This window comes from Lemur catta, chromosome 19 (assembly GCF_020740605.2).
Source record: "Lemur catta isolate mLemCat1 chromosome 19, mLemCat1.pri, whole genome shotgun sequence".
In the NCBI taxonomy this organism is placed as follows: domain Eukaryota; kingdom Metazoa; phylum Chordata; class Mammalia; order Primates; family Lemuridae; genus Lemur; species Lemur catta.
Genome location: NC_059146.1, coordinates 17,894,024 through 17,962,590, shown reverse-complemented (window position 1 = coordinate 17,962,590; position 68,567 = coordinate 17,894,024). Strand labels below are relative to the sequence as shown.

At 37.0% G+C, this 68,567-nt stretch overlaps 1 protein-coding gene across 2 annotated transcripts; it reads right to left on the bottom strand.

The window, feature by feature from the left end:
- Nucleotides 1–12,469: 12,469 nt before the first annotated feature.
- Nucleotides 12,470–65,441, bottom strand: MRPL1 (mitochondrial ribosomal protein L1). Of its 2 annotated transcripts, XM_045532881.1 has the most exons (9): nt 65,216–65,441; nt 58,620–58,731; nt 49,789–50,047; nt 47,197–47,280; nt 46,446–46,517; nt 42,856–42,967; nt 32,697–32,803; nt 16,596–16,677; nt 12,470–12,776 (listed from the first exon to the last, which is right to left on the bottom strand). In XM_045532881.1, the coding sequence occupies exons 1-9, from the start codon at nt 65,253–65,255 to the stop codon at nt 12,658–12,660; spliced, it is 987 nt and encodes a 328-aa protein (XP_045388837.1). In that variant the 5' UTR covers nt 65,256–65,441; the 3' UTR covers nt 12,470–12,657. The 2 variants fall into 2 exon arrangements, with proteins under 2 accessions (XP_045388837.1, XP_045388838.1); XM_045532882.1 differs by lacking the exon at nt 16,596–16,677 and having other exon boundaries at nt 12,584–12,776; nt 65,216–65,377.
- Nucleotides 65,442–68,567: the final 3,126 nt, after the last annotated feature.

Genomic DNA, 68,567 nt, shown 5'->3' with positions numbered 1-68,567 from the left:
GACCTTTAGGGAAATAGGTAGGCCCCGGACCACTCTTTAAGTGAGAGTCAGAATCCAAGTCCAAGTATCCTAACTCCTTGTGCAGGATTTATTTCATTTACACAAAGATTTTTGGGTTCCTATAGCTTGGTCTTAACAAGCCATCTACTTTCTGCCTGGCTTTTGTTTGCTTATTTGTGATTGGATTTTTTTCTTTGTTTATTTAGTTTTTTACTTTGGTGTTTTCTTTTTTTTTCTTTTGAGACAGAGTCTCACTCTGTTGCCCGGGCTAGAGTGCTGTGGCGTCAGCCTAGCTCACAGTAACCTCAAACTCCTGAGCTTAAGCAACCCTTCTGCCTCAGCCTCCGAGTAGCTGGGACTACAGGCATGTGCCACCATGCCTGGCTAATTTTTTCTGTATATATTTTTAGTTGTCCATATAATTTCTTTTTTTTTGTGTGTGTGTGTGTGTGTAGCAAAATGTTTATTTTGAGCATCTGGGTGCAGATGGGTGGAAGCCAAAAAAGCCATCCAGGAGAGAAAAGGGGAGAGCCTTGGGTTTTATAGAGGGTTTTTCTGGGAGGAGTAAACTCTTTTCAAACAACCAGGAGGAATAAGGAAAGCAAGTTCCCCTCCTGCATCTCCCTAGGGGTCTGGCAAAGGTTACTGTGCCTAATATACCCCTAGGAAGTGGGGGAGAAGGGTGGGATCTACAGGAGATTTGGATGGAAGTTTGGGGAGGGTGAATTCTTTAAACCGAATATTCTACCCTTTTTATTATATACATGTAAGGAAAGGAAGGGCAAGGTATGAGAAAGGGCAAAACGTTAAAAGTAAAAATGTAAAAAATTAGAAAGACTGGGAAGCAGGCAGCGTTGTCTTTCCCAGCAGGTTGCTGCTAGTTTGGGGGAGAAGCAGCAAAGAGAGTAGGGAGAGGTCAAGATTGATCTTTAGCTGTTATTGGAAAATCAGGAGATTCAAGGCTGCCCTAACATTCCCCCCTTTCTGTTAAGATTCAATTTCTATTTAAAATGAACTCAGAAGTTGGGAAATGGGCAGAGATCTCTCTTCTGTAGCTACTTCCTGCTAAGAAGGGGTATAGAGATCTTTTTATGGAGTTCATTTAAATTATTAAATGGGAGGGGGTTGAAAATGCATAGTTTTGAAGTTAGAGGCAGGGTGGGGTTTCCCTGGAGAGACACAAGAAGTATTTGGAGGAGGCAAATCACGATAGGGAGCCGTCTATACCACAGCATGTTATAGGAGCCTGGTATCCCTGATGGGCTGGAGTTTTAGGGAGCTCGCCGTGGGTGGAAGCAGGTTCTGGAGGGGCCTGTAGGTTAGAGTCTGGAGAGATGACTCTCGGATGAGATTTCCAGGAGGTTATCTAGTGGTGGAAGCAGTGGGAGAATTATTTAAAAGTTGAAAGAGGGCCGGGTGCAGTGGCTCATGCCTGTAATCCTAGCACTCTGGGAGGCAGAGGTGGGAGGATTGTTTGAGCTCAGGAGTTTGAGACCAGCCTGAGCAAGAGTGAGACCCCATCTCTACTAAAAATAGAAAGAAATGATCTGGACAGCTAAAAAATACATACATAGAAAAAAAAATTAGCCAGGCATGGTGGCACATGCTTGTAGTCCCAGCTACTTGGGAGGCTGAGGCAGGACGATCCCTTGAGCCCAGGAGTTTGAGGTTGCTGTGAGCTAGGCTGACACCACAGCACTCTAGGCCAGGTAACAGAGCGAGACTGTCTCAAAAAAAAAAAAAAAATACACTCGTTCTCTGGGGCCATTAAAATTCTCTTATTTTGCAATCAATATAGCAGCTATGTGATAGGTGACAAACAAACCACGGCACATGATCTGTCTCTAGCTTGTCACTTTGAACAGTGATTCTCAAACGTTAGTGTGCATCAGAATCATGGAGAAGGCTTGTTAAAATGCTGGCTCCCAGCTGGGTGCTGTGGCGTGCACCTGTAGTCCTAGCTGCTTGGGAGGCTTCAGGCAGGAGCATCGCTTGAGCCCAGGAGTTTGAGAGCAGTCTGGGCAAAGATAGCAAGACCCCATCTCTTAAAAAAAAAAAAAAAAAAATATTGGCTCCCTTCCCTTACCCCATCCACCCACCCCGAAGTTTCTGATTCAGCAGGTCAGAGGTGTCTCATTTCTGATAAAAGCAGGTGGTGTCATTGGCACTGGTGCCAACTCTGCTAAACAGAAAGAGCAGAGGTCGTTAAGCTTTTTTTGCACATTAGGATCACCTGGGGAGTTTGCCACGCCAAGGCTGCACCCCGTGCTTATTAAATCATGAACCTCTGAGGGTGGGATCTGAGCGTTAGTAGTAGTTAAAGCTCCTCAGGTGATTTCAATAAGCAAGGGAATAAAAGAGCAGAGGCTGGAGACACTCTCCTCTCCCCACAGCCAGCCAGTCCCGCAGAAGCCGGGGAGGAGAAGGAGGTGCCCTGGCTAGGTTTGGGGCCCCGTGTAAGAGTGGGAGGAAGAAGACAGAAACCAGGGTCCAGAGGGGGCAGTGCTTTCCTTGTGGCCACTAAGGGCTCAACCTGGGGGCCCAGCAAGAGAGATGCTAGAGCTGGGGTCTGAAAGCCTGGGTGCAAAGCCCTATTCGGCCACTTTCTTTGCTTTATGAATCTGATCACATTGCTTAACTTCTGTTCATTCTCCTTTCCTCACTTATAAAATGGGAATAATAAAAATGCCTACCTCAGAGCAAAGCAGTCAAAGATTATAAAGGAGAAAATGTATTTAAGGCGCCTGGCCCGGGTACTTTAGGTGGCAGAAAACGCTCTGTAACTGCTAATTCCCTTCCTCACCTCCATCTGTTTCCTCTTCTGTCTCCATTCTGAACTGAACAGGAGAAATAGAGTACAGCAGTACAATTAAAGTATGCACCGAAACTATCGACGTGGTTTTGCCATCTTAACGGTAGCTTGTTCATGCCAGCAGTGAAGAAGCCTGGAGAGCGAGAAGCGGTGAAATCACCAAAGGCGTTTGTTAGGTCTGGAGGGGAGAGAGAGAGACAGAAAGCCTCATGTGTAGCAAAATGTTTATTTTGAGCATCTGGGTGCAGATGGGTGGAAGCCAAAAAAGCCATCCAGGAGAGAAAAGGGGAGAACCTTGGGTTTTATAGAGGGTTTTTCTGGGAGTAAATTCTTTTCAAACAACCAGGAGGAATAAGGAAAGCAAGTTCCCCTCCTGCATCTCCCTAGGGGTCTGGCGAAGGTTACTGTGCCTAATATACCCCTAGGAAGTGGGGGAGAAGGGTGGGATCTACAGGAGGTTTGGATGGAAGTTTGGGGAGGGTGAATTCTTTAAACTGAATATTCTACCCTTTTTATTATATACATGTAAGAAAAGCAAGGGCGGGCAAGGTATGAGAAAGGGCAAAACGTTAAAAATTAGAAAGACTGGGAAGCAGGCAGCGTTGTCTTTCCCAGCAGGTTGCTGCTAGTTTGGGGGAGAAGCAGCAAAGAGAGTAGGGAGAGGTCAAGATGGATCTTTAGCTGTTATTAGAAAATCAGGAGATTCAAGGCCGCCCTAACATTCCTCCTTTTCTGTTGTTAAGATTGAATTTCTATTTAAAATGAACTCAGAAGTTGGGAAATGGGCGGAGATCTCTCTTCTGTAGCTACTTCCTGCTAAGAAGGGGTGTAGAAATCTTTTTATGGAGTTCATTTACATTATCAAATGGGAGGGGGTTTTGAAAATGCACTGTTTTGAAGTTAGGGGCAGGATCGGGTTTCCCAGGGAGACATGAGAAGTATTTGGAGGAGGCAAATCACGATAGGGAGCCGTCTATACCACAGCATGCTATCGGAGCCTGGTATCCCTGATGGGCTGGAGTTTTAGGGAGCTCGCCATGGGTGGAAGCAGGTGCTGGAGGGGCCTGTAGGTTAGAGTCTGGAGAGATGACTCTCGAATGAGATTTCCAGGAGGTTATCTGTAGTGGTGGAAGCAGTTGAGAGAATTATTTAAAAGTTGAAGGAGGATCGGGCGCGGTGGCTCACTTCTGCAATCCTAGCACTCTGGGAGGCCGCGGCGGGAGGATTGCTCAAGGTCAGGAGTTCGAGACCAGCCTGAGCAAGAGCGAGACACCCGTCTCTACTAAAAATAGAAATGATCCTGGACAGCTTAAAAAAAAATATATATATATATAAAAAAAAGCTGGGCATGGTGGCACATACCTGTAGTCCCAGCAACTCGGGAGGCTGAGGCAGAAGGATTGCTTAAGCACAGGATTTGAGGTTGCTGTGAGCTAGGCTGACGCCACGGCACTCTAGCCTGGGCAACAGAGAGAGACTGTCTCAAAAAAAAAAAAAAATACACTCATTGTCTGGGGCCATTAAACTGCTCTTATTTTGCAATCAATGTAACAGGTATGTGATAGGTGACAAACAAACCAAGGCATATGATCTGTCTCTAGCTTGTCACTTTGAACAGTGATTCTCAAACGTTAGAGTGCATCAGAATCATGGAGAAGGCTTGTTAAAATGCTGGCTCCCAGCTGGGTGCTGTGGCGTGCACCTGTAGTCCTAGCTGCTTGGGAGGCTTCAGGCAGGAGCATCGCTTGAGCCCAGGAGTTTGAGAGCAGTCTGGGCAAAGATAGCAAGACCCCATCTCTTAAAAAAAAAAAAAAAATATTGGCTCCCTTCCCTTACCCCATCTACCCACCCCAAAGTTTGATTCTCAGCAGGTCAGAGGTGTCTCATTTCTAACAAAGCCAGCTGGTGTCATTGGCACTGGTGCCAGCTCTGCTTAAAAAAAAAAAAAGAGCAGAGGTCGTTAGGCATTTTTTGCACATTAGGATCACCTGGGGAGTTTGCCACGCCAAGGCTGCACCCCGTGCTTATTAAATCAGAACCTCTGAGGGTGGGATCTGAGCGTTAGTAGTAGTTAAAGCTCCTCAGGTGATTTCAATAAGCAAGGGAATAAAAGAGCAGAGGCTGGAGACACTCTCCTCTCCCCACAGCCAGCCAGTTTTGCAGAAGCAGGTGAGGAGAGGGGGATGCCTGGGAGGTGCCCTGGCTAGGTTTGGGGCCCCGTGTAAGAGTGGGAGGAAGAAGACAGAAACCAGGATCCAGAGGGGGCAGTGCTTTCCTTGTGGCCACTAAGGGCTCAATCTGGGGGCCCAGCAAGAGAGATGCTAGAGCTGGGGTCTGAAAGCCTGGGTGCAAAGCCCTATTCGGCTTTGAATTTATGAAAAACAAACAAACAAACAAACAAAAAACTAAAGGAGGCCCGAATTGTTCTGGGAAATCCTTGAGTAAAATCTAGTCTTGGCTGGGCGCAGTGGCTCATGCCTGTTGTAATCCTGGCACTCCGGGAGGCCGAGGAGGGCGGATTGTTTGAGCTCAGGAGTTGGAGACCAGCCTGAGCAAGAGCGAGACCCTGTCTCTACTAAAAATAGAAAGAAATTATATGGACAGCTAAAAATATGTATATAGAAAAATTAGCCGGGCATGGTGGTGCATGCCTGTAGTCCCAGCTACTTGGGAGGCTGAGGCAGGAGGATTGCTTGAGCCCAGGAGTTTGAGGTTGCTCTGAGCTAGGCTGACGCCAGGGCAACAGAGTGAGACTCTGTCTCAAAAAAAAAAAAAAAAAAAAAAAAAAATCTATAGACTGTAAGTGCTGCAGTCCCTTTAAGAAACCATCCAGTGAGTTCCATTGCTGGCAGGTGGGCGGTAGGTGGGGGTGGTAGAGAAAGACAAGGTAACCAAACCGAACTTAAGTAATTTTTATCTCTTGAAATAGAGTTTGCATTTTATACACCTGTCTCTTTTGCAATAGCCCTTAGGCCTAGAGAGGATAAATAAAGTTGGGCCAGGTAGAATTTAATAGTTTAAATCCTGGAGATAACTTTGCTATTTACTTAATACTACTTCAATGGCTTTTGAAAGTTAAAGCAAGAGAATAATGTTTTAAAGAAAAAGTTGTAACTAAAATTTTCTTTCTAATTATAGTCAACTGGATCACATACTAAATTCCTTCATAAATTTCCTTTACAAACTTTACCCCACCCTGCACAGACCATCTACAAAAACATGCCTAAAACTTTGTTTTTGTCCTAACTTTCTTTTTTGTGGCCAAACTGGGGTCAGTCAGAGCTGGGTCTCCCCAGGTGACGACACAGATCAAACGAGTCATTTTAGGACAAAAAAGTCACAAGATCCTTCTTACCAAAATATATGTCCACACTTATTGCCTTTTTACATCTTTCTCTTACTCAAGTTACTTTCTATTTTGTTTTTAATGAAATATTTGATGTAAGCCAATTAGAGCTCTTTTACATATTTTGGTAGGGAAACATTATATACATGACATGTGGACACAAACATGTAGACATATAGGAGATAATTTTAGGTGAAACATGACAAAGTTCTACAGTTTGAAAGCTTGGAGCATATCAAGGAAAACACTGCATGCAAGTTCTAGTTAATTTTTTTCCATAAGTCAGAGCAAGGAAGCCACAAGATCTTTTCCCCGTGGGGGTAATTGGGATAAGTGGGGGTAATGCAAGAACTAGGATCAAGTTCATATGGATTTGACAAAACATAGTTCCAAACTTATTAGTGGGTTATATAAAAAGTTAACTGGCAAGTCAATTGTATGAAAATTGTGATGGGTTTTCCCATTTAAAAGTTAGTAGCATTTATTTCTAGTACAGCATTTTTTTGTTACAACATATTTAATCATTAGATTCCTGCAGGATGGGATCCTCCTCCAGGGTGAGCAAATGTTTTATCTCCCAGCAGACAGAGAAGCTGTGGAATACATGGGGCGTTTGTATTTTATCTTTTACTCTGATGATGGGGGTAGGAGAGGGAAATAAAGGCCCTGAAAATTCAGGAAGAGGAGAGAGTGCGTCTCCGGCATTAGTTTTTACCCGTGCCAGGAAGTTAAACCTAAGGCTCAGCCATCCCAGTGTGTCGAAGTTGAGTGTGTTCTGAAGCCTGCCGTGCCCGTCGGACAGAAGCATTTTAGGAGGGTCCCTGGGGATCCAGGATGCCCGTTCAGGGTGGGGCAGGCAGTTCTGGAATGCAGGTGTGATAGGAAAAGGCCCTTCTAGTGCCCTTGTTTTGTCAGAGGGGGCACTGTCCTGGAGGAGCCCCTTTCCCTCAGGCATTGTTACTCTAGAGACCCAGAGTTGTAGTGGAGGCAGGGCTTAGTTCCCGTGAAGGGTGTGGCCTTGTCATCTACGTGCCTGGGGCCTTTGTGCCTACGTGCCTTGGAGTAACTCTGGAAAAGCTTTTATAGGGGCAGCCACTACTTGAAAAGCTTTCTGTTTTTTGGGGGGGCTGTTGTCAGTCCCACTTTTTCCTTCGCCTCTCTCAATCTTGGTTATTGAAGGCCTTGAAGGCCAGGTTTAGGAGATCCTTTTGTGGGGTTTGAGGGCCTTTGTCTAATTTTTGGAGCTTGCGCCTGATGTCCCATATAATTTCTTTCTATTTTTAGTAGAGACGGTCTCGATCTTAAGCTGATCTCGAATTCCTGAGCTCAAACGATCCTCCTGCCTTGGCCTCCCAGAGTGCTAGGATTACAGGCGAGAGCCACCGTGTCTGGACTTTTGGTTTTGTTTTGGTTGGTGTTTTGAGTTTTTTTGTTTTGTGTTTGTTTGTTTGGTCACTATGGGGCTAACACTGACCATCATTTAGATTTGCAACCTTCAATATCATGATGAATTGGTTTTGAAAACTGCAGACTAAATTTTTTATTTCTACAGAAAGCCCCTAGAAATCAAGATATTTTATATTTTCAAAAATAAAATTCCCTGGCCAGGTGTAGTAGCTCACACCTGTAGTCCTAGCACTTTGGGAGGCTGAGATGGCAGGATTGTTTAAGGCCAGGAGTTCAAGACCAGCCCGAGCAACATAGCAAGACCCCATCTCTACAAAAAAAAATACAAAAATTACCTGGGTGTAGTGGTACGTGCCTATAGTCCCAGCCTCTCGGGAGGCTGAGGCAGGAGGATCACTTGAGTCCAGGCTGCAGTGAGCTATAATGATGCCACTACACTCCACCCCAGGCAATAGGGTGAGACCTTGTCTCAAAACGATAAAAAATAAATAAAATTCCCAACTTCAGACTCACTGTGCTTATGCGACAGTTTACAACTACAACCGTAAGTGAACAAATGCAAGAACTAGGATCAAGTTCATATGGATTTGACAAAACAGTTCCAAACTTATTAGTGGGTTATAAAAAGTTAACTGGCAAGTCAATTGTATGAAAATTGTGATGGGCTTTCCCATTGAAAAGTTAATAATAATAGCATTTTTTGTTACAACATATTTAATCATTAGATCCCTGCAAGATGGGATCCTCCCCCAGGCCCCACACCTTGAGGTCCTGCTCTGAACCTTCTCCAGCTTCGCCCTCAGCCTAGGGCCTGGAGCCTAGGAATCCACCGGGCCATGGGGACATGCCAACCCAGAGTCTGCCCCCTTCTACAGGCACCTGAGCTTCCCAGTGCACAGGATGTGTAAGGGGGGAGGTGTCCTTTGTGGGGAGATGGAAGGAGTGTGGTGGTGAGGGTGGCAGTGGCCACATGCTGTGCTCGAGCCCCTCGCTGTGCAGTGTGGGGCAGAGCTGCCACTGGAAAAGAAGGAAAGAACTGGGGGCCTGGAGCTGGGTGGGAACCCAGCCTTCCCTGTAGTGCCACATTCTAGAGGAAACCCCCATGGTCTGAAAAATCCAAACCTAGTCTTTCAGATCCTTACTAAGGTATATCGGCAAGGAAAGAGTCTAGAACAGAATATTTCAATCAAACATTAGCTAGATTTTTTAAAAGAAAGGATCAAACAAAACTTGGCAAAATACAGAACCAGGCAACATATTGGAAACACTATTAATAGCTTCTAAATATATAAAAATCTATTCAACCTGGGGAAAATGGAATGCAAATCATCAGTGGGAAGCCCTTTTTGCCTATCAGATTGACAAATAATTAAAAGATTGATAAAAATGCGATGGGAGTGAAAATATACTGCATACAGAATGGGAGAAAATATTTGCAAACCACATATCTGGTACAGGACTTGTAACCAGAATATAGAAAGAACTTACACAATAGTAAAAAGACCACCCAATTTAAAAGTAGATGAAGAATCTAGACTTTTTCCTAAGAAGATATGCAAAATGGCCTTATCAGTACATGGCGAAAAGAGAAATGCAAACCAAAAGCACAATGAGATACCATCTCACACCCACTAGGATGGCTGGTATCAAAAAGACAGGCAAGTGTTGGTTGTAAGGCTTTTTGGAGTGGCCGGTGCCAGAGAAAGAAAGACGAGCAGAGTTGAAAGGGATAAGTAAAGAGGCTTTATTGGGGTGTTCCGGGGTGGGGGTAATGGGTCTCAAGAGAGGGGCCTGGGCGAGCCATGGTCCCACGAGTGGAACCAGAGAAGCCGCCCTGCCCAGAATTCTGGGTGGGCTTATATAAGTTTTTAGGGGTGGGGGATGGGAGTTTCTCTAGAGGGAAGGTTTAGGCGGGAAGAGTGAGGAATTTCTTTGTTTTAGCTTTAGGGCAGGTATTGAGGGAATAGGAGAGGCTTCTTTCTTCATTAGGGAAGGGAGGGGTGCCTGCCAGCTACCTTACGTTGGTAATGATATGGAGAGATTGAAACCTTCATACTTTGTTGATGGGAAGATAAAATGGTGCAGCCACTGCAGAAAACAGTTTGGCAGTTTCTCAAGAAGTTAAACATAGAGTTACCATGTGACCCAGCAATTCCACTCCTAAAGAAACAGAAACATATGTCCACAAAATACTTGTCCACAAATATAATAGCAGCATTATTCATAACAGCCAAAAAGTGGAAACAACCCAAATATCCATCCATTAATAGATATACAGATAAACAAAATGTGATATAGCCATTCAATGGGATATTATTCAGCCATAAAAAGGAATGAAATGCTGATACAAGCTAGAATATAAATGAACCTTGAAAAATGTATGCTAAGTGAAAGAAGCCAGGCACAAAAAACCCATATATTGTATGATTCTGCTTATGGGAAATGTCAAGAATAGGCAAACCTACAGAGACAGAAAGTAGATTAATGCTAAGAGACTGGGAGTTCCAGGTAAGGTGGTATGACTGACTGTTAATGGGTACAAGGTTTCCTTTTGGAGTGAAGAAAGGGTTCTAAAATTAGATTTTGACAATGGTTGCACATCTTTGTGAATAAACTATTAATAAAGACCATGGTGTAATCCTAGCACTCTGGGAGGCTGAGGCGGGAGGATTGCTTGAGGTCAGGAGTTCGAGACCAGCCTGAGCAAAAGCGAGACCCTGTCTCTACTAAAAATAGAAAGAAATGATCTGGACAGCTAAAAATATACATAGAAAAAAAATTAGCTGGGCATGGTGGCTCACGCCTGTAGTCCCAGCCACTCAGGAGGCTGAGGCAGGAGAATTGCTTGATCCCAGGAGTTTGAGGTTGCTGTGAGCTAGGCTGACACCGCGGCACTCTAGCCCGGGCAACAGAGTGAGACTCTGTCTCAAAAAAAAAGAACATCATGTACACACACACACCTCTCTCTCAATTGAAAACAACAAAGTACCAAAGTATTTAATGCTGCTTATTCCTGAGTGACAGGATTATGAGTGATTTTTAAAATATTTAATCAGTGTTTTTAAAATTTTCAATAAGAGTATGCTTACTCCATTAATCAGAAGAAAATCTACAAATATTTAAAATAACAGAGCTTCTATTTTATGAATTAGAATCTTCAAATAAGCTTTCAAAGGATGGTAACTATGGGAAATAAGTTACCTTTTCCATCCTACTCTACTTTTTCCTTGCCTCACTCCTTCTAATTCTTCCATTTCTACTTTCTTCACATCAGCCCTGCCGGTAACACCTTAACTAGAGACACCAGGAAACTGAAGTGTAATTATTCAACATTTTAAAGTTTTAAAACTGTTCAGTTAAATAGTTTATCTTAGATCATAGGAGAAGGAGGTAAAATAGCTTAACGCTAAGAGAACCTCGGGGCTTCAAAATCAGATTGATCTAGGTTTGAATCTTAATTTGCCACTTATGGGACCTCACACAAGTTTCACTTTCCTTATCTGTAAAATGGAAGTACCAGGTCCCTCACTGAATCACTGTGAGGATAAAATGAGAAGACGCACATAAAACTTAAGATAGTAGTAGGTACTTGTCTTTGTTTTGTGCTGCTATAACAAAATACCTGAAACTGGGTAATTTATAAGGAACAGAGATTTATTTCTTACAGTTCTAAAGACTGGGTGGGAAGTCTGAGATCAAGGGGCCAGCATCTGGCAATGACCTTCATGCTGCATCATCCCATGGCAAGAGAAGGTGAGAAAGAGAGCAGAGACCCTGCAGTTTCACGCCTTCACAGTGGGCATGAATCCGTTCATGAGGGTGGAGCCCTCATGACCTACATACAGCTCCCATTAGATCCCATCTAGCAACACTGTTGTGTTGGGGATTAAGTTTCCAACACATGCTTTTTAGGAGACACATTCAAACCACTGCAGCACTCAAAGGGTAATTGCTGTTACTATTTTGTAGTAATGTTACTGCTGTTTTTGATAAACAGCCCCCAAATTTTAATTTTCCTATGGGAAAAAAGCTTAGTGGGGTCAAGTGGCTATTCATAGTCATTTGAACTTCCCAGACTACTAAAATTTCAAAAACAATTTGGGAGACCTACATGAAGCTGTGAAAAATTTTCTTTATACAGTGGATGTTATTAAAACCCCACCAATAAATTTCCTGTCACCATTTTTCATAAAATAAAAAGCATTTAGATACTCCCTAAAAAGGAAGATAGTCTCAGAGTTAAAGGAGTCCTTCCCAAGAAAGGACAGTTGGAAACTAAATGCATGCTAAAATTATCCTTTTTTTCATTTTGTCACATAGTAAGCACTTAAGGATTAACACTAGTCTGGAAACTGGCTGTTGATGAAGGATACTTTACTTTTTACCTGATTCTTCATCTATGAAGTTGTTCTAGCTACCTCATGGAGGTATTCATTGGACAAACACTAACCAAACACCTATTATGTTATTAAGTAGAGGAATTCAGGATCAAATGAGGTCAAGTATATGAAAACACTACATACACAATGGCTTGTATATTGCAAAGCATCATAAAAATAAAAGGTATTATTATCACAAAAAGTACATTACACAGTGATTCCCAAGAGAAAAAGAGATTACCCACACGTTTTAATGGCTTAGTAATTTTCTACATTCATGCTATCACAAATGGTGATATGCAGAATTCTGCATATTTTCCACATTTTTTTTAAAGAAAAGTCATATTTATGATGTAGCTCATGACTCTGCGATTCTCTGCCTTATGGAAACTGAGGATGCAACCATTCCCTCAGATGGTTATGGCTCCCAAGGGAAGGTTATGAAGCTGGAAGTTGCTGCTATAATTACCGGTATGTGGACTCTGGTTTCTAAGGAAGAAAATGTGACAGGATCTAAAAGGCAGGTTCAGACACAGGGAAAATTTTATTTTCTTAGTCATGACATTGTGTAAGATTTTTTCAGTGTTGAAATTCACTTTCAAGTAAGATGGTCAAGAAATAACAAGACAAGACGCCAAATGCAGAAATTATGCAGTTTTATCATTTTCTCTCTTCTTAATCCATTAAAAAAATAATTTCACAATTCAACACATTTAGGCAGCTTCTTTGCTACTTTCTTCAGTGTTTACTTCTGTAGGCAACAATGGATCAATCTTTAGTAACAAACCTTCACTTGTTGAACTACGAAGGAAAGCGCGTACCACAAAGGGACCTGAAAACAAAGACAAGAATCAATTTTGATTTTATTCCATAATACCTAATGAGCAAATATAGTAGGTCCTCAGTTAACATCGATAGGTTCTTGAAAACTGTGACTTTAAGCAAAATGACTTATAAATGAAACCAATTTTACCATAGGCTAATTGATAGAAAAAAGAGTTAACTTTCTACAGCATATTTCTGGTCACAAAAATATCACCAAACTTCTAAATAAAGATCCCAAACACTTCTACTATTAAACATTGAAATACATGTGACCTATACATACATTTAAGAAAGATCAATAAAAACAAGTAAAATAATTATTTACCCAACTTTGGGTGAGTGACAGGAGTCTCATAGTGGTGATGGGTTAAATCAAGGAATAAATGCAAAGTGAAAATTGTAAGGACCACCACCACGAAGTTCAAAAACTAACAAAGATGGTGGACCCACTGAGTAGCTTTTGTACGGCACCATTTACTGTCCTGCACTTACATGATTATCATATACTTTACAAATTTTTGTTTTACAATAATTTGCATTCATTCATTATTTCAATCCACTTATTTCAATTCAGCATCTGGGTGGCCGGAGCCTCTCCTGGCAGGGTGCATGGTGGAAACTAACCCTGGACAAGGACACGCCACGGGGTGTCACTCACACCCACACTCACTCATGCTGGGACAATGGAGACACGCCAGTTAACCCACACTGCCCATTTCTGGGATGTGGGAGGAAGCTGAAGTACCCAGAAAAAAACCTACACAGACAGGAGGAGAACATACAAACTCCACACAGACAGTGGTCCAGGCCAGGAATCAATTTTTTTCTCATCAATGTTATCATGAAATGATATTATTTGAGGACCTGCTCTCAATATATATAACAGAAAACCATATAGGACTCATATTTTCACTTGAAAAGTACTATATTACTGAACTAATATTTTGAATTATAGGAAAGGGAAGATAGTTTCATTTCTAGAGTAGAAGACAAACTAGCTATACTCTAGAATATTAGAGATTTATGCTTGAAACTACACATACTCAATAATCACTTCTCTCTTCCAGAAAATGATCACCCAAAGTTTATTTTATTGCAAAGTCAACAGTGGAAGGGAGCAGGTGGTGATACTTATATTTGATGGAAATATTCTAAATATTTGTTTAAAACAGTACAGATGCTCCCTTTGTGTTGCCAGTTAGCAAAAATTAAAAATCTTTTCATGAGAACAACATTAAGGGGCTTCATTTAAAGTGGAAAAAAGAGAATCACAACATTGCTTAGAGGATTTACTATCCATCATTCTACCCTTGCTACAGTCTCAGAGGATCCGATACCGAAATCAAAGTTCTCCATGGAATACAAGAATTCATACACATAAAATCACTAAGTATTATGGCCATATTTAGGACAATAGAGTTAACAGATAAGGTATTTATTCATCAGTGTGTTTAACTCCCAAAGAAGGTGAAAAACAGCTTAAGATTGTGTTTTAATTATAAACTTGGTTATAAAACTAAACCTGACAAATTCCTATCATAGTAAGCCTATAAATCAATTGAAAATATAATCGACCCTTGCTTGGCTTCAACCATTCACGAGCAAAATTCACGAGCGAAATTTGTCTAAGGAAGAAATCTGAATGGCACATAATGCAATGAGAGAGGCACTAGACTGGCCCATGTTCCAGCCTACTACTGCTTCCACATCTCGGTCAAGTTTAGCGATTTACCATGCATCACTCCATTTATAAGTGACTCTCATGACATAATAAAAATGACCTTCTTTCAGGTCCCATTTATTTATTTTTGTAGCTGCTGTGATTGCTTTGGGGAACTTCTTCATAAATTCTTTGCCTAGGCCAATGTCTGCAAGAGTCTTCCCTACATTTTTTCCTAGGATTCTTAAGGTTTCATGCCTTAGGTTTAAATCTCTTATCCATCTAGAATTGATTTTTATAAGAGGTTAGAGGTGGGGATCCAGTTTCAATCTTCTGCATGTAGCTATCCAGTTTTCCCAGCACCATGTATTGAAAAAGGGATTCTTTTCCCCAGTGTATATTTTTGTCTGCTTTGTCAAAGATTAGATGAGAAAATGTGGATGGTTTCACCTCTGGATTCTCAGTCCTGGTCCAAAGGTCTCTATTCTTGTGCCAGTACCATGCTGTTTTAGTTACTATATAGCCTTGTAGTACAGCTTGAAGTCTGGTAGACTGATACCTCCCAGTTTGTTATTTTTGCTTAAGATTGCTTTGGCTGTACAAGGTCTTCTCTGGTTCCATACAAAGCGTATAATTATTTTTTCTAAATCTGTAAAGAATGATGATGGAACTTTGACAGGGATTGCATTAATTCTGTAGATCACTTTAGGTAGTATGGACATTTTAACAATGTTGATTCTAGCAACCCATGAACAAGATAGATTAAAAAGCTTTTGTACAGCCAAGGAAACTATCATTAGAGCTAATAGACAGCCTACAGAATGGGAGAAAATATTTGCCCTCTACACATCTGATAAAGGGCTGATAACAAGAATCTATCTAGAACTCAAAAAAATCAACAAGAAAAAACTCAAACAACCCCCTCAATAAATGGGCGAAGGACATGAACAGAAACTTTTCAAAAGAAGACAGAATGGCCAGCAAACATATAAAAGAATGCTCAACATCTCTAATCATTAGGGAAATGCAAATCAAAACCACAATGAGATATCACCTAACTCCAGTAAGATTGGCCTTTATCAAAAATTCCCAAAGCAACAAATGCTGGCGAGGATGTGGAGAGAGAGGAACACTCTTACACTGCTGGTGGGACTGCGAATCACTGCAACCTCTGTGGAAAAGAATTTGGAGATACCTCAAAGAGCTACAAGTAGAACTACCATTTGATCCAGCAATTGCACTATTAGGCATCTACCCAAAGGAACAAAAGTCACTCTGTAATAAAGACATCTGCACTCAAATGTTTATGGCAGCACAATTCATTATAGCAAGGATGTGGAAACAACCCAAGTGCCCATCATCAATCCATGAGTGGATTAATAAAATATGGTATATGTATACAATGGAATACTACTCAATTATAAAAAACAATGGTGATCTAGCACCTCTTATATTTTCCTGGATAGAGCTTGAGCCCATCCTTTGAAGTGAGGTGTATCACAAGAATGGAAGAATAGGCACCACATGTACTCGCCATCAGAACTGGCACTGATCAACACTATAAGGTGCTCACACAGTAGTAATATTCTTTGGGGGTAGGGAGGTTGGGGTGGGTAAACTCACAACTAATGGATGTAGTGAGCATTGCAGGAGGGGAAGGCCACATCTCAAATCATGGTTGGGATGTGGCAAAGTCATAACATGTAACCAAAATGTTTGTACCCCCATAATATCCTGAAATAAAAAAAAAAAAAGACCTTTCTTTTCTAAAATAAGATTAAGAAAGACAATTGCTAGTGCCAATGACAAAGTGAATGTCTGGCTTCACAAGGTCATTTCATATATGATTTAGTTTCTCTTTAACAACATTGTATGTTTAAAGCAATCAGTTGTGGTTTTCTTTCAAACTTTATTGCTGTTAATAGTAGAAAAACTGGGAATTTACAAAGGTTTCAGGATGTATTCCTTATTAATGCTCAAGACATCTCCTCTCTAAACAACTACACTTATAAATAAGGTAATTAGGAATCCTTTGAGGAATTAAATTTTATTTAATCCCTGGAAATACTGTTGCTATTGTACTTGTATGTCAACTTGATTGTTTTCTTAATATTTCACATTTTTTCACGGGGCTATAGGTAAGTCTACCCTCAGCAAACCACTTACCTAAACTCAGTGGCCTGTGCCTACAAACATCATTAATAACTGCTTGCAGATTGGCAGTTATCTGGTCACTTGACATATCCAACTGAAAGAAAAGGATATATATAACATGAATGATGAGAAAATGAGAATGTTGTACAATTTAGGTAACTGTATCAGCATTTTTTCTAGACTGATTTTCAAACATTCAACTAATGCAAATTATCTAATAAGAGACCCAACTGTGAAAGGAAAAAATCCTCATAACTCTTCTTTCAGAATGCTACATTATCATGTCTTTACATGCCAAGATATAATTACCTTACAGAGCAGATTATAGCAAAATGTTTTAAGTTTTTGTACTTGAGAGCCCTTGATTTCCAAGTGCTTTCCCCAAAGCATATCCTGGAACAGAGTACATCATTTTCCATGTCCACCCCTAGGAATTAGTGATATTTTCTCTCGAAGTTGTTTGTTGATTTACTTTTAAGGGAAATTGAGAAAACGTTTAGAAATTAATGCTTTCATGACTCCAAAATAAAACTACTTGCTACATGCATTCAGATAGTACACATCTGACAGAGATATTTTCAGGATGCTGTGCTAACATTCTAATTTTTCAAACACCCTGTGCAATAATAATGATCTTGCTATTTAGCAAAAACTACAGTAAGTAAATATACAGCAAATGAGTCTTATTCATAAAACTCCTAAACTCCACATACACCCTTGAAAAGTCCTTGTGTTCATCACTCAAATTCAATAAATATGAATGATATGAATATCCCAAATATACCAGTTAAAATCAGTTCTATTACATTCAAATGTTTAGAGGATTTTGCATTGTGCCAATTTTTTAAATCAATTTTAATCAATTTTTAAAAATTCATATAAAACTTAGAATGTAACTGTCAAAGATCATACAGTAAAAGAGTTCAAATGCAAACAAGATTTCTATTTTCCAGTGACTGAGACCATTGTGAGAAATGTGCTCCACATAAGCATAAAGAGAATTCCTCCTAAAAAATTTTTTTTCTATCATCATCAAACACTCACTTGGGCATGCTGCAGTCTCAAACCCTAAATGAGAAAGTCTGGACATTATTGGAGGAATTCTCACTTTATGCCAATCCATAAGTGAGAGTTTTGAGAGGAAAAAAAAAATCACAGCAATGCTTAGTTCACCTTATTAAGTCCATAGACCTTATAGACTTTTAATTTGCATTGAAGCAAGTGGTTCATTGGCAGAGAAGGAACTTTACATATTTTATGTTTTTTAAAAAAGAAAAGGCTATGGGCATCAGCATGTGTCCTCCACCTCTTTCATTCCCTTCTTAATTCTCCACTTTACCTCAAATTGTCCTTCTATTATCAACCGAAGTGACCATCACAGCTCTGATAAGTTCCTTTACCCTGTATTAAAGACCTATACTTATATTTAGAAAATATATACAAGAAAAAGCAAGATTTCCAACATATCTATTTTTTAATAGTTATGCTCTATATTGTTGAACTATATATACTAAACTTCTCAGATTTTTATAGCTATACTTTCTGCAGCCATACATTTGTCATTCCTCCAGCAAGCTAAAATGACAACATATGCTTTAAGTGCAAAACAATTACTTCCCATGGAACTTTCATTATTAGGATGCCTTCAATTACTTTATTAAGTTTTAAAAAATATAAAAATTTTATTTTTATTTTTGGAGACAGAGTCTTGCTCTTTTGCCCTGGCTAGAGTGCTGTGGTGTTAGCCTAGCTCACAGCAACCTCAAACTCCTGGGCTTAAGCAATCCTACTGCCTCAGCCTCCCAAGTAGCAGGACTACAGGCATGCACCACCATGCCCGGCTAATTTTTTCTATATATTTTTAGTTGCCCAGCTAATTTCTTTCTATTTTTTAGTAGAGACAGGATCTTGCTCTTGCTCAGCTGGTCTCGAACTCCTGATCTCAAGCAATCCTCCTGCTTCAGCTACCTAAGTGCTAGGATTAAGGTGTGAGTCACTGCACCTGGCCTTGTTATTTGTTTTTAATAATAGCCATCCTAAAGAGTGTGAAGCAGTATCGTGATTTTAATTTATATTTTCCTGATGGATAATGTTATGTGTTTATTGGCCATTTGTATATCTTCTTTGGATATATGTGTTATTTAGATGCTTCGTTCATTTTAAAATTGAGTTATCTTTTTATTGAGTGTAAGAGTTCTTCATATATTTTAGATACAAGTCTCTTATATATATGATTTCCAAATATTTTCTCCCATTCATTCAATTGCTTTTGCACTCTATTGATGATTTCCTTTGATATGCAAAAGTTTTACATTTTCATAAAGTCCAGTTTATCTACGTTTTCTTCTGCTGTCTGTGCTTTTGGTGTCAGTATGTAACCTTTTGAGATTGGCTTCTTTCACTTAGCTTATAGTATGTAATCATTTAAGATTCATCTAAGTTGTGTCTATCGATAGTTCATACCTTTTTATTGTTGAGTAGCATTCCATTGTATGGATGTACCAGAGATTTTTTTCACATGTAGGAAAAAATCACCAGCTTTTGGTGATTATCAATAGAGTTACTATAAACATTTGTGCTCCGATATTTGAATGAATGTAAGCTTTCATTTCACTTTAAATTTTTCATTCTGTGGGATAAAGCCCCAGAGTAGAACTGCTGGGCCATGTGGTAAATTTATGGTTAGCTTTATAATATACTACCAAACTGTTTTCCAGAGTGGTGTACTATCTTGCATTCCTACTAGCAATGTATGAGAGTTCTAGTTTGTCTGCAATCTTTTCATTATTGTTTAAGTAATTTTCTTACCATACTTCCTCCTTTCCTTCTGGAACTCTAACGACATGAGAGTTAGAACTTTTGTTATTGTCCCACGAGACCTTAAGGCCCTCTTCTTTTTTTTTTTTTTTTTTGGTCTTTTGTTTCTGTTTTTCAGATAGGATAATTTCTATGATCTTCTGTCATCTCCATTAATTTCACCTCCAGAAGTTCATAAACAATTTTGTGAGGTCACTTTCCCAAGTTCTGCCTTCTCCTTGATCTCCCCAGTACTTAAGGGTTCCCTAGGGCTCTCCTTTTCAGCACTCTGCTCAGAGAGCTGGGGCTTTATTTACCCAGTTCTGACACTAACTCTCTGCAAACTGTTCCTCCATTGGGGACCAACTAGCAGGAGAACAAAGAGAGGAAAAAAAAAGCAGACGTGGTGTGCCCCACCTTTCTGTGGCCACAGCTCGCCTAGTCAGAAAGGAAGGGTCGCTTCCCTTAAAGTTTTAGATACTTGCATCTTTCATGACACCTATTGTCACTACGAGGAGACACAATTCCCACTTCTCAAGCCCGTAACTGGAGGTCTTCTGAAGCTCTCTCTGCCTATACTCATGTCCACTGCCTGGTTTCAGGCTGTGCTGAGACAAGGCCAGGTGACAGCTGAAGGGGATAAATGGCAAACTCACCACTAGGTGGTGGTACTTCAAATTCTGGTCTTCTTTCCCAGTCTGCTACTATTTACTCTTTACTACTTTACTCCTCAAACAGCTGCTCCATACATACTATCCAGGTTTTATAACAGTTGTATTCAGTGGGAGCAACAAGGTATCATGTGATTATGCCATCTCACTTAGAACCAGAAGCCTCCAGAATTATGAGTTGTATATTTGTATTTTAAGCTTGCAAAACATTTTCTGAAAAAGGCCAGATAGTAATATTTTAGGCTTTGAGGACCACATATGATCTCTGTTGCATATTCTTCTCCTTCTTCCTTTTTTTTTTTTTTAAATCTTTTAAAAGCGTTCTAAGCTCATAGGCCATACGAAAACAGGCCATAGAGCCATTGTTTGCCAAACTCTGTCTTATAAGACATCATTTATCTATAAATACATGAAAATTCATGTAAAGATAAGCTGTGGTATAAGTGTTATGCTTTATAATATCATTTTAACGAATTAATATTTTTACCAAAATCTCTAATGGGGAAGAAGGGTGCCCTTAGGCAGAAGTAGCTTTATCACTGTTTATGATAAAGTTGCTTAGAAAATACTTAATTTTGTGTTTATATTTAATAATTCATAACAGGGTCTTATAGATGTCTCATTGTTTACTATAAACACTATATTAATGAATGTTATTTGTTTAGACATAATACTAATGAAACTCACAAGGAATTGCCTTTCAAATCCATTCAACAACTTCTCCCAGTATTTGGATAAAGACAGAATTCAGCAAAAGCTATCATATTTATCATAGGTTTTTAAAATAAAACTAACAAAAGACAGCTCTGTGTACAGTATGCTGACAACTACTTATTAACAAATGGATTGTCACCAAAGTAATTGGCAGACAAAGGAAAGCAAATCAGTTTATTCCCCTTTTACATATTATGTTACATTTATATTTTTCATTGTGTGTTATTCTATTATCAATGATTACTACATTGTTGAATGAATGCAATGGATTAATGAGAAAAGTTAGCTGTTTCTCTCAAATGGTATGGTTTTCTTATGCTGTTATTTATATATCTGACAAAAGGGGAGAGTCACACTTTCAATTCCCAAAAGTTCTAGGAAATTACCGCTGATTTCAAGGTGTACTATAGGTTAAGAAAACTGAAAATGATAATAAACTATTTTTTGATTCTAATATTCCCACTGGTTAAGAACATTGGTAAAAATCCATCCAAAGAATGTAAACTAAAATACTACCAGGAAGATTCTTCCCAATTAAATATACATCTCTTACAATAAAGCATTAAGGACAGAGCTGGCACAGAATGGATTCTGAGTAAATATTAGCTTCTCTTTTCTTTTTGTTTAATAGAGTCAGGGTCTCACTTTGTCACCCAGGCTGGAATGCAGTGGCACAATCATAACTCACTGCAGCCTTGAACTTGTGGGCTCATGTGATTCTCCTGTCTTAGCCTCCTGAGTTGCTGGAACTACAGGCATGTACCACCACACCAGGCTAATTTTTTTTAATCTTTTTTTAGAGACAGGGTCTAGTTATGTTGCCCAGGCTGGTCTTGAACTCCTGGCTTCAAGTGATCCCACCTCTTTGGCCTCCCAAAGTGCTGGGATTACACGCCTGAACCACTGCACCTGGCCTCTCCTCTTTCTTAGCTCCCTACCCTTGGAGATTTAAGATCTACTGCCAATCTACTTCCTGTTTTACATTCTACAGTTTGTTTTCCTCCCTTTAAAATTCCCCTGTTTATGACATGGTACACTGCAGTACACCAAAATAATGCTACAAAAGAAAAGTTAATCATTAACTGGAAGGAATGAGGGGAAGAAAAAGGAGGGCAAGTGGCAATGAGCCATGAGCCAATGGGCTGATGATGCCTTTATCCAGCCATTGTTTTTTTTTTTTTTTTTTTTTTGAGACAGAGTCTCACTTTATTGCCCGGGCTGGGCTAGAGTGAGTGCCATGGCGTCAGCCTAGCTCACAGCAACCTCAAACTTCTGGGCTTAAGTGATCCTACTGCCTCAGCCTCCCGAGTAGCTGGGACTACAGGCATGTGCCACCATGCCCGGCTAATTTTTTCTATATATATATTTTTTAGTTGGCCAGATAATTTCTTTCTATTTTTAGTAGAGACGGGGTCTCGCTCAGGCTGGTAGCCATTGTTTGTATCTAATTGATTAAAGCAATATTTCTTGCTAGCCACCATTTTAACTTATGCACCTAGTTGCTTCAAAATAAGTATTCTATTTCCTCATCTGTTTAACTAAATATCAACACATTTCGCTTTTCCTGTTCTAACATGTTAACTGAAAGCAAAGGTTTTCTGATTTCAACATAAGATTTTACTATGTTTATATTCCCTTGCCCTGAACTTGTTTATTTTTGTTACAATATACTTCAGCTTTTATCAGCTGCCAGGCTAACAGTATTCTTGCCACAAAACAAGTTGCTATTATACAAGCAAACATAGTGACACTTACCTATGAATGGACCATGTCTACAACTTTAAAAAGGATAAAAAATAAAGCACATCAAAGATACTGCCTTTATATTAAGTATCAAAGCTTCAAATATATTCGAAACCGAGACAAGAAACACTTGTTAACACAGGTCTTGGCAAGATTTGGTATTAATATAAACATAAATCTGAGTTGTCCTATTCTTTTTTTCTTTTTAGACAACAAGCTTAGGTTTGATGTGCCAATATAGTTAGTGTGTATAAGTCCTTAAAATTTGGATATTTACATGATTGTAAAAGGGCTACAGTTGTTTTTCTTTAATGCTATGATAACTTAATGTCAAAGCTAGGCTATTATATACATGCATTTATATAATGTATTTTTAAAAGATGTTCTTCATAATTTGTTATATTTAGTGAATTTTTTCTAATTCTTGCTCATCCCAAATTATCTAAGATTTTATATTCTAATTACATTAAAAAATTAAAATAATGGATATAGTAATAGTTTTTAAACTAAAACAAGTGACATCCATATTTTTAAAGTATGTAGTTTCTTTACAATGCTTTATTTACTGTTATTGACTTGACTTAACAGGTTCCCATAGTATACTAATGGGAACTTGTCCTGTGATATAAGAAAATAAATAGGAAGAGTAGGACTCTACTCATTCACAGGAGAAATCAATGCTTCATAATAAACTTACTAATGCCACTAATTTGTAATTAGTAACAATTCAGAAACTGTGTCAAATATTAATATGTTTAAAAGGTTTTATGATGTAGTGAACGAATAACAAAAGATAGAAGAAAATGTTTAAACATCTTTAGAAAACACTTTTAAATTATGTTAAAAACATTTTCAAATATAAACAACTGATCGGTTAATTATACAGTGTTATTAATTCAGGCATCTACCAAGCAACATTTTTTGGTTAGATATTCTGTAATTAAAATTAATTAAGTTGTATTGTCATTGAAAAACTATTCTATGAGATAGACTCCATGCTAATTCATACTAATTTTCTCATAAATTTAATTTCATTTTTCATGTCTTTCTGACATGTAGGTAGACAACCAAGGAGGGAGGGACAAGTATAAAAGAGGAGGAAAAAAGTAAAAGAGAGAAGGAGGAAGAAAACAGAAATGAAAAACTTCAAAGAGCTATTAAAAAAAAGAGAGAGAAAGTGAGAGGAAACCTGAAAACAAGCATCAAAAACAAATTATAAATTATAACATCTATTTTTAAATCACATCAAATAATTCTCACAAAAGTACTAGAAATGAACAACTATCTCTTCATCTAGAGATGGAAAAAGAGAGTAAAGCTACCATGAATGTTCAAAATGGGAAGGAAAAAGTTGTAAAGCTGGCTCAAATGCCTTACTATCATTATATCCTTGAACTAAACTTCTAGTCTCCTGCTGCCTAGAGGGCCAGAGTTCTGGGAGTCAAGGCAAGGAAGAGGGATGGTGGTGGGGGCTAACAGGAGTTTTTCTCAGCATTCAATATAAATATATTCATCTAATCTTTCTGTTTTCAATTTCCTGAACTCCTGATCACGTCTAGTCTAGAAGACCCTATGTTTTAATCTCGCCAGTTATCTGCTGGCATGGAAAGGGCAGTTACGCAGTGTCATGAAGTATGTTAGAATTTTCTTCAACAGCTTTCAACCAAACCCCCTTTTCAGACTCCTGTTGCCCCATACCCCCATACACCACTAACGCCCAGTTCCAAAGGTATCTAGAGCCATATCCTAGCCTTTTAAAGATCCTAAGGTTTAGATTGTATTAATTTTTTGGCTTCCTTCTTTGCGGATTTAGGATCTGGCATTTTCCAATCAGTTACCACTGTGGTGTTCAATCTACTATCTTTACCTGGAGGCCTCAGAACACATGTTATTTTCAAGTGTCCATGAAATACCTGAAAAATGAACATTAATCCTACACTATAGGTTACAATGAAAGTCTCAAGAAATTTAAAAAAATAGAAACTATAAAAAATGCATTATTCAACCACAAAACAAACTGTAACACCACAAAAATTAAAACAAGCCAAAAAAGATGGCAAATTTTAAAATACTCTCTGAAACACAAAGAAAAAAAAATACCATTATAGACTATTTCTATCATGATAAGAGAACTAAGAATTGAAACATGGGTTTGCAGCTAAAGCTGTAATTGGAGGCAAATTCACATATTTAAACTCTTTCATCATTGAAAAAACAAAACAAAAAAATGAAAACTTACAAATCTCATACATAACTTAGAAAATCAATAACAAAACAAATCTCAGGAAAACAGGATTTAAAAAAGAACAAATCAGGCTGGGCGTGGTGGCTCCCCCCTGTAATCCTAGGACTCTGGGAGGCAGAGGCAGGTGGATCGTTTGAGCTCAGGAGTTCCAGACCAGCCTGAGTAAGAGCAAGACCCCATCTCTACTAAAAATAGAAAGAAATTAGCTGGACAACTAAATATAAATATAGAAAAAGTTAGTTAAAAAGTTAGCTATTACCTAAAGCAGTGCCTGGCATATAGTAAGTACTCAATAAATATTTGCTGAATGAATGAATGATCATGAATCCCTGATGAAAAATACAACCACTCACCCAAGAATAAATATAGGTATGTGTATACACCTAATACTCTGCATACAATTTCTGGAAGTTCACAAAATCTTGAAGTCTATCGTTAGCCTCGTAAGGGTTTCCTGACGTTAAAAACCTCTGCACAAAAGGATTTTCTATTTAAATAAAATCAAGTCAAGATTGTTATTACGTAAAACTACTCAGGAATGTACTGTCAAAATAAAATATATAATTCTATGTTCTCCTCTATCAGAATAATTTCCTTTGTGCATTTAATACTTTTCTCGGAACTTTTTGAGCATGTATTTCTTCAAAGATATTTTAGCCTTTTCTAACTCAGAAGAGAAAAATACCTCTTGTTCCTATAAAATCTCGAGCCCTTTTCTTCCTTTGTACTTGCTTGCTGCCCCCTCACCCAAGTATACTTTTCTCCCAGATATCTTCACAACTTGCTCTCTTACTTCAATCTCTATTCAAGTGTCACCTCCTCAGAGAGGCCTTCCCTGACCAACCCATCTAAAATAGCCACACATACACACACTCAGCCATCACTCTGTCCCCTTACCAAAGTACATACATATTTATTTGTATATTATCTATCTTCCCAACTAGAAAGTAAGCTATTTGAGGACAATTTGGGTTTTAGTCACAATACATCCCCACAGTAAGAACAGTTTTTGTCACACAGTAGGCATCCAGGATGTGTGTATGCGTGTACTTTGTGATAGAATAGTACGAAAGGGACACAGTATTAAAGGAGGTGCCAGCCCACGCAAGATCATCAAAAGGATTTTTTTTACTTTTACTAGATTTGGTGTGATATGCTGAATTACTAAGTCAAAGGATGAATGGAAAAGAGGAAGGGTACTACAGAGAGAATGAAAGCAAACTAACAAGGAAGGAAGTTTGTTTTGAACATAATAAATGTATGTGCTATTAATATTTAGCAGAAGCCAGACTTTCTATGTTTGCATTTGAACTTTTGGCACTCAACAATCAAACCTCAGGTGATCCCACAGCCAGGTGCCTGTATTCTCTCTCCTCAGCTATTTTTCCTTTTTGGGGAAAAAGCTTAATTAGAGTTAGGGCTTTATGAAGCAACAGATTCTAAGAAAATGCATGATGTTTCATTTCTTTACTTTCTTACCTGAAATGTTATGAATATGGGTTAATTTCTCTTTAGATTTTCTTTTGAAAAGTGCTATGAACCAAAGGAGCTTCCAATGTTTTAAGACAAAATGAAGATAAAATATCAAAATTCCTGATTTTGTGATTTTTCAGAAAATATTATGTAAAAAGCCATTTTAAAAAGCTTTACTTGTGTGCACATGTATACTTGAAAAGAATTACTTTGAACTGAAAACTAAAACAGAAACTGGTTGGAAATTTAGCAGCCCTTCACTAAACATTCTTCGGAAGGCCAAACATTTTTTACAAGGTGTGGCAAATTCTACCAAGTTGCTGCACTGACAGCAAAGCACTTGAAAAGGGACCAAAATTGTAAAAAATGATTGAAAACTAAGTAGCTTTCATAGTACACTGCATCTTTTAAAAGGTCCAGTGTGCATTAGCTTCTTATCCTGAACTTTTATCTAACTTTATTAACCTCAAAAGATATTTTTATTTAGAATTGATTTGAAAATCAAAGTCTAAATCCACGAAAACTACACTAAGTACTTCTACATTTGTGAGATTGTACTCAACTGTATTCAGCCATAAAAGTAGCTTGAAAACATATACACAGAAATATGGGTCTCATTTCATAGGCTCTTGAGTATATATAATAGATCATGACAGTCATATAATTTATTATGGTATTAAATACTATGATAGGTTAAACATACCAAATAAGCACATTCCAAATTTGTCTTCAATTTAAACTTAAGTCATGCCCTCTCTTGTGCATAATTACTTCTTACCACAAGTCCTAAAGTAACATATTTTATAGCTCCTCCTTAGGGAAAAGTTCTACTCCTTGACCTCCACCACTTTCAGCGAATGAAAGAAACCTCACTATAATGCTATCACATGTGTTTGTTTTTGACATGTGTGAGCTAGTCAACATGAAAAATGAAAGAAGAGAGCATTTTAGTTTTTGACAAATATTAAGGTATTTATGTGTGCCTCTGTAAAATGGAATAGGCAACATTAATAGAAAATTAGAAAGAACTTTTACCTTATAATGAAGGACAAGTGAAGAAAGCCAATCAACAATGCAAGTGGCCTTCAATTACACTTAGGAGTGTTCTGGAAAAGCAGGCTGAAAGCCAAGTATCTTAAATCACACAAGGAATCTATCAGTGAGAAAAAACAAAGCAAGTTCTGAGGGCCTCACAGCTAACATAAAATGAATTTGTGGTATGTTATAAAATACTAATAGGCACCCTTTGAAAATTACTTCAAAGTCTCTATTCTGACAGGCTTATGCCATAGTATCTGGATACAGTTTAATTGTTTTGAATAACATCAAAATATAAACCTAACTAAGCATTTCTATAATAGGACAGGATTTTTAATTCTAACTCTCATTTTGTGAAACTCCTAGCAATATTTCATTTGCAGTATTACTCCATTTTGAAAAGTTGAGCATAAATCAGTCAACTTTTTATAAAATAAAACATTTTCCCATTGATTGACTATATAATTTGAAATGTCTTTTAATAATTTCTAACATCTTCAATTGGCAGATTTTGTTTATTCATACACACGTACATTCATTCAACAATTACTTATTGAGTACCTACTATTTGCCAGGCATTCTTACAAGAGTTGGGGATACAGCAATAAACACAATGAACAAAAATTCTTGCCTTCTACTTTCTTATTCTTTTAGGTGTCGTAGGTCCTCCCAGCTGTGTTAAAACCCTAATTATCTCCCCAAATCTACCCCCTCTTCTTTTAACTAATCAAAGTTTTAGCTGGGTACATGGCCACACAGCTAGATGCTAAATAACACAGACCTTGAGCTCTAAGCCGTGTGACTAAGCTCTGAACCCAATGGATGGGGGAAAAACTGATGAGGGCAATGGCTCACATGCTTGCAAGAAAGCTGCTTATTCTCTGCCTCCTCTTGCCTCCTTCACTCAGGCTACAAGTCAGACGTGGTTGTCAGCAAGCTTCAACCACACAGAAGACCCCGAAGAGATAGCGCAAAAAAAAAAAAAAAAAAAAAAAAAAAAAGCGGGGGGTGGGGGTGGGCAGCGGCGGGGAAGGAATGTTCATCCCTGGATAAAGGAGAGCTGAAAACCAGTTCAAACTTGGGAGAAAATTAACTTTCTAGCATGGTTAAGTCACTGTGATTTGGTCCCTGTAAAACAGCTGAATCAACAGCTATTTTATGTGTGAGAGTCCATCCATCATCTTGTATATTATTTATATCACCTATCAAACTGACAAAAATGTTTAAGTTTGATAATACTCAATGCTGGTGTAAGGGTGTAGAGAAACAGGCACTTTAATATACTGTTGGATGAATTATAAATTAGTGTAAACATTTTAGAAAGTAACAGGAATATTTATAATATTTTCAACATATATTCTATTTCTGGAAATTTACTTTATGGAGATACTTGGGAAATTTTGGCAATATTTGTAAGAATTTCATTAAAGTATCATTTGTAATAGCAAAAAACTGGACACAATAAAGGTCCATAAATAGGGAAGTGATTATGACATATAATGGAAAACAATTCTATGCAGACATATGAAAAAGAACATGACAGATCTCTTTGCATCTTTAAAGATATCCATGCTATAGTTTTATCAATGGAAAACTAAAACATTATATGTGATATAATATCCTGTACAAAATGAATTTTGTAAGGGTGTTTATGTTTGTTTATGCTTTAACATTTCTGGAAGGACAAAACTAAAACTATTAATAGAAGTCCCACAAGAAAACAATTGCAGGGAAGAGGGCTTCAGTGTCTCCTCATATGCTTTTGTGAACTGTTTGAATTAAACCATGTGCATATATTAATTTGAAAATTCTTAAATGTCAAGAGAATTGTCTGAATAGTAGAATTGTGACTATTATATTGTTTTCTATATTATAAACTCAGATAAATCCTTTTAAAATTAGTTAATTACCATCTGAAATTAAACTGCTATTTAGAATATTAACACTGGCCACCTACATACATATATCTCAACTTTAGTTTCATTTCTATTTTATGGAAAGAGCCATTGGGGGAAAAGAAGTTGAAGACATGTACTTTTTCTCCTCTGTAGCCCTTTGTTTTTAGTTTTATGCTTTAAGACCTTTCCCTTAAATCCGATCACTTAGCAACTTACTGTTATCCCAACCAATTATGCTTCATGCTGAGAGAGAAAATAAATGGTGACTACATGATAGCAATATAATTGATTAAAAAATAAAATATTCCAATAACTTGTCCTATGTTCATGATGTCCAACATATCATTGGAGTGACATTTTCACTAATATGAGCATTTGACTTTTGATAGCATATAGACGTAACCAATTTCATGAATATGTAAGTTATAGCTACAAATGGTAGGAAAGATTAAGAATGAAACTAATTTACCTGCAAGTACGGCTAACAAAGGTTAGAGCATGGCTGGCCATAAGAGCATAAGTATACAGAGTGCTGATCTATAAAGGCATCGATGGCTAAGTTCTAATACTCAAGAAAGATACTCACTCTAAAAAAGATCATTCAACTGATTGTATTTACCATTTTGATACAGAAGGAAAACTAGTTTAAACTACTCAAGATCAATTTCACATTACATCAATATTAGAATCAGATCTTGAAGTACAGATCATTTGCAGAAACATAACAAGGGACATCAAGATGATTTAACTAAAGTGAGACAATCTCTACAGTGCAGATAGAAACATAAAACTAATCCATTTCTCTCTCCCCAAAAGTATTTTTCTAGACCAGGCATCAGCAAACCTTTCCTGAAAAAAGCTAGACAGTAAATATTTTAGGCTTTGCAGGCCACATTCAATGTCTGTACCGGATATTTCATATAAATGGTATCATACACTATGTTGGTTCTGTGTCTGGCTTCTTTCCCTGAGCATAATGTTTTCGAGGTTCATCACGTTGCATGTAACTGTAGTTTATTACTTTTTTATTGCTAAATAGTATTGCATTGGATATGCAGCACGTTCTTAAAGTACACAATTTATTAAGCTTTGACATATGTATACACTCATGAAATCATCACCAGGTCAGGATAACAAACATATCAATTACTCCCAAAATTCATCATGCCCCTTTGAAATTCCTCCTTCTTGCCCCTCCCCATACACTTTTGTCCCCAAGGAAACCACTGACTGGTCTTTCTGTCACTATACATTACTTCACATTTGTCATAATTGTACATAAACAGAATCATACAAGATGTACTCCTTTTTTCCAACTTCTTTCACTCAGCATAATTATGTTGAAATCCATCAATATTGTGTGTATCAAGAGTTTTGTTTTGATCACTAAAGAGTATTTTTGTTTATACATTCATCTGTGATGAACATTTGGAATTTTTCCAGTTTTTGGCCATTATAAATAAATCTCATATGAACACTTGTTTACAAAATCTTTGTATAGCCATATGTTGTTATTTCCCCTGGGTAAATTATCTAAAAGTGGAAGAGCAGGATCATATTACAGGAGGTGGATACTCAATTTAAGAAACTGCCAAGTGGCTCACGCCTGTAATCCTAGCACTCTGGGAGGCTGAGGCAGGTAGATTGCTTGAGCTCAGGAGTCTGAGACCAGCCTGAGCAAGAGTGAGACCCCGTCTCTACTAAAAATAGAAAGAAATTATCTGGCCAACTAAAATATATATACAGAAAAAATTAGCCAGGCATGGTGGCACATGCCTGTAGTCCCAGCTACTCGGGAGGCTGAGGCAGTAGGATCACTTAAGCCCAGGAGTTTGAGGTTGCTGTGAGCTAGGCTGACGCCACGGCACTCACTCTAGCCCTGGCAACAAAGTGAGACTCTGTCTCAAAAAAAAAAAAAAAAGAAAAAGAAACTGCCAAATTGTTTGCCATGGCGGTTGCATCATTTAACTCGCTCATAAACACTATGAGTAGTGTTCCATTCCCTCCACATCCTCACAACACTTTATGGCCAGTCTTTTTAATTTTATTCATTCTAATAGATGTGTAGTGATAGCTCATTGTGGTTTTCATCTACATTTCCTAACAACTAAAGATAAAGGGCACCTTCTCATATGTTTGTCATCTGTATATCTTCTTGGTGAAATGTGTTCAAATCTTTTGCCGATTTTTAAACTGGGTAGTTTTATTATGGAGTTTTAAAATTTTTATATATTCTAGATTAATTGGATACCCCAATCTCTGACTGGATTAAACTTGTTTTGTTCCCTGTCTAAAAGCAAGTTTTTCTATCATAAAACTAGCTGAGAAAGCCAGGTGTGGTGATGTGTACCTGCTACTCAGGAGGCTGAGGCAGGAGGAGTTCAAGGCCAGCCTGGACAACACAGCAAGACCCTGTCTCCAAAACAAAAAACACCTAGTTGCATACTTTTCTACATTTTTGATGATCTACAGTGGACACAGCTCAAGGAGGTTGAACTAGCTGTTCGCTATGATGCAGAATTCCTTTTAAAAGTAAGATGGGAAGACAAAGAGGATTATTTGATTATTGAATAACTGCTATTCAAATAATTCCAGACATAAGCAAGATGGTATAGGGGCAAAGAGCCTGGACTCCTGAGGAAACTGCCAAGGTTCAAATATCTATTCTGCCTTATAGTAGCTGTGAGACCTCAGAAAAGCTATTTAACTTCTCTGGGCTTCCATGCCTATAGCTATAAAATGGGGATGATAATTTTACCTCTCATAGGGTTGAAGATTAAAAGAATATATGAAAAGTATTTAGAATAGCACCTGACACTGTTTAAATTTTGCTATCAATATTACTCTTATTCTTATAGTTACTGAACAGGAAAAAAATTACATATGTTAAACAGGCACTTTAGAGATTCTTTAGTATAAATAACTTTAATGTTTCTAATGACTATATATTTAAAAACACAGTCCTATAAATCAGACATCTATATTAGTGTCCTAAAAATGGCTTTGCATCTTCTAAAAGCAAATAATTTCAAAACAGAGATAATCAGACACAATTCATTAAAATAAAGCAAGTTATTCAATTCCACTAAAGTATAAGCAAAAAATATTAGAGAATAAAAAATACATACACAAAATAGATAAATAAGGCAAAGTACAAGTAAATGTCAGTGGGTAGCACATAACTCTGTTAGGAATTCTCAAGTGCCATTAAAATTTGTGAGTTCAATCTATAGAATAAAAAAATTGGCTGGGCATGGTGACTCATGCGTATAATCCTAGCACTTTGATAAGCCAAGGCAGGAGAATTGCTTAAGGCCAGGAGTTTGAGACTAGCCTGGGCAACATAGCAAGACCCTATATCTACAAAAAAATTTAAAAAAAAAATTATCTATGTATATATTTAGTGCCACTCCTAACGCTAGCTCCAAGGACAAGTTCAAATGGCTGGCATATTATAATATTATAAATTATTAATGAATTACTTGAACAAAAAAGAAAAAAAGAGGGTTATTTGATAACTCCCATCATAACTTACTGTTGCTATCCTGGTCTCAAGAAAGTTCTCCCTTTCTTCATCTACCTTAATTTCATGTCCATTTTTAAATAGTTCAAGCATTTTGGGGATGTCACGGCCAATGGAATCTGGTTAGAAAAACAAAAAATTCAAAATTATCACTACATCTAAATAAGTAGCAGAAATTATGGAATAAGATAAACATGTATCCCATGTGAAAATATAGCAAATAAGTTGTTGGCAGATAGACTTTAGGGTAGTCTCCTAAAAATCCCCATTTCCTGGTGTTCATGCTCTTGTACGATCCCCTCCATTGAGTGTGGATAAGACCTGCAACTTGCTTCTAACCAAGAAACAGAGTGATTATTTGTACATGACTACATTACATAAACCTATAATGCCTGTCTTGGAGGAGACTATCCCTTATTGGCTTTAAAGAGGCAAGCTACAATGTTGTGGGCTGCCATACAGAGGGCCACAGGGCAAGAAGCTGAAAACAGCCTGAGGCTGATAGCCAGCAGCCTACAAGGAACTGAATTCTGCCAACAACCATGTGAGTCTGGAAGCAGAACCATCCCCAGTCATGTCTCAGATGAGACCAGAGCCCCAACCAACACATTGATTGGAGCTTTGTGAGACCCTTAAGCAGAACACCCAGATCAGCTAACATATATTCCTGACACACAGAAATGGTGAGATAATGAATGTGTGCTGTTTTAAGCCACTAAATTTGTAGTAATATTGTTGCACTATTACAGATAACTAATAAATAAGTATATGCAATGATGATACCTAACATACTTTAAAAACACATTTGACATATTAAAATAAAATCTATAAAATAATCTATGACAAAAGCTAACAGTATAGTCCAGAGACTTAAGAACTTTTACCTACCTTGTACAGAACATACCTGACCTCCTTTACCATAAAGAAATGAAAGAGCTAGATAGCAGTAAGATTTAGCAGTGGAAACAATGTCATAATGAATGACACAGTTCGAAGTAGCTCACTACTACCCAATGGTTATAGAAACTGGCATGAGAAAAGAATTAAAAACTGAAACTTAATTTATTGGATTCTAATGTCACTTTGTCCTCTATTAGGATGGAAAAAGAGATGTAACCAAATATAGTAAGGAGAAAAATGGAATCATAATAAAAAGTAAGAATTTCAAAAGATCATACAGGAGACTCCAAAACTAAACTACATCATCCTAAGATTTAGTCATTATCACTTTAACACAAATTTAATACACAAAAATACATATTTTAAAAATATGCTACCCTACCACAACTTAATTTGAAAACTTTTAATTCTATGCATAGAAAATGTGAAGTATTTGAAGGGTAAGAAGAAATACAATGAAGAATGTGCCACTAAAAAGACACCACTCCCTCTGTGCCTCCTGCAAGTCTTCCCTGCATGAGTCAATGCGGGGAACACATCGCACAGAGAGCACAGCACACCCTCAGCACGAGTTACTTCTGCACGATTATCTCAGCAGTTGTTCAGTATGGCTCGGGAGCACTTCAGCTATAAATGAAAGTAACTACCTATGAAGAACTTATAACCTAATTGGGAGATAAGGGACATACAAATGGAACAATTACTGTATTTTTCAGTATCACAGTCTGATATAACTCAGTACTAAACAGTATGACAGCGTATTAGTAAACAGTAAATGCTAATAGTAGTATACAAAAAACAGACACTTGGTTAAACCATCTGTATCTCTATCTAAACTTCTTTATTTAAATGCACACTTTTTAAAGGTTGTTTTCATAAGAATGGTGTCTTATACATAGTGAGAGCTCAAGAATTATTCTGAGACTTACTTAAATCTATACCCACAACACTGCCTTCCTTCCTGTTACTACAGATGAACTGCCTGTGTTCCTGCCAAAGGCCATCTCTCTTCATTTGCGCACTGAACTGCTCCTCCCTTCTCTCCTCTACAATGTCCACTTTCCCTGCTTCCCTAGATAATCTTCATTAGCTTACAAACTTTCTATAAAAACTCTCTTCTCAAAATAAAACAAAAAAACTTCACATTGTCTTTCAATTACCATCCAACACTCTGCTTAAGAGCATAAGGTCTCCAAAAACAAGCTGTCTATCCTTTCTGTCTCTGCCTCCCCTCCTTCCATTTTCTTTTATACCTACTTTAGTCACGTCATTATTCCCATTATTCCATTCCTGACATTGATAATCTATCTTCCCTTTAAAAAAAAAATCAGTCCAGCTAAAGTTGTATCAACTTTATTGATCCTTTTAAAGAATGAGTTTTGCTTTCATTGATTTTTCCCTACTGCTTATCCTTTTTCTATTTCAGTGACTTCCACTCTCATCTTTATTACTTTCTTCCTTCTTACTTTGGGCTCGGGTTTAATTTGCTTCTTTTTTTCTAGGTTCATAAGGTAAAACCTTAGAACAATGATTTTAAAGCCATTCTTCCTATCTATCTATCTTTCTTTCTATCTATGAGACAGGGTCTTGCTATGCTACCTAGGCTGGAGTGCAGTGGCTATTCACAGGCATGATCATAATGCACTGCTGCATCCAACTCTCGGCCCCAGAGGGTCCTCCCACCTTAGCCTCTCAAGTAGCTGGGAGGTGTCACCTCAAGCAGGTGTCACCTCAAACACAGCTAATTTAGCCTTTAAAGCTATAAATGTCACTGTAAGTACTGTTTCAGCTGCATTCAACAAGTTTTGGTATGTTGTTTTCATTGTCATTCAGTTCAAGACATTCTCTAATTTCTTCTTTGATCAATGAGTTACTTAATAGGGGGTTGTTTAATTTGAATGCATTTGGAGATTTTTTCATGGTTACTAATTTCTAATTGAACTCAGTTATGATTAGAAAATGTACTGTGTATTGAGTTTAATTCTTTCAAATTAATAAATTTAAGACTTATTAAAGACTTGCTCTATAACCCAGCCAATGGTCTACCCTGTTGAATGTGCAATATCAAACAACACTAGCTGTTGTTGGGTGAAGTGTTCTATAAATAGCAATTAGGCTAAGACGGTTGAGAGTGTTGCTCAAATCTTTTATATCCTTACTGATTTTCTGTCTATATGTTCTATCAGTTACTGAGAATATTAAAATCTCTAATTGTACTTGATGATCACTCTATTTCTTCCATTTCTGCCATGTTTGCTTCATGTATTTTGAGGCTCTGTTTTTACATGAATATGATCTATTATTATTATTATAGAATATCTATCTTTTCTCTAGTAATAATCCTTAAAGTCTATTTTGTCTGGTATTAATATGGACTTCAACTCTCTAATGCTTACTATTTTCATAGCATATCTTACTCATCATTTTATTTTGAGCCCTATTTGTGTGTTTGAATATAAAGTAGGTCTCCTGTAGACAGCATAGAGATGGATTGTTTTTTTATCATCTTATACATCTGATAACCTGCCTTTAGGTTGGAGTGTGTAGTCCATTTCCAATTAACACAACTACTGATATGGGTAGACTTAGGTCTTCATTTTGGTATATGTTTTCTATTTGTCTCATCTTGTTTGTTCTTGTTCCTCCTTTACAGACTTAATTTTGTTTTAAACAAAAAAATTTCAGTGTATCATTTGTATTACTCTGCTTAGATTTAAGTTATAATTTCTTGTGTGTTTTTTGCTTGCTGTAGAGATTACAATGTGCACACTGATTTATCACAACCTACTTCATGTTGATACTGTTACTATTTCATGTTAATACACAATAAAGTTGTATCAGCCTATCTACTCCCTTCCTCTGGCCCTTGTAATATTCTTGTCATGCCCAAACCTCCTGTATATTTAGCTTTAATAATATTCACTGGGCTACTCAAGACCAAAATGAGGGAATCATTCTAGATTCCTCCTTCTCCCTTATCCCCCACATCAAATCAATAACTCCTGTTAATTCTACGTCTTCAATATCCCACACAGCCTTCCTCTTCTGTCTTCCTTGCCACCATCAGATGCTGTCCTTATTCACCTTTTATCTAGACTATTGCAACAGACTCCTCACTGGTCACTGTTCTTAAAGTTTCATGATCCTCATATGGACACCTTACCACTTACCCAGTCCCCACAATATTCATTCTAGTAAGTAAATATTTTATATCACTCTTCTGCGCAAAAGTTTTCAATGGCTCCTATTTGCACAGAGGATAAAATCTAATCTCCATGGTGTAGCACACAAAGCCCTCTGTGACCTGGCCCACTGCCTATCACTGTCAAACCCCATTGACCACTACTATCTGATAACACTTATCTACCAAATGGCAGAAAGCTACTTATAATTTCCTTAATATAACTAGCTCTCTCATACTTTTGTGCATTATAAAAGGTCATTTCCTCTGCCTGAAATGTCCTCCCCATGTATGTGAGGAAAGCAAATGCTTATTCTTGCTTAACCTCTGAACTGCTAGCTATCTTCTTTATATAATCTGATTCTACAAAGTAGTCCCTCATTCCTCTATGTACTTCAAACATTTTCCACTAATACACTTACTGCATTTTAGTGCAGCAGTTTGTTCTCATATTTCTCCTCTCTTGATGTTTATCTTCTTTTTTTTTTTGAGACAGAGTCTCGCTCTGTTGCCCAGGCTAGAGTGATGTGGCGTCAGCCTAGCTCACAACAACCTCAAACTCCTCGGCTCAAGCGATCCTTCTGCCTCAGCCTCCCAAGTAGCTGGGACTACAGGCATGCACCACCATGCCTGGCTAATTTTTTCTATATAATTTTAGTTGTCCAGCTAATTTCTTTCTATTTTTGGTAGAGACAGGGTCTCGTTCTTGCTCAGGCTGGTCTCTAACTCCTGAGCTCAAACGATCCGCCCGCCTCGGCCTCCCAGAGTGCTAGGATCACAGGCATGAGCCACCACACCTGGCCATGTTTATCTTCTTGAAGATGGGAAATGTCTTTATTTTTCAATCCTCAGTACTAAGTGCAGGGCCTGCACATAGTAGGCATTTAATAATTACCTGCTTGTTCAATAAATGAATTATAAAGGTAGAAATGATATATGAATACATGAAAAAGAATAAGTTCTCTTAAAGTAATGTAGAGAACAGCTACTTTAGGCAGTGTTGTATAGAGCCAATTATAATAACAGTGGCCCACATATATTATGTACTTGTTATATACCCAGCTTGTGCTAAGCTCTGCACACATTATCACAAAAACACTATGGGATAGATATTATCATGAAACCCATTTTGTAGATGAATAAACAGAGGCACAAAAATGTTAAAAAGTATGTTCAACATCATGGTAGATGATTAAGTCAAGACTGAGAGAAGTCTATATTTACCACTATTCTATGCTGCTTTTCAATATAGCCAAATGTTAAATTGTCACTGCTATCTCTAGGGCTTTGCTATTCCTTATTGCTATGAAATTGTTCTTCTCTTTCACTACTTTCTCTTTCCTCTGTGTTATATGCTCTTCTTTTTTCCTCCTCTTTCTTCCTTTCCCCTTCTCTTCCTCTAATTCTCTCTGTTCAATTTCCATAATGAACATAACCTATACTAAACTATATGATCAGGTATTTCACCCTGATGTACCTTCTCTTTTTTTTTTTTTTTTTACCATGAGAGACAAGGAATAGTTAGCAAGAAAGGGGGTGAGTTAGGATTGTAAATGTAAAAGAAAGTTTCCAGAAACATTTTGAATCTGGCAAAAGAAAGACCTGTGATTACAACTGACAGCAACATTTTAGCTAAATTATGGAAGAAAAGGCTGTAAGAAAGAATAATGCTTCATAAGGAAATGGAGACAGCCAATCACCAAAGACTACTTATTTGAAAAATGGCATAAAACAACAGAAAGAACTAAGATTATAGCTAGAAAGGATAGTTGACTCAAATATGGCTGGGGGCGGAGGGAGGCTGTGGTTTGCTTTTTGTTTGTTTAACTAGAGACATCTGAGCATAATTAAATGCTAAAGTCAAACCAGTTTGTCTACTGCAGAAAACAAAACTATTAGTTCCATGACAGCAGAGACCTGGTCTATCTTCACAGCCATCACACCCAAGGTTTCATACATAGTAAATGATTCCTATAAATACAGTTATTCTAATCTGAGAAAAATCTATAAATTATAAATAGTCCATTTTAAGCTGCATTGTTTAATTATATATCTCCTAACAACTGAATGCTGTATTAAATGTTCATTGCACAAATATTTATAGAGACATATTACAAATATGTAGTATAGGATGGGAATGGGAATATAGCAGTGGACAAAACAAAATCAACCTTGCTCTAATGAGGGGATCTAAACACAAACCACAAATAAAAAAACACAAGGTACCCATAGTGGTAAGTCTTAAAAAGAATACAAAAGCATAATAAGGAGATATCTAGTGATAATGGGAAATGGGAGTTAATATTTTATATAGGATGGTCATGGATGGTCTGTTTAGGTGATATTTTAGTGAGAAACTGAGCAAGGCAAATAAGCAAAGAGCACTACAGATACATGGGACAAATGTCCAGAGACCTAACGAGGACTTAGTGTGTGTGAAGAGCACTTAGTGTGTGTATGTGTGGAGGCACTTAGTGTGTGAAGAGCAAGAAGGCTGAAGCAAGGGAAACAAAGCATAATAGAGCCAGCTGTAATATATCCATAATTGATCTATGATAATTACAACAGTACCTAATCATTAATAAAGTCTTTCACATATGGACAGTTTTTAAACTAATAATTGGGGGGGGGATTTTTTTTTTAATGTTAAATTGATTACCCTACAAAAATTCTCTATGTTTTAGTATTTTTCCTTATATAATCAGAGCTCTGATCATTCCAATAATGCAAACAATACTCGAATGTACATGTCTCTGAGTTAAAAATACTCCACATTAAATGTCAAGAATTTTGACATCCATGAGTCTCATGAATGATACAACCAACTTCCTTACAGAAAGCAGTGTCCTGCTCAGTAGATGTGAATATCCTTTGGACAAGACTCTGACTAGAGCACTGGTGTTCATTTCTAATAGCTACACGTAAAGAGGAATACGTATTAGTATAATTCTACTTTTCTAAGATGTCTCTTTCCCATTTACCTGCCAATAATTTGGTATGGCTTAAAAGAATTCAACTGTTTCCATATATGCCACAGTACCTACCATGCGTTAATATGCGTAACAGAAAACTAAATTAAGTCAAGATATTTTTCACGTTAGTATTTTTGGTTTAGTAAATGATAAATAAGATTAGGAATAAGAATTTTTTAAAAATCGGCTGGTCTGAAGGTAGTGAGTTATCTCACTTGATTGTTCACAGTCAGTTACAGATTGAACTCCTTGTTCTCTTACTTTCCCCCCTCCTCACTACTGCACTTGACTAGTCTTAAAAAAAAAAAAAAAAGAGAATTTTTTAAAAATCAACAAAATAGACCTATATTAGAGATAAAAGAATTTCAGGGGCACTTACATTGGGCGGGGAAAAAGCCAAATGATAAGCAAAATGAAGCAAACTTTCTTCTTCCAAGAAATTTTAAAAAGCAAGCTTTAAATTTTTTTTTAATGAAACAAAAAAGAAATACTGAGAAAACAAGCCAAATGTGCATTTGAAAAATAGAGAACTTGCCTACAGTTATGTAAGCAATTAAACCGAATAAAATTGCAGTGTTAAATATGCTGCAAAATGTGCACACACCCACTCCCATTAGTAAAACTGAAACAAAACGGGAAACTAATGAGCTCAGCTGCAGGGGCTTGTTTGTTTGTTTTTTAATTTCATCCACTTGCTCAAAATGTAATTTCTATTTTACCCTAAAGACTTTTGTTGGATATAAGGGGAATCAAACGTTCTTAAACAAGAATCTGAATGAGCTCTGAAAATGCATAATTCAAGCTTCATTTGTTCTAATGAACATCTGATGTATTCTGTTTTAACATTTTTGACAGGTTAATCATTTGTCTTCATGTTTAAAGAACATAAATGTTTTGCCAGTGCTGTTAAACAGATCGTGTGGGGGTGAAAAGAAAATGTTAGAGAAGGGAAAAAACTTTCTCAAGGTGCCTTGTTGAGCAAACACGGGGGAAGCATACTTAGGTACTTGACCATGATATGCAAAGTTGTGATTCATTACAAAAGCAGAAATAAAGTGAAGCGCACAAATAAAAATGAACATTTTAACAGGAAACTTTTGTTATTTGGAATAAAGAAATGTTACTTAAAAACAAAAAAATAATAGCCCTAAATTTTGCAATGATAATGGTAATAAAAAAAAACCAACCCTCAAGGCAAAGGAAAATGGAAGCCAAAAATAGGGTTTTACAGACTTGTCTATGAATAAAGTAACAAAGGTGACAAAATTAAAGTCTGTGAAAAATCAGTTCACCATGCAAAGTAAGGAGCTAGATAAACAGTCACTTTCAGTTTTGACTATATTTAGTACTATTTGTTTTGCTCTGATTTGAACTTGAATTTAATTAGAAACAAAAAACAATTATGACAAATATTTTCATCAAATTTAACTGCAATTCTGGCTTAATTTTTAAAATAATGTTCAGTTTTAAGTCTTACCTAGGAAATAATATGATTCCATGACAGAAGATACTACTGTAACGGTAATCACTAATAAAAAATGTCAAACCTCAGTCCAATAGTTAATAAAGATGTGTGATTTACCACAGGCTATCAAAAATAAACAAAACTCTAGCACAACAAAAGAACTGGAGAATCCATTCGAATTTGCTTAAATTACGGACCATGATTTAGAATTCAGACAAGTGTTAGTGGCTAGCATGGATGAACAATTTTAGTAGGATTTTTTAGCTCAACTAGAGTTAAAATTTGAAGACAAATCAACTAAAACAATTTTAAATATTTATTCTGTTAACACTACAAAATTTTATTTGAAACAATACCTATCTACACCAGACATTTAGCACTACCTAAAAAAACACTGTTGGCAAATGAATTTGCCTTTCTTCTCAAATGTATCCATTAATGATACTGCTTATTAGGAAAAGTCCCTAGGCTTAAAAATCTCAGCATCATTTGATTCTTCCCTTTCTCCCCTTCAACCTCACCATTCCTAAACATTTAGTTGCAAAGTCCTAGTATCTTTGACATTTGTCTTCTTCACTCTAGTCTCATTATAAAGACCTTTATTAGTCTCTTGCAATTGCACACTAACTGGTCTCCCTGCCTCTAGTTTCAATTCATGCCAATACATCTTACAAACTCTTGCCAAATTAAAGCTCTAAAGAACAGATTATGTCACTCTCCACCTCAAAAACTTCTAAGGGATTACTTTTGAATACGCAATAAAAGTGCATGCTCATTAGCCCACCCTTCAAAGTACTTCTCAATATGGCATCGATCTACCTTTCCAACATCATTTTCCATTATTCTCTTCTATTTCAATATAGGGGTGCCATTCCCTACAGCCAAAGAGAACTAATTGATATTTTTTGTACTTGGCCTATAATTAGACTTACTCCAGTGATTACTACATTTCTCGTACTCAAAATAATACTCTCGTTAATCAATTCATCCAAATAGTGTCACTTCCTTTATGTTTAAACATCACCTCTTTTATGATGCCTTCCCTGATTTCCCACCTGTATGTAAACTCCTCCTCCACTGAACACTTATAGCACCTTGTGAATTTATTATATAATATTTCACACTTTATAACATGGCTCTTTATGTAGCAATCGTATTGCTCTATGAGATTTCTTAAAGGGAAAATATCCATAATGGCAAAATTCCCTAAAGGAAAATACCCATAATGGAAAAATTCCCTAAGGGAAAATACCTGCAGAGCCATGCACAAAGTCAGCATTCACATGTACGTTGAATACTTAACTAAATGAGCATACATATTAATTGAAAAAGAAGTATAAAAGTCAATATAACAGTCTGATGATAACATACCTGGTAGATAATACATTGTATTTATTTGGAGTTAGGCTATAATTTAAATTTAAAGAACCATTATTATAAAGTAACTACATTTTCAAATTATATTGGATTACCAATATTAATGCCAAAGGAAAAAAGAATCAAATCCTCATGTTCTCATATAAAACAAAACTCAAATACCAAGACATACTATTTATTCTACATAAATATTAACAACTTTGTTTCCCAACTGAACAAAGTTAAGATGAAAGTTGTTCACAGTATATTGAAATAATACAAAGAATTCTCCCTTACTTCGAGTATGCTTTGGAAATCTTTTTTTCAGTTTCTTCTTCAATGGATTAAGCTCAGGCATTATTTCTGGAACAGCTACATAAAAGTCTACATGGATTTCATCATCCAAAATCTGAAAATGAGAAAAAAAAGATAATATTAGATTAGATGAAAAGCTTTATTCTTCTGAGAATAAAGTAGAATGTAGTAATTTGCCTTACAATTCAGAAAACAGACATTAAGCACAATTATTTTCTTCAAACACAAGGATCATATGAAGACATTTACCAATTATGAAAACCATCAGAAGCAAAACATTTTCTTCTGTTTTCTTTTAAAAACAGCTACATCCATTTTGTAAAAAAAATACTTAATGGTTTTAATTCTTCCATGGGGTTGTACTAGGCAAAATGTCATAAACTAGAACATCACACTGATATGTACATGGTTCACACAATCCCACAAAGTTGAATTCTTATGTCCTTTTAAAACTGAAGAAACCTTCTAAGCTAAAAGTTTTGCAATAGGTCACATGCAAAATTAATAAGCACTAGCTGCCAAACTCACTACCAATGACTAGCTTCCTAAATTTAGAGCATCAAGAGAACTGAATCTATAATTATTTTCACAAAGAACTGAAACTAAAATTCTCCTTGCCACCAATAACTAAAAATAAAAGAGGAGGGGGAGTGATCAAAGACAAGTGCATTTATAGTTTATTATCTACACTTTATTTCCATTCTCAGAGCAAAGGGATTAATATTAATATTCAATTTTTAGAAAACATTTTTGATTAATTCAGGCAAGCACTGAAAATATTTATTATACTACTATAATATACTTACAAATTTTGTTGATTATAAAATTAAGCAACTTTTTAGAATGATACTGCCTTGACAACAAATATTTCACCAATAATTCTTTTTGCATGAAATCTTACCATAATATGCCATTCAAAACCTTGGGTTGGGGCTACACAGAGAACCCTAAAAACTTGAACTCCAGCAAAATTAAGCAGTGATTGTGGAATTTTATCTTCCTGTTACTATTCTTTCTTTTTACAAATCCTTTATTCCTTAAATAATATGCTCTCCTTAACAATAACAATTACATTAAATGAGCACTTCTCATGTGCCAAGTATTCTGCTAAATATTTTACAAGGTTTAGTTCATACAGTCTTCAAAATAACCTTACAAAGTAAGTACCTATCACTGACCACACATTCCAGGCAAAGAAACTGAGAGCTCAGGGAGGACCAATTAGCCTGTGCACTCATAAGAGGCAGAGCCAGAATTCAAACACAGGAAATACTGTTCTAGAACCAGGGCGTTCATCCCTGGACACACAAAAGCAGGGGCAATTTTGAAATGTCAAAGAACTGTATGTGAGATTTCTATTCCAAGACCTTCCTTATTAATTCTTTGACATGTTCCTTTAAGTTTAAAATTACGTTTAAAAGTTACGCTATAATTAACCTTAAGATCACATTTTGGAAGGATACAAAACTGTGGATGGAAATCATGCTCTGAGAGACAAGTAAAAACATGAAAAACTTTAAAATCTCTCAGAAGCAGGCATATATATGATATTTCCAAACAAAGTAAAATGAATTTAATAAAGGTGTTATCTAAGAAATCACTACAAGGTCTGTAAATTTACCCTACTTTACATTTTACAAGAGCTGAGTAAAATAGTAAACTAATTTGAAAATACAAGAATGAATTAAAAATCGCAGTGTGATACTATTTGCAAAATTGTATTGAATTTACTTCATAACCTGAATACCTTCTAAAAATAACATGGACAAGCTTTAACAAATTCTTACAAGGTAACTTGCAAGAATATACTCGTGATGATGATTTATAGGTGGCATGTTCCCACTAACAACAGATCACCACTGGGGCCCTAAAAAGAAATTCTGTACTTGTAATATTTCATATACCAAAAAAATTCAAAATGTGTTTGGCTTCCTTATTTGGTTTGCTTTTAGGAGATATGTTTCATTTTCTGAATATACAGCTGCATAACACTTTCTGCTCCATTACCATTTCTTTCTTGAGAAGTAAGTAATTTCTAACTTAACATTTGAGAACCAGAGGAGTGGCTGTAACAGTTCTACAAGATACTCTTGTGCTTACAGGAAGAAAACAGATGGGCCAGGCACTGTGGCTCACACCTGTAATCTTAACATTTTCAGAGGCCAAGGCAGGAGGATCTCTTGAGCCCAGGAGTTCGAGACCAGCCTGGGCAACAGTGAGACCCCATCTCTACAAAAAATTTAAAAATTAGCTGGGGGTGGTGGCACACACCTATAGTCTCAGCTACTCAAGAGGCTGGAGCCAGGAGGATTGCGTGAGCCCAAAAGTCTGAGGTTACAATGAGCTATGATCGTACTGCTGACCCTGGCCTGTGTGACAGAGGGAGACCCTGTCTCAAAAGAAAGAAAAGAAAATAGATAGAAGACAGTATACAAATTTAATAAGATTAGTTCTCTGATTCCAGAGACCAAGCTGTACTCCCAAATTCCCAAGCATTTGTGGTATGTTTATTTTTTAATAATTAAAAAAAAATTTAATTTAAAAAATTAAAACTAATGATACATCAGAAAGAACTGTGTACCATCCTCTGAATTTGGCCTAGAACTCCTATTAAAGCATGATCTCTTCAGATTTTCTACTAGTTCTGCTCCCAGAAATCATTCTGGAGACTCATCTTAAAAATTCAGAATCCCCACCCAAATTTACAATATTTTTAAGGTGGAACAAAACAAATAAGCACTGTTGTATATCCCAAAGGATAAGCCCAGTTAAAAGTTTCCCAGATGGAAATATGAATATGGGACAAAGGATAAATTTTCAAGTCACTTTTTCTTGTCTCTCCCCATCCCCCAAAATTCCATAATCCAAATGATTATATTTAGAAGAGAAGCTTTTGGAGAATATTAGGAAAATCTTTTGTGTTTTCAAAAATAACTCCATGCCTCTTCTTCCAAACTTTTAAAAAATTTTTTTTGTTCTTGTTTTCAGACAGGCTGTACAAGCTCTGTTATTTTCTAAAGGCAGGCTACATAATCATTTGGCTCTATCATGCTGAGCCTATAACACTCTGAACTGACTAGGGGGTAAAAGTTAAGAGGAACCAAAAGCACCATATTATAGAGGTCGGATTCAATACTTTGTCGTCTACTAAGTGAATCATGCTTTCACTGTAAAAAAGCAAAACAAATATTTGATCTTCAAAACATGAATAGAGATATCCATGTGTGCCACCTTTTGGATTTCATTTTAAATCTCTCATTGAAAACCAGAGTCATATTGCCCTTTCCCATCTACTCACAAAACTCTCATAGACAAAAAGGAAGCAAAAAAAAAAAAAACATTCTAATATAAATCAAGTATATTCAATATGACACTCTCTGGATAGTTTATTCTTAGCTTGATTTTGAAACTGAAAAAAGTAGGAAAAATTTTTCCTTGTTCTCATAAAGCCCTACTAAACATTTATCACGAGATCTGAGCCTAGTGGTTACGTTCTTCATGTAATAAACCAATGGATGGCAAAGATATCAGAACAATCTCTATACCTAATGAACATGAAAACAGCACTGTACCTTCTGAATCAGATTAGTTCCTCCTGCAAAAGCAGCTCCGTTATCTTCTGCTATTTTAACCTCTGATGCATTCTACCAAAACACAATAGTTTGAAATATCAATTTTTAAACATATTCAGTTTGCTTTCAAGTATTTTGTCAGAAATAACATCACAGTTCATAATAAAAATTGTGGTTTTTATTTTTAATTGAAAATACAATTTGCAATTAAATGCTTCAAGATATTATATTCAAAACAAATTTAGTTTATAGGTAATCATAAAACAAATTCATAAACATATTATAAGCCAACATTTATAATACAAAAAGACTGACAAAGTGCTTTATTATTACATTTGCTACATACTTGACTTTTTCTTAACTTTCCAGACTACATATTTTTAAAAGTAGTAGTTTCTGAGCCACCGAAGCACTAAGTGGTCCCGTTGCTTTACAAAAATCCTATTGTTGTTTGGGGAAGGAAGTTTGAGTAGGAAGGAGTTAGTAGGATAAATTCCACACTTCTCTTTGGTTTCTTGTGAGAAACAATGTGATGGACTAGTAATGATGACATTAACATTCTAAGTTAGCTCTTTCTCAAACTAGTGACATAACGAAATAAATAATCTAACTGCTTTGAGCTCCAAATGGGGAAAATGAGACTAGGTGAATGTTAAGATTTTCTCTATTTATTCAGTTGTTCTCATCATTGATTACTGTGATCTCTTAAAAAAAGAGAGAGATAGAGAAATAGTTGACAAAAGTTACTCACCCACGTAAATACAGCAACTTTATTGGCTTCTGAGGAGAATGGGTATGGTAACCTAAGAACACTGGCAAATGGCTCCACTTTTTTCTAAATATACAACAGGGGAAAAATAATTATGAAGTTCATCTTTTCTATATCTCTCATATTCTATCAAAACCAGAACTGACATATTTTGTTTTTAGTGTTTTAATTCTACCATATGTCCTCCCATTGATCCAGAAGTATTCATTGATTACGATTTTAAAGCACAAAAAAGATTAAATTTCTTTTTCGAGAAACCATAATAAAAAATCTAAATCTTTCTTCCCAGCTTCGTACTCCCATGGCATTTGGCTTCTATCTCAACATCATTCATCATAGTCTCTCAAATATTATGAGTTTATGAGTGTGTTTGCATATCTATATCTTTCCAGCACCTAATACAATGCTTTCCATCTGACGAATATCAATAAATGTTTGCTACCTTGAATTGAATTTTCTTAAAAAAAACATGTAATTTTCTAACACCATTAAGAAGGACATGATTACAGCTAGACATGCTGAACAACAGACAATAAATATATAGCTGATGTGCCCAGTAGGTAACCCCTAATTGCCATCATTGGCTCTAAACCATCAGGAAATGTAAACCCTAAATCCAAGACAGACTGCCAAAACTAAATGGCTCTTCTGAGTGGGTCTACTTTGAAACAACCTGGACCACCACCACTTTCAGATTTATTTGGGAAGTCAACTGAAAATCCAAAATAAATAATGGCATGCATTTGAGGCATTCTAACACAGGTACAGATTCTATAGGGCCTCAGAACCAATCTGTTCAGTCATTTTGACTAGGGATCTATCAGGAACTGAGGCTCCGATCTCTTAGAGAGATTTCACACGGAAACAAGTTCTAGGCCCTCCATAGTCTGGGGGTAGCCTTAAGGTTTAGAAGAAAGAGAAAAGAGATTGTCCCCTAATAAAACTGAAAGATTAATATTTTTAGAAAAACTTTGAGTAGAGACATCCTCTTAGGGATTTCTTTTCAGACAAGAAGGCATAAATTCTTAAGCACACTTTATATCAGCCATGAAACTTAGTTTTATTGACTGGCATTCCTTTTCCATTCACATGTCACAACTAGTTTCAGTAAATTTTTCACTGGTAAGCTATCACAGTAATAGCATCCTCTCAGAACACTGGCTTGTTGTACAAGCAACTCTGCGAAGAAAAAAAAAATGCCTTAGGAAGACAATAGTATCTTTTCAATGTCATTAGTTTATAAGTGGCTTCCATACATGAAATGAAGCTTGTGGTCCTACAGGACATTGTTACAAACTACATTAACAGTTGACTGAGAAAGCGATCATCTTGAACACTACAAAATTTTTAAAATAAAAGAACTAACATAACACTATAGTACAAAATAGAAATTGTAATATGGCTGGTATAAACTATTTCTAATAAATGAGAACCAAGTAATGAGACAGATCTTGGTTTTAATATTAACTCTGCCCCTATCCTATGACCTTTAGCAAGTTACTTCATTTTCTGTGCCTCAGCTTCCTCTTCTGGGAGTATTATAGAATTAAATGAAAAAATGCATGCAAAGCAGTTAGCATTGTGGCTGGTACACAGAAAAGTTTTTAGTAAATGTTGACTGTTATCATTAAGCACTTACTAAGTCCTTTACATGCATTATCTCATTTAATCCCCACTACAACAACATGAACTAAACATTTTAGCTCCCTTTATAAAGAGATGAAAAACCTGAGATTTGAAGAGGTTAGGCAATAAACCCAAGGTCAAAGAGCAAAGAAGCCCAAACTCAACAAAGGTAAGGCAGGATTCTGGTCCTTACATACTGTAATCTGACTCCAGAACTCATGTCCCAAAGCACTATACTATGCTGCCTCCTCCTAGGTGCTCTATTATTGTTGTTGTTGAGGTTGTTAAATTGTATTCAAAAACTTATAACTTCTAGCTTGGCCAAAAAAGGCATCTTCAGAATAAAAATTAAAATATATTTTCTAAAAAAATTAAATCTCTTAAGAAGCTTATAAAATTAAGGGCTATAATAGACCTCAATAATAATCTAGTGTTTTCCCTGCTTTTAGAGTTTTATAATCAATAGACTTCTGTAGACTCCAATATATAAACAGATAAAGCAGAGAGGCTCTGGTTGAAGCAAGAGAGAGGAGCTTGGAACCCCACCCATGCAAACTTAGTCTCAACCTGGGACTCCAAGGAACAAATCTGAAGGCCACTGAACTAATCCAAAGCCCTCATTTATAGAGAAGAAACATGACACCCAGGAAGCTTAAGTCATTTTCCAGAGTTACAGTAACATCTCAATTAACTTAACACTACTTTTGTTGAAATTTATACTAGTGACTCTTTCAGGAAATAGGTGATATATGTTCATCAACTCTCCAGAGTGTTTTCAAAATATTTTATATTTGGGAAATTAAAAAACAAACATATTTTTCGTGCTAAAATACAGAAAGAACATTAGATTTTCTAAAAATTACAGAGGCAATAATTTTAAACATTAAGAAACACTAACTCATACAGCCACTGTTCACAAATAAACTTATTTTAACTGAGTCTACGTACCTTCTTTCCCAGTGCCATATCCAATGTCAAATCAAGAAAAACACCTTGCTTTGGATAAGTAAAGTCAAGAATTTGAAATTTCTTAAGTAAGTGAATAGCTTTCTCCACATCATATATCTGCCTTGGGTATAACCGTTTTAAATAGACATCATCCTCAGGTTCACCTTCCATGTACGGTAATGCCTTTATTTTCTCTATGTCCTCTTTTTTCTCATCTGGTGCTTTGTCTTTAGCACTTTTTTTTGTTTTCTTTGCAGGCCTTAAAAAAGATCAATTCAAGATAGTTATATCAATATGTATTCTGAGACTTTTTTAAAAAAGCTAATGTATACAAGGCAGAGAGAAAATTAAAAATTTTTATTTTAATTCAAAAGCATAGATTGCTTTACAGTTTTTCTAATTCAACAAATATTAAGTGAACTTTTGTACTGTTTGCAGTCATGAATAAATTGAATAAGGCACTGATGCTAATACAACGTGGTAAATACTGTGAGAGCATTATCAAAACCTTACAGAAAAGACACTTAATTCAGCATAGGAGGCTAGGGAAAAGTTCTGGGAAAAATGACCTCAAAGTCAATTCTTGAAGGATAAGGAAGAGTTAACCTAGGTATATACCCAAAAAAAGTGAAAACATATGTCCATACAAAAACTTATACACAAATGGTCATAGAAGCATTATTCATAATAGCCAAAAAGTAGAAACAACCCAAATTTCCATCAACTGATGAATACATAAAATGTGGTATATCCTTATAATGAATATTAATCAGCAATAAAAAGGAATGATATACTGATACATGTTACAACATACATAAACTCTAAGTGAAAGCAGCCAGTCACAAAAGATCAGGTATGTTTCCATTTATACAAAATAATAAGAATGGGCAAGTCTAGGCCGGGCGCAGTGGCTCACGCCTGTAATCCTAGCACTCTGGGAGGCCGAGGCGGGTGGATCGCTCGAGGTCAGGAGTTCGAGACCAGCCTGAGCAAGAGCGAGACCCCGTCTCTACTAAAAATAGAAAGAAATTATCTGGCCAACTAAAATATACATAGATAAATTAGCCGGGCATGGTGGCACATGCCTGTAGTCCCAGCTACCCGGGAGGCTGAGGCAGGAGGATCGCTTAAGCCCAGGAGTTTGAGGTTGCTGTGAGCTAGGCTGACGCCACAGCACTCACTCTAGCCCGGGCAACAAAGTGACACTCTGTCTCAAAAAAAAAAAAAAAAGACTGGGCAAGTCTATAGAGACTGAAAATAGATTTAGCAGTTGTCTAGGACTGCGAGAGGAGGTTGAGGGAATGGGAAGTGATGGCTAATGGGCATGGGGTTTTTTGGGAGGGCAACAAAAATGTTCTAAAATTGGCCATAGTTTGCTGACTCCTAAAATAAAAGGGTAAAGTAGAAGGCAGGCAAGAGTGGAAGGCAAGGCTGGAAAATCTAGATCACAGAGGGCCTTCTCTGGAGGCAATGAGCAGTCAGTGAGCAGGAGTAATACCTGTATTTTAGGTAGAGTATAAATCTGAAGGAAGCAGGATGGGAGACAATTAAGAGACTATTCCCTCCCTTTCTTCTCAAAAAGATATGAGAACCTGAACCAGAGCAGTGATGGTAATAAGGCTGGAAAAGATGATAGATTGGAGAAATATTTACATGGTGAATATTGAAGATAGGGAAAGGAGAAAGAAAAGACTCTAAAATACTTTCCTAGGTTTCTGGCTTGAGTGACTAGGCATAGAGTAGTATGATTAACACCAGAAATAAAGAAAGCAAAACAGGTTTCTGGTGAAAGGAGGGGTTCAGTTTGGGGTATACAGAGTTTGCACGTGTGGTAGATTGTATCACTGGTCTCAATTCTTCACCCCTTCTCCATTCAAGCCCCTTTGCTAAGTGACTGCAGTTCCTCCCACTAAAAAGTATATTTTCCAGCCCCTTGATTTGGCCAAGTGACTAGTTTTGGCTGACAGAATAAAGCAGAAGTGACAGTTTCCCTACTCTAAGCTTAGGCCATGAGAAGTTTCATCTGCTTCCACTTTTATGTTTGTATTTCTGCCATTTTCATTAGAAGAACAGGCCTAGGCCACCCAAAGGTAGGAGCGAGGATAGGAGACACGTGGAACAGAGCTGCCTCCACAGAGCCCTAAGCTATTATACATTAGACAATTCTCAGCTGACCTCTAAACTCATAGATACCTTGTAAATCCAGCCAAGATCATCAGAGACATCCATCTGAACCCAGCCTAGGTCAGGGATCCACAGATGTGCAGGCAATGATAAATAATTGTGAAGTGGTTTGTTACAGCAAAAGCTAACAAGGTGCTTACAAAATATCTAAGAAAATATATTCAACAGGTAATTGCAGTTAAGAGTTTGAAGCTAAGAAAAAAAGAACTATAAGTTGTATAATTTTCTCAGCATTAATTCAAATCATACCTATAGTCTTAAAACCATAAAAGTTTTAAATTAGTAAAATAGTATTCTGGAAAAATGTTTGAGTTCTATGGTAAGTAGAATAATGGCCCCAAAGATATCCATATCCTAATCCCCAGAACCTGTGTATATATTATTTTACATGGCAAAAAGGACTTTGCAGATGTGTTTAAGGTTAAAGACCTCAGGATGGAGAGATTATCCCTAGATTATCTATGTGGGCCCAATCTAATCACATAAATCCTTAAAAATTGAGAGCCATTCCCCTTCCCCAGCTGCAGCAGACAGAGATGAAAAGATCACACTGGAGAAATTCAAGCAATCTGCAGTTGTTTTGAAGATGGAGGAGGGGAGCCACAAGCCAAGGTATACAGGTGGCCTCTTGAAGCTGGGAATGGAAAAGAAACAGATTATCCCCTACAGTCTCCAAAAAGGAACTGCCAACACCTTGATTTTAGCCCAGTGAGAACCATGTCAGATTTCTGACCTACATAACTGTAAAATAAAAAATCTGTGTTGTTTAAGCTTCAAAGTTTGTGGTAATTTGTTATGGCAGCAATAGAAAACAAATATGGGGTCCTATAAAATTTATGTGAAAGAAATGAATGACATTAGAATAAATTTCTTTAAAAAGACCTCAAAAGCCAATCCAACATATAATTCCATTCTCACTTTTAGCACTCAATAAATCCTTATTACTACCACTAGTAATAGTATCCTCCCAGCTAATGAGCAATTCAACAGAATAGCAGATAATGACAATGTTCATTTTTAATGGGGTGCAGGTGTCCTTCTGGACTGATGACAAGTCTAAGCAAGTGCCCAAGTGGATGTATGTAACACATCACGATAGCTACTTTGGAAGGACTCCACAAGTACTGAAACCTTCCAAACTGGAGAAGCCACATTTTTACTTTATATTTAGTAAAGAAGCAGAGAAGCCAGAAGGAGGAGGAGCCTGGAGAGCCTATCTTAGGAATAAATTCTCCTATTTAAAATAAACAAAATGTCCTAGCTATGCCCTCCAGACTTACTTCACATAAGTGAAGTAAATAAACGCAGATTTCACCACTAAGTTTTCAATCATACTTGAATCTGTGTATTGAATTTGCAATTAATATGAACTTCTCAGGCTGAAATAAAACTTTTAAAATTAATATTTGCAAAATCCAATAAAAGTCTGATACATAAAGAGACTGAGTTGGGTATATAGCAATTTATTTATTTATACTTTGAAACTTGTTTCACAAAATATTTGAAGTGGTTCAGTGAAAATACTTGTAAAACAAAAAAAAGTGTAACATCGTTGTAACATAGATCAAATAGGACTCTAAGAAGAATGCATTCTTTGGGGAAAAAACACTGCGATTGAACAAACTCCTTCAATAATAAATAACCTCACAGACCTGCAGCCTGTTTTTCATGGCCCTCCAAAAAATGTCTACCTTTATTCACAAGATTCACATTCAGAGGAACTTTGTTGTTCAGAGCTTATGTGAACAAGTTCTGTCGGGAGAGTGTAAATGCTGTGATTCCCAGAGAATAAAATAAATCATACTAGAAAGATTTTTGGGAAGGTGGAGGAGAAACACCTGGCAGTCTAAATCAAAGAGAACAGAATTTAGCTGTAGTTACCTGGGTAACTAAACCACACAGATTAAATGAGTAATAAGAGATTATACTCAAGTAATAACTTTCTCCCTGCTTCATTTGTCCCCACCTCCAAAAACATGAAAGAAAAAATAATTCCATGGGTCATACCCAATAAACCAAGATTTAAAAAATCTGTGACGCCCAAGAGACCAGTCCAAGTCCTTCTAAGGCTGAAGAATCCTTTACATTGAGAAATTAGCTGGACATAAATCATACAGCCTCTGTCAAACTAAACTGAACTCGATAAAACTAAAGCGAAAATGCCTAGGGCATATATTAATGGAATGGAAATGTCTGGAACTCTTATTTCTCAGTGTAATCATATAAATGAATTCACCAACATCTCTGATGCTGGTTTATTCATTACCCTTTAAACTAAACGCACAAGTTCTGCTTCCACTTAAAATGTAAAAGCTGGAAAGAACATTAACAATGAGAAAGAGCTGGATAAACCAAGTAGCCTGAAATCCAAGGAGAGTCAGTCCCTATCCCAACCCCCACCAGTCTCCCCGGTGGCAGAACATGAGAGAAAGGCAAGCAGGTAAGAAACGATCAGCTAAAATCTTAGGGCTAACGTGACAGTATAAGCCCCTGGGAGATACAGACACACAGGCGGTTCACACTCAATTCACAGGCTCTTTTCCATGCACCTCCTACCAGATGCTCCCAGGAAAGACTGGAGCAGGGCAGCAGACTAGAAAGCTTCCCCAGAGGGTGCGGGCATGGAGGAAAAGGCACAGGTAAACGCTCATTGCGTCTGGAGGAAAAAAGAAGAAAAAATATCCCCACAAAAACTTCTACGCCTGGAAGCAGGGCAAGAAACAGTCCTGACCCCAGTATCCTATACCAATCCAGCTAGGGAAGGGCCAGGATACTTCCCCACGAGACCTGCAACAGATACACAGTACCACGGGGAAAAGGGACAGAAATGCTCCATCCCTAAGCTCCAGTCACACTGAGCCTGCCTAAGACCAAGGCTAGATCTAGACAAGAGAATCCCTCCCCCCACCCATCCCAGCCTAGCAAGCACTAAGTAATAAGCAACAGCAGTCTACTGCCAGGGGAGGGGACAAGAGTATAGAGGGTGACTCCCCTCTGTGGCGCAGCTGCACAGGGAAGGCGGAAAACTGAGCAGGAACACTGAGAAAAACCCTCCAGCAACCCAGCCCCCACCCTAAGCACAAGATAACTGTACAAAAATTTGAAGCTGGTGGTAACCATGGCAATGACAAAACCAAACCCTAGCTCAACCCCTGACTAGACTGACTCAACACTCTGACAGATGAAGAGCCATGCCCGTTTGCAGGCATAAATACTATTTACTTCAGGCCCTACTGTTCTACCCAAGATGTCTGGCATTCAATAAAAAAATTCGGAGATACACAAAGAAGCAAGAAGAAAATCCACTGTCAAGACAGAAACAGATTTAGATAACCTACTGGGCTTTTTTTTTTTTTAACCAGGATCTGCTACTAGCAAATAGAGGATATGCTGAACAGACACAGGGGAATGGGGAGACCCAGAATGACAAAGACAAGAGAGAAGCCAGCATGTGCCCCTCTGCCCTATCTCAGATCCTGATTTTTAAAACACTACGCATGAAGAAAACTATTTTTTAGTATATTATAGTCAGTACATTAAAAAATAATGGTATAACTAAAACTATGAATACTATGATTCTCATCAAGCTACTAAATAACTCATTGTCAGACATGAAAAAATCATCTGCTTATAAATAGTTTTTTTAAAGTATGCCTATTTCTTGTACTAGGCTTTTTGGGTTAGCAAAAAGTACTTGTAAATTGTACTGCAGTAGAATTTTGGGAAAATATAAAATGAAAAATTTCTTGAGAATAAATGAAAAATTTCAAGATAAAATAGTCTTAAAATAATTAATATCTCTAATAAACAAATACTTTCACAAAACAGAAAGAAAATGATAAACAGCCCAACAGAAAAACAAGCAAAAGACGTAAATCAGAAATACAGCGAAGAAACACAAAGACTGATGATATCCAGGGTTGTTAGGAATGTGTAAAACTGGATACTCTTCACTCACTCCTGGGTGGGGATATAAATTGGTACAAGCAGTACTCCTCCAACTTCTCAACAACAAACAAGAATTCAGGCACTATTTCTGCCACATCGCTATTCATCCTGTATTCAAACCATGTCATATTGTATTTATATCCATATCATTTCTCTTCATGCCCCTGTACCACTGAAATACTTCACCCAATTCCCCGCAAAATTCTATCTTTCAAGACCCTGCTCAAATACTTCTTGCCCTACTCTTCCCCCAGTAGAATTAACTGAACTTTCATCTGTGATCCCATAGCACTTGGTCCTATTCTTCTAATATGACAGTCAAAACAGTAAAGTGAAGACAGACATGTGCTAATTTATAAAGAGCTTCTACTCAGCAACAACAAAAAATGGAAATAGAACATAAACAGAAAATTTACAGTAAAAACATAAATGTCTCTTAAACATATGAAGAGGTACACAACCTCAATAATAATAAAATATAAATTAAAATGATAACGATACCATTTATTACCTGTTAAATTGGCAAAGATAAAAAAATTTGACTATATCACATGTGGGAAAATGACATTCTAATAATACTTGCTGGTAAGAATATAAATTGGCAAGATATCTATGAAGGCACTATCTATCAAAATTATAAATGTACACATCTTTTGGCCTAATAATTCTATTTGTTGGAGTTTATACTACAAATATATTCATCAAATTTGATAAGATCTATATGCTTGATTATTCACTGCAGGATCATCTGTAATAGTAAAAGACTGAAAAGATAAATGTGTATCAGTAGGGAAATAGTTATATAAGTTATGGTACATTCACATAATGAAATACAGTTACAATGACTAAATAGCACCATATGAAACAATTTCCAAGATATACTGTTAACTTAAAAGCAGGCAAGATGCAGAACATGGTGTATAGTACACTACCACTTATGCAAAAAATAATATAGTCATGTACTTATATATGCATAAATCATGGCAACTGAGTGGCTAAATGACAAGGGTGAGAAGATGACCTACTTTTACTATATACCCTTTATACTTTTTAAATTGTTTACCATGACTATCTTTTATCTATTCACAGGGTTCATTTTAATTAATTTAAAAACAAAAAGCAATTATTTATGTTGCTGTCAGCTTACTATGAAATCCTCAAGGGAAGAGGAAGGGAACATGTGCTTATCTTCACATCACCAGCACCTTGCACAATGCCTGGCATATGGTAGGTGCTCAACAAAGTGTGCTATTAATAAATAAATAAAAGAGACTACTGTGGCACAGTTGCCTGATATTCAGTTAGGTTTATAGAAATAAGAATACATTAAACAACTGAGAATTTACAAATTCACCAAAAACACTGCACACTTTAGCTTTCATTTTGGGCATCCCATAACCTAAGGACTATATTCTAGCAAATATGGTCATGAAGTAAGATTTTTGTAGATTGAACTCCATGTGCTTTTCAGACCCTACCCTCCAACACAGTCTAGCTATGTAACCTTGGACATATTACTTAATATCTGGGCCTCCATTCCTTTACCTGTAAAACACTTATAATAGTATCTGTGCTTTATAGAGCCATTATAGGAAGCTTAAATGAATTAATATATGTAGTGTGCTTAGTATAGTGTCTAGCACAAAGAAAGCATTGTGTACATTTTAACTATTATTACTCCACAGCTTTTCAGCATCTTATAACTCCCTCTGAGCCATTTCTTCAGTTTCAAAAATGGTGACATTAAGGAAGAAGGTATTCAGGAAGAGGATGATGTAAACTACCATCCCTCTGTTTCTATACTTCCTTAACATCAGAGCCACCTGGGAAAAACAACAATTAGTGCTGTGCCCTGCAACCAGGTGCTACAAGATAGGAGCCTGAGAGTTTAGCCAATATCTGCCTTTCAGTGCCATATTTCAGTCGGGCTATCACACTGCCATTCAGTTCAACAAGATGGTGGCAGTATCACGGGGAAAAAGCATTAGTTCTTATTCCAATAAGAAACCAGTTTCTGCTCTTGGTAATCAGAAGTTGGAAGAACAAATTTCATTCCTTTAGGTTTTCACATGTTCTCTACCTTAAACAATATAAATTTAAATCCTAATATATATTATGCAAATCTGAAATTCTAATATGAAATCATAGTACAGGTAATCCTAGAACATTTGATCTATAAAAAGTGCCTAAGAGGAAAAAATGTAATTTAAAGAGCAAAAAGAACCACATAAACACACATACTCAAACACACATAGTACACCTTAATTAAAATTCATTAATTGTAACAGTAGGTTCTGTCCTAAAAAGGCAGGTATGGCATACTGGAAAAAGCTTAGGCTCTGGAACTAAACTCCTTGGATTCAAATCCAAGTTCTAACACTTACTAGCTCTCTGACTTTGGGCTGGTTATATAACCTATTAGTACCATGATTTTCCTCTCTCTATAAAATGAGCATAACACCAATAGTTTCCTCATAAGGTTGCTATGGGTATTAAGTCAGTTATTGAATGTCAGTGTTCAATAAATGTTAAGTATTATAATGTCTTATCTTTCCTTCAGGATTATAAGGTCAAAGTGGCAAAGACGATAAACTTTTACAACTGTATGTCCCTGTAAGTCTTTATGGAACTAAGCATGCTTTTTAACCAAAATTTTAAATGGTAGCAAATGAAATAATAACTAAAAAATAAATACTTACTTCTTAGCAGCAGCAAAATGTCTGTTGGGCACCTGAACGTTTATAGAACAAGGATAAAGAGATGTCTGACAAACCATCTTGGAAAGACAATGCCTTTGATGATGTCTCAAGACTTAAAAAGGAAAAACGTATAAAATATTAACATTAAATAATCATTATAGTGATAATTTTTTATATTTTAAAAATCAGTATTTTCAAATCACAATATTTTGTGATTCTTAATCATTCTTTAAAAAATGTAATACTGAAAACCACACTTCTCAAAACTAAAAGCAGGGAAACGCATCTATTATTTAAACAATTTTATCTTTATTTATTTTAACCTTAATCTAGTTCAGGCTCAAAAGAGTATGTGAACTCTCCACTATTAGGGAATATGTATATGTACTTCTGAATTTTTAAAAATAATTTACATTTTATTTTTTCATTTTTAAAATAGATAATACATTCACAGAGTTGCCTGAGTACTTTTGAAAATAAGAACAAAGTGGAAGACTTGCCCTACCAGAGACCAAAACTTGTTATAAAGTTATGGTAATTAAGATACTTTGGTATTGGCACAAGATTAGAAAGGCAGACTAATAAAACAACAAATGGCCCAGCACTAGACCCATGGATATATGGATATCTGAAATATGACAGAGATGTTATTGCAAATCACTGTGCAAAGAATTTAATAAGTGGTGCTAAGACAAATAATTTTCCATAAAGGAAAGACTATATTTGGATCCCAGCACCATATCTGGATCTCACACCACACACAAAATAATAAAATCAAGATGGACTTGCACATGAATGGCAAAACTTAAAGGCTTTCAGAATACAGAAAAATATCTTTATGACCTTTAGGGAGGAAGCCTTGGGGATTTCACAAACAACATCCAAAAGTACTGAACAAAAAGTGACTACATTAGTGTTAAGAACCTCTGTATTAAATATACTTTAAAGAAAATGAAAAGACAAACCAAAAACTAGGATGATGTATCAGCAACATGTATAACTGACAAAGAATTAATATTCAGAATATGTAAAAATCGACTCAATTAAAAAATGAATGAAAGAAATGAACAGGCTTCTAACTGAAAAGGAAACACAAATGATGCATAAATATATGAAAATATGCACGACCTCATTAGTAATCAGGTAAATATAAATTTAAACCACAATAAAATATCATTTTATATCAGCGTTACTTAAAGGGTGATCAGTAGGCCTGTTATAGGTCTGCAACCAAATTAAGATTACATCAGCATGAAAATCAACCACATCACTAAATATAATTTGGTTCAGCTGTCAATATTTTTTTTCACAAAACTTTCTCAATCAAAGGTGTAGTGTTGTAATCTTATTGTAGACAGATAAAACTTTGTAGATCAGGTAATTTATGTAGCACTAGTTTACATATATCAGATTGACAAACCTTTAAAAAAAGTCAAGGTTAGCTGAAAATGTCAAGTAAGGGTAAGAGTGTGAATTGGAATGCCACTTTGGAAAACAATACGGCATTGTTGCCGTATGAAAGCTGAGTATGCACATCTCAATGATGCAGCAATTCCACCTCTAGGTATGTATACTGCACACACGTATTAAGACTCATGCACAAGAATGATCATACCATTGTTTGTAGTAGCAGAACTACAGGGAAGAACTCAAATATTTATCTACAGTGGAATGGATAAATACATTGTGGCATATTTCTATATGGAAAGCTACAGAACTGTAAAAATAAATATACTATCAGCCTTTGTTCTTATCCTTGAACAAATTAAGGTAATTCCTGCCTCAGGGCCCTTGCATTCAATGTAATATCTGTTAGGGACGCACATCTCCAAATGTTCCAGTGGTCCACTCCTCCTTATCAGCTCTAGAATGTCATCAAAGCCACATGCCAGCCAGGCAAATGGTGGCTCAGGTCTGTAATCCCAGGACTTTGAGAGGATAAGGCAGGAGAATTGCTTGAGGCCAGGAGTTCAAGAGCAGCCTGGGTGACATAGCAAGATCCCCATTTCTACAAAAAAAAATTTTTAAATTAGCCAGGCGTGGTGGCACATGCCTGTAGTCCTAGCTGTTTGGGAGGCTGAGCTGGATCGCTTGAGCTCAGGAGCTGGAGGTTACAGTGAGCTATGATTGCACCACTGCACTCCAGCCCAGGTGACAGAGCGAATCTCTTAAAAAAAAAAAAAAAAAGCCACATGCCTAACAACTCAATTTCATCTCTAATCTTCCAAATTGAAGTACAAGATAATCACCAAAACTGTGAATTCTGTGAACACACAGGAGTGACAACTGAGACAGTGTAGGAGACCTATTTATTGTTAGGAATTCTTTGGGGGCAGAAAAGCCACAAGGGAATAAAATGGCTAGGAAGAAAAAATGAAATAAATGAAAAGATCCAGTTCTGGTATGCAATAGACTAGGAGAAGATGCTCCACATTTTTAAAGAAACTGGCTATCTTGAAAAACCACATATGGTAAATGAAAAAACAAGCAATTATCCATTCAAGGCTTGGCAAGCACTTCCAAATAATTCTAATTGTACTAAACAAGAACCCAACAACCTTAGAGGATCCCAAAATAATTCTCTTGGGGAAACAAACAAAAATTTCTTGAACAGATCAATTGCAACCTGTTATAAAAAAATCAACCACTATTTAGAATCCCCAATCATGACAACCAGAAATTAAAATTCTCAATAGAAATCTATCAAACTGCTACAGACTTAAAGAAACCAAATTATAAAAATACCACTATTTATGTAGTACTATTAGCCCATGATATCTGTATTTTCGATATCTCCGTAGTCAATTTGTCTACATGTATTATTTTATATCCTTTAAAACATTTCTTCTCCCCACACTCTTAGCAGATAACCTTACTTGCTACTTCGGAGAAAATAGCCCTCAGAACTTCCTGAGCTACTTATGAACCTATCTAAATTTGCACTAATTCTTAAAAGTCTCTCCCACCCTTTGGCAATGAGATGGAAACTACTATATCTTCTTTGCTATTAATAGCTTATTCTCTTATAATTGATACTGAAAGGTTAGAGTTTCCCAGGGATCAATCCTAAACTGCCTTCTGACCTGACTGTATAATCCTCACTCTCCCTGGAAGATCTTATCCGTCTAGTTTTTGCCTTCCCCCTACAACCACCATAGTACAGGCCACCATCATCTACCACCTGGATTACTGCAACAGCCTCCAAATTGTTCTCTCTTCTACTACTCCTGGCCCTCTCCATTTCTTTTCCACCTATTATTAGCAAAGATCATTTAAAAATGAAAATCTCATGAAACCCTTGAATGGCTTCACTTGGCTCTTTGAACAAAGTAAATTCTTACCAAAGGTATTCCAATAGCTACTTCTAACCTATCTAGTGAGCTTTATCTAACACCATTCTCCCTCATACTCACCATGCTTGAAATACACCCACCTCCTATCGGTTACTTGAACACACCCTATTTCATAAAAAAAATCTTCCTTCCATCTGTGACATTTTCCCCTACCACTTTCAGCACCACCTTCACAACTAATTCATAGTAATCCAGTTATCTTTCAGGGACTCTACTTAACTTCAGAAGTCTTCCCTGAAGACTCAGAATACATTGTGTCTCTCATACACACTCTTATGGGATCTTGTACTTTTCCTCCACAGCACTTAGGAAAATTGTAATTAAAGAAATAATCATCCAACTAATGTCTGCTCCTCAATAGATGGTAAGCACCATGGACAGGAACGTATATAGCTCATTCATCATTATATCTCTAACACCTAGCAGAGTGTTTGGCAAATGGAGACTCAATAAACAGCTGTTGAATGAAGGGAATTTAAACAAGTGAGAGCAAAAACTGGATTCAAATTATTTTAAATATTATCCATTACAACACATGGAAGGGGGGACATTTTTTTGATGATCTACTTCTTCATTCATTCACTCAACAATGAATGTGCCAATGAAACATTGGCTAGCATTGCTTAAAGCATTTAGTATACATCAATGAACAAAACAGACAAAAATCCCTACCCTCATAGAGTTTGCATTCTAGTGAAGGGAAGACAATATGAATAAACATAATATTGGGGGAGGGAGGGACTACAGGATAAAAGGGATTGAGTCAGGGGGAAAGTCGTTTGCAATTTTAAGTAAGGTGGTTAAGACAGGCCTCATTAAAAAGACTTGAAAAAAATGAGAAAAGTAGCTGAGCAAATATCTAAAAAAAGTGTTCCAGGCCAAAGATCCCAAGGCAGGAGTGTTCTTGGTGTTTTTAAGAAACAAGGAGTCCAGTGTGGCTACAGCAGAATGAGTGTGAAGGAGGAGAATTAGAGAAGTCAGAGAGGGGAGCTGGCACCAGATGATGTGGAAGACCGTAGGCCAGTGATGGAATTATATGCGCCACGTATAATTTTAAATTTTCTAACAGACACAATAAAAAAGTAAAAAGAAACAGTGAAATTAATAATATATTTTATTATAGCATATATCTCAAAATATTATTTCATTATCAATGTAAAAAATATTAATACAATTGAGATATTTTACATTTCTTGTAGTACTAAGCCCTCAAAATCTATTATGTATTGAATACACTCAATTTGGATTAGCCACATTTGAAATGCTCAATAGTGGCTAACAAAGTGGACAGTACAGCTATAGGCCATTCTAAGGAGTCTGGATTTAGAAAAATACAAAGGTTTTGCAGAGTTCTGAGCATAGGAGTAACAGGATTTAAGTTCTTAAAGGTCCAATTTCACTATTTATTGACAGTAACCTGTTGAGAAATCCAGGTGAGAGACAGTAGTAGCTTGAAACAGGGTAGTTGCAGTGGAGTAATGAGATGTCAGAATCTGGATTTATTTTGAGGGAAAAGCCAACTGGATTTACCAACTATTTAACGTAAAGTGTGAAAAAAAGAAAACTCTAGCACTTTGGGAGGCCAAGGTAGGAGGATCATTTGAGCCCAGGAGTTCAAGACCAGCCTGGGCAACAAAGCGAGACCCTATTTCTTAAAAAAATAAAAAAATTAGCCAGGCACGGTGGTATGCACCTGTAGTCTCAGTCTCAGCTACTTGGAGGCTGAGGCAGGAGGATAGCTTGAGCCCAGGAGTTTGAGGTTGGAATGGGCTATGATGGCACCACTGCACTCTAGAATAGGCAACAGAGCAAGACCCTATCTCAAAAAAAAAAAAAAAAAAAAAAAAAGATGAGTCAAGTATATTCTAGGGTTCTGGCCTGGACAACTGAAAGGATGGAGCTGACATCGAATCAGATGAGAAAGACTGCAGGCTATGATAATGAGTTTGATTTTAAACAGTTGTGAGGTGCTGATAAGCTATCCAAGTGTGGAGATCTATAATAGAATACTCAGATGAGTATAAGAATCTAAAGTTCAGGAGAGGGGTACCAACTGCAGCTATAAATTTGATAGCCGAAGGAGTGAATTTAGATACAGAACAGGTGAGAATGAAGACAGAATCCTAGTTCCTGGGACACTTCAAGGCAAGAGACTGAAGAGAGGAGGAGGAACTAGACAAGTAATGGGAGAAGGAAAGATAAGTCAAACAGGAAGAAAATTAAGAGAATGAGGTACCCTGGAAGACAAGAAAAGAAAATGTGACAAGAATGATAATCTTCAGTTCTCTTTTTGGTTTCTTTGGTTTTGTCTCATGGGATTTCTGTCATGAAAGATACATGAAAATATATGCCATTGATCTCTTTTCAGTAACAATATCCATTTTGGTTTGCTCCCTTGGTCATCAGAGTCTGTGGTGATCCCTTGGCATCCCTAACTTCTAAGCAACAATGATCCCAAGTAATGGCTGGTCTTGCCACTGAGCTTTCCTGTGAGAAGCTCACAAAGAAAACTGTGATGCAGTGTTTTAAATTAAAAAAACAAAAACAAAAATCACTGGCGTAGGAGAGCAAGCTTCAGTCTTTCCACTGCCACTTATCTAAAAAAACCTAATTTAAATGACAGTATAGATCATTGCGCTTCAAAAACATAACAAAATCAAAAAAGCATTGTACAAACAAGGGCTGTCATCCTAGATAACGAATCGGACTTTATTAACTGCTGAAAAGAGGTGCTACCCAGAAGCGCTACAGAATTAGTCCCCAAATGATAAACGTTGATCCAAATTAGACAACGTCTAAAAGTAGAACTGGAATTGCCTGCAACGATGTCATTCAGAAAGCACCAATAGCACTTTGAAAACTGTTAAAGTTTACAGACGAAAGCAATTCAAATGTACTATTATACCTTTCCCTTACCATAACTCACTTCACATATCAAACTCCAGCCCACACCGCCAGTATCGGGAATAGAACCTTGTCCTTGCAGTCCCCAGGGTTGGCTGGAGGGTGTCAATGTGCATTCCTCCTCGGCCCCCCGCCGTGGACGGTTCCAGGAATTGAAATCCCTGGCAAGGTCGCTTGTAACTAGTAGGACCCTCAGGAGAACCTAAAGCTCAGAAAGATCACGAGGCATGTGGAGCATCCACAGCAGACGTGCGCCTAGAACAGCCCGGTTTGCACTCTGCTGCAACTGGAAACTCCGTGCCAGAGCTATTGTCCCTGCAAGACAGCACCCTGCCTTACCTCGACCGAGACACCCTACGGCCGCCGCCATGTTCACCATCCCGGATGGTGTTCACGAAATTGGTCCTACGTTTCAACTGGGAAGAATATTTTTAAAGTTCTGTACCGGAATTGGCGAAGGGGGAAGGGGTTAGGAGGAGCAAGAGGAACAGGGCGGGGATCAAAATAGGCTTTACCGCCGGCGTGGCGGTGTCACTGTCAGTCCTCCGGGCTGCCCGGGACCCTCCGTTTTGTGGTTCCTGTAAGACAGCAGCTTAGCCACCTTCAGGAAAATACGATCCTGTTGGCGATGCCGTAATTATTTTACTCCTTTCTTTTTCTTCTTTTTTTTTTCTTGAGGATCCTACAAGGGTGCTCAGAACGATAATTTTAACAAATTTCTAAGAGTACCTAGGAGCCAGCCTAAAATCTTGAAAAACAGAAACCCTGAGGAATCCCAGCAGGTTCCTCCACCACACGTCCAGCCTTGTAAAGACTTTAAAATAATTGGCCAGGCTCTTCGCCACCACCCAAGGAGGGCGAAGGGGGTGTCCCACTCACCAACAAACTTTTTTTTTTTTTTTTGAACTCGGTGCAAGATCGACCGTAGTTTAACATAAAATCTTATTAACATGCCCCAACATTTTCTCCCTGCTAACAAGCGGTGCCATTAGGATCAACTGAATAATAATACTTGACATTTATATTTAACACTACTAGTTTTAAAATGGCAGATCTGAGACCTACGCACAGGTTATTCTGACAGGAGGAAAAAAATTGAGTGTTCTTTCCATGACGTCACAGCTGTGGGTGTGGTTTATCTAAAACAAATCTGATCACGGATTATATCGCTTCCCAGTTTAAATAAAACTTTCCAGTGGCTGGCCAGCTCCGAAGCGGGTTTCTGGTCTCTGCCTACCTCCCCAGCTGCAACCCCATGCCAACATCCCCCCCAAGACACACAGACAAACATGGTTTCTCACTTCCGTGTCTTCGTGCACCGTGTCCCTTCTGCTTGGAATATCTTGTAACACATCACCTCGGGAACTTTTTTTTTTTTTTTTTTAAGATTTCATCTCAGGCTTTACCCGTGTGTGAAGCCTCCCTCCTCACTTCCCACGTTGAGTTATGGCCACCTCTTCCTGGCTTTGTACGGTACCCAGGAGTTATATCTGGTTTCGTTTGTTTTAAACAGTTTTGAGATATAATTCACATACCGTACAATTCACCAGTCTATGCTATACAATTCAATTGTTTTTAGTATAGTCACAGAATTGTGCAACCATCGCTACAATGTATCTGTTTTTCCCACCAGTCTGAACTTTTTGTGGACAGAAATCATGTCTTACTCATTTTTGTAACCTCAGCACATACCACAGTACCAGACCTAAAAAGACCCTCAATAGATGTTTGTTGAATAAATGAATAATGTATGCATAAATTAGTGACTCCATTAAAATGGCAAGCCTGCAAAATTTACTTGCTTCCATGAAGTTACCCATAGGAAAATGGACTGGATCAAGATAGGTATTTCCCAGATGCTTTATTTCATGTTTATACGTAGTACTCATCTACATGAAGAATAAGATTTCTAATTTATTGCTTTGTCTTGTTAATACCTAAGCAGTTACTACAAAGGTACAAAGGTTCCATAACCATTTTTGACTGTTATGCAAAACATCCAAAGAACTTGAATCCACCTTTATAACTTTCTCTTTCTCCCTCCTTCCCTCCCATTTTTCCTTCTTTTCACAAATATGTGAGTGCCTGCCATGTCTCAAGCAGTGTACTTGGCTATGCATAGATGAAAAAAACTAATTTGATTTGAGAGTAAATGCCAGAATTGGAGCAAGTTCACCTAGTCCCTTTCAGACAAAACAAACAGATTAGAGGTGCGGGTCCTTAAACTCTACAGCCCTTCCCTTTCCACAGCTGGCATGAGTTGGCCCCCATCTGTGGACTCTTTTATGTCTCCTGTTCTAACTGGAGGATTTAAATATCCAATATTGGGACTCAGAGTAACATGTAGTATGTTTACAGTAATAGCCTCAGTAAAGCAATGTCATGTATAGGTACAGCTTACCTGATTGCCCTCTCTGAACACCAGAACTTTAGGGCATTAATCAGGTGGAGTCCAGAATCTAGTCATGTTTAACAATACATAAAGAGATTCTTTAGCTTGAGATGTTATAACAACTACAAAAGGACTTTATAAAAACTACCAAAATCCATAATCTGAAATGAGAACTCCAAACCTCTAAATGTTTAATACATAGTGAGTTTCTCCTCACTGAAGAGAGGCAACAGAGCATTTTGTTTAAGCGTCTGTACTCTTGAGCCAAACCGCCTGGCTTTAGTAGTTGTATGACTTTGAAGCAAACTTCTATTAATATACGTCTCTGGGCCTTGGTTTTCTCATCTGAGATATGGAGCTAATAATGAAATAATTTACTGAGATACTTACTAAAGTACCTGGCACAGAGTAAACACTCAATAACTATTAAATGCCATTATTATAAAACCGGTGAGAGCTCTGAACCACAAAGGCAAAATGAATAGACTGTTCTAGTACCCCTGCTTCCAATATTTGCTTATTTCTTAATATGATCCATGTTGTTTGCATTGTGGTATGTGCCAGAATGTCATTTTCTTTATATCAGAACTTTTATTAGTATTTGCAGAAAGTCTTTAGGCTATGCTTTTGCACTTTCTCAAAGTTCACTTTAAAATGCAACTTTTCCCCAGTTGATTTCTAGGAAGGTTTATACTCTCCAGGAGTCTTGGCAAAATGCCAGCTGCTGGCCTGCTTGGCTAATTCCCCGGGAAAAATTTCTAAATATTTGCCTAGCCCTGTAGTTCTCTTGATCTGTGTTCTTTGCCTTCTTCAGCCATCTTCCAGTTGAGCTGGAAACTCCTTTCCCATTTGGGGTTCAAGTTGAAAATGGATTCTCTTATTGGACAAAAACAAGGTACTCGAAGACATTTCCTAATTCAGTAGTGTGCATCAGAATCACTCAGAAAGCTTATTAAACTCAGACTGGGGAACCCCAGCCCCAGAGTTTATGACCCAGTAGGGCTGGAGCAAGAGCCTGTGGATTTGCATTTATAAGTTCTCAGGTGATGCTCATATACTGACTGGCCCAGAGACGATACTTCGGAAACCATTTTCTGCAGAAGAGCATGAAACATTTGTATCCATACTTAACATTAACTTGGTAGTTGCTATTTTGTTTAACAATTTAATGGTCAATATAATATAGGCTATAAAAGTTCCTCATGTGCTATGTCTCTAGAACTAGAAGCTACCCACTCTTACCTTTTCCCCTTCTACACAGAAACTGCTACTCCATGCCTGGGTTTCAGCTCCAAAACT

Excerpts from the sequence above, each read along its gene's own strand:
- MRPL1 (XM_045532881.1), bottom strand. The coding sequence starts at position 65,255 with ATGGTGAACATGGCGGCGGCCGTAGGGTGTCTCGGTCGAG. Across the intron at positions 50,048-58,619 it reads CATTTTGCTGCTGCTAAGAA|GCCTGCAAAGAAAACAAAAA; the intron begins GTAAGTATTTAT and ends ATCTTTTTTAAG. Across the intron at positions 16,678-32,696 it reads TTGAGACCAGGATAGCAACA|TTGGATATGTCAAGTGACCA; the intron begins GTAAGTTATGAT and ends CTTTTCTTTCAG.